The following is a 72,089-nucleotide window of genomic DNA, read 5'->3' as shown; positions in this document are numbered from 1 at the left end:
ATCATTAAAGTGGAAATTAATTGACATCATTAGTGGTAACATAATGGAAATATTCATACTATCATAATGCAGGCTATTGAACATAAAGAACGAGTAATAATGAATGCAAGCTCATTAAATCAATAAACCAAAAACTAACAAACCGGCCTTTTAGATGATATAGATATATTCATCAACCTTTCAAATAGCTTAAAATATCTAAAACAAATTTTAAGTTTGTCATCATCCATAATATGGTATTCACAATTTCTTAAGGTTTTAGGCCACTTTGGCAGTTACCAAAACGGTATAATTGTGCATACTATGTTCTTAATGGACATCAACATTAGTGAGTAACAACAATAACATCACAAGTATGCTCATATAATTAAAACTTGAAATGCAACGGAAAAAAAAATGATCGAATTCATTATATGTATTCATTAAATAGAGCATGCATTAAATATACCTAAGGTTGTTCCCTAACCAATTCAATTCATATTATAAGCCTTTCAAAAATGTGGGATTTGTAAAAACTTTTGTAACGATTATTTATGTTGTCAAAATAGACTTGAAACAAATTATTTATTGCAAAAACAAATTATATGGTTTAGTTATTGGTTCTGGGTTGGGGTAAGTAAGCTACTTCTGGTACGGTCTAGCACCGTTCCACTATCAAAACTCACCGGAATCCGGTGTAAACATTTGAACATAAGTTTCAACACATGAACTGGAAAAAGCTTTCTTAATCCTTTAAGGTTTTTCACATGAATGAAACCAACAAACATGGGTTTGCAATACGCCAATTATCCAAAATATAAAGATGGTTTCTTTAATGGATTAGAACAATAATAATTATAAGAAAAGAAACAAATAGTACATATATAACCGCCTTCATAAGTACAATATCTTGAAACCTTTTTAATAACATGCCGATTTATGGATGCTTAGCAGAGCTAGAGTTTTATAATTCACTAGCAAAAATGCAAGTGCTATGCACGTCCCTTAGGCCAACATACTGCAGATCGGTTGAACTTTAAAGTATATGTTGTATGTTATAGCATAATTGGCTAGTGTTCTTGTAAGTGAGGCATTCGTGATTGAAGATATATGAGGTGATCCAAAATTCCAAATGTCTCCATAGAAATTAACCCTATCATATAATTGAAGTTGTGATAGTTGTTAGTAACTTCCAAAGATTGTAAGAAGTGAGGTTCATCCTAGATAGTTTAGAGTTTGAATGGCTAGGAGTTGAAGAAAGGAAGGTAGGATCTTTGTTAGGACAAGTTTTGGTTCTAAGTTATGAAGAACATTGAAAACTAAGGTTGTTTTGAAGATTGGAAAGACATAAACTTGAAAACAAATAAAAGGAAATGATTGATTGAAGAAATAACACAAAGAAATAAGATTGATTGATTGATTGAAAATGTAAAAACAAGAACAAGATTGAATTAAAAAACAAGAAAGTAAATGACTTAATTGAAAAACTAGACAAGAAAATAAATCCTACATGACACTAGATTAAGTCTAAGTTTATTCTCTACTCCTACAAACCGAATGGTTTGGACCCTAAATGCAATAGATGTCTTCTTTCTCCCTAACTTTTAGATTATATACCCTTACTTTTTTGCCTTTTACTAATTTGTCCTTCTCCATTACATTTGAGACACCTCACACTTCACTTTATGCTTTTGCTTTTTGATTTCTTCTTGACCAAGATAGGTTTTGGAGAATTCCATATTTTGAGATAAGGGCCTCCATCTCCAGTCTTTTGAGTTAAGGGCTTTGACCTTTGACTTTGATTTTTTCAGCACTTTTTCATAGCAGCTTCTGGTCTTCATAATAAGTGTGATTAAGACTCTTTTTGGTGCTAAGACGCAACTTTTATGATAAGTGGTCTAAAATTCTCTATAACCTTAAAAAGGCAATAAAAGCTATGAGTTGTCTTTTCATTAAACGTAAGAATGACTGTAATGCAGTAATATAAGGGAAATAAAACGCACATTTGGGAGCTGATCAATAATTTAAAATAATCACTGTATTAGTTAATGCAATGGTCTAATAACATAATGTAAACTGAAAGTTATAAAGTTAAATGTCCAAGATTATTTTCTTCGGTATTACAATGGCGTACATGAAAAAGGGAATGAAGTATTAAAATTAGATCAATTGTATATTTTTCATTGAGTGATCCGGTATCGAGATTAGAGTGTGTGGGGAACTCAAAATTAAGGTTGCTTAAGTTCTTCTGCTCTCAGTCGACATGTGGGCCTACAATAGGAAAGTATATGTAAATGTTAGAAATCAGATTATAGTTAATAAGTAAATTCCTGAAGTGTGTATAATGCTGCTAAAACTTTACACCTTAAATAGTTCAACCTAAGTTCAACGTAATATCGAAAAATCATGCAGTTCAACTTGATTACTAACCCATCAACTGCATGAGAGGTGAACAAAATGTTTACAATTCATGTCTATCTACTTAATTCCGAATTTTAATATTAAGTATGCTCAACTCTGCAATAGCATTGAACTTGTAGTTAACTAGCTGGCCATTTTCTCTAGCATGAGCATGTCAGGTAACCTGATTTTTATAAAGCCCAAAGCAAACATTGAGTCTTAAAATGTTATGTCGCAACATCTGATGGCATAGGACTTCGAGGAATCATTTTCCTAAGGATGCTTGGATCATAAGTTTTGGCCTTGACATGAGCTTTTACCAAGATATTAAACAAAAAGGTACAAGTACTCAAAAAGTATACCTAGGATATCTTGCTCCCTCTAATTCAGTAAAAATAAACATTCTCCATATAACCCCTATCTGCAAATTGTTCAACTACTAAGAAAGCAGTTACTAAACATTATGTGGATCTCTAAACAATGGTTGTTGTTATCAGATCAATCCCAACTGCGGCTTCCAATGTCATCAAGAGCATAAAATGAAATTGAGAATAAATATTAAGAACATATTCATGAGGTAAGAACCCCACGTAAGCAACCTGCAGATATTTAACTATGGGATAGGGTCCTCATTTCTCTTAAAACCGAATGATTAAAACAGCGATGAGGTCTTGTACATACAACAATAAGAAAATGGAAAAGAAACGAATAAGAAAACAACGTGTAAATTATACGGTTTGATTTTGTTAACCATCTAAAAATTGAACAATCAAAGAAACGTAAACATTTAACCAACGTAATAAGGTTCAACTCTGAGTTGAAGCAGCCCAATATCCACTAGTGTAAACAATTAGTTCAGGATCAAGTACAAACCATAGTGCATATTTCAAAAACTCACAATCATGTCTCTGCGAGGGATGACTTTGTTTTGACAACTTGGAACATTTCTAACAAACCAAGACCTACACCAACCATTAAGCAATAACAATGTACCTCGATTCCACCTAAACCTAACATAAGTAAACTCAACACCGACGGTGTAGATTTCGGCAATCCAGGTCCAACAGGTATCAAATATGTTTTCCCAAATACATATTTCATCCTCAAATGTCCACGGAAACTTATGTCTGCATGCCATTAAATCTAGCTAGGCTGTGACAATCCATCCACCAACCACATCAAACCATCAATTGCATGACGCAGCAGGCCACTCCATGGACCATGCTGATTTCACCTCTAATAGCTTACCTCCAAGTTAAAGAGAAAATACAAACTCTTCCATATTACTGAACTCAAAGGATCAGAACTGTTTACAGATCACAACTTTGAGGGATATAGTAGCGAAAATAACTTTTTGCAATATTGTCGTTGCATTTGCTTCATTGTAAATGGGAAGTATAACTAAAGATGCAATTTCAGGGATAAGTTCAAGTGGTTGTTCATATAAAACAACCACCATTATAATTTGGTCTATCCCATAGAAGTTGGAGTCTCTATTTCTTCCTTTTTTATATAAAAAAATCACACAAATATTCCGGGGATGAAAGGCCCGAGTGTTCAAACAATGGTAGCTCAACAATTTGAAAAAAAATAAATCAAATAAAATCAAAATCAAAAGCAGTAATTTTCTACAAATCTTTTAGTCCCAGTAACAAATGAGATTATACAAAATACCTGCTGACTAAAAAAAGTATCAATGGATAAAGCATACTAAATTAGAAATTGAAATGTCTCCTTCACCAAGTCCAAATAAAAAACATTGGCGTGTAAGCCAGCTAAATCAAAGCCTGAGACATAACTTATTGCCATGAAAGGGGTTTTGAAAGCAAATCACTACGTTGAACAAACACACAAATGGGGAAGAAATAAGAAGATGATTGTGTATAATAAAACAAATGCAAATACCAATACTATAAGCATATAATCAAAATTGAGATTTCAAGAGCCAAATACAATATTCAAAGGGAGATGTATAGATGATGCACCGGTGGTGAGTGGTGGGAGATAGAGTTAAAAAAGCACTGGAGTTATGTGGAAGGAAAAAAAGAAGTGGTCAAATCAAAATCCTATGATAAGTATCACCAAGACACTAATGTATTCTCAATCAAGAAGAATTATCAGCCCAGTAGTCATTGTAGTGGTTGTCTGGCTCATGTTGAGAAACAATTTGATACATCGCTTTACTACGAAGTCCTATATTAAAAGAGAAGTTCTTTGGGGTAATTTCAGATTTGGAATAACAACACAGATGCAATTCCGAATTACTCCATTTGATCCAATTAAAAGTTGTGAAAAACTCTAGAACTATTTACCAAAAGTCAAGTCTTCTCTACACTATATGATAGGCGGGTCTTTCGAAAGCCTCCTTAACTCTCAAGGAGGCAAATTGCAATCTCTCTTTTGTTATTATTTAGTCATTCCTCCTTTTATTTTGTTATTATTTAGCCATTCCTCCTTCTCTCTTTTGTTATTATTTAGCCATTCCTCATTTATGTCTTGCAATCGAAATCAAACACTGATGTTCTCTTGCAATCGAAATCAAACACCAATTCCTCAATGTCCAACTCCACACCAACTCCACACCCTTTATGTCTTGCAATCGAAATCAAACACTGGTGTTCTCTTGCAATCGAAATCAAACACCAATTCCTCAATGTCTCTATATATACTCTTGAGAGGTATAAGGTTTTTTTGAAGCAGTATCAAGAGTGGGTTGCTGCAAATAAGGATAGATTGGAGGAAGAGTCATATAAGGTTAGAATTTTGCCTTTTTTTTTGTTTTTTTTTTATTATTATAAAAGTTTGATGTGTATTATTTACTATAAAACGTAAGGTATGATTAGAATTTGTCAACAGAATGACTCATGTTCTTGATATAACACAATATTAACTAGGAAGTATGACTTGGATTCTAAATATGTTACTCTAAATTCTAAATATTCTGAGATGTGTTGTTCGAAGTATGTGTGATCAATATGTTAATGTTGCGATACCATATTTGAATAATGGTACTTGAACTTGTAGGAACTTCCTAAGGATATATAGTATTAAAATTAATTTCAAAAATCTATATAGAAACAGAATCAGGAACAATGACAAACCCTACATTTGTTTCAGGGAGAGTTGTCCTCTGCCCTGCCCATGGATATACCAACTGACTCCATGTCTGTTAGAATTTTGGTGCAATGCGAAAGCAAACAACTGCGGCTTTTTCTATCAACCTGCATTCAAATTCAGAATGATTTGCAAGAAAAGAAAAGAGTACAATAATGTATACATAAAACAATAAGTTTCAAGCATGCTAATTCCTAGGAAGATATCCACAGATAAACCACTCACTAAATTCTGCTTATTTTGCTTTCTTCATACAATGCCCCACAGTGATGTACAAACAAGTGTGTTTATGTCCCCGAGTAAAGGAGTATCAAATGTCAACCGCAGTCGTAATGCCAAGGCTTAGTTTGCAATGAACTAAGCTTTGGCATTACATTATGCTTTAAAAGTAAAACCATTCTTTACTGAGTTGGACTTGCAATTGGTTGAATGAACTATACTCTTCAGAAGGCAATTTGTTGATTTGGGTGCAACTGCCTATGGTATGACTCATCCTCAGATGCAGGCCCAACCACCTCTGAAAACGTATGCAGCACCATTGCCTTATGGAGCTGAAAGAAATGGAGATAATAGCATTGCTCTTGCAAGCAGTGTCACTGGCTCCACTGTGCAGGAAAGGGCTCACACTCAAAGCTGAAAGTATAATGTCTTTAACCAACATTTTCTGGGGTTAGAACTATTCCATAGACTGTTTTAGGAAATCGTTTTGTGGTCATAGAGTGATGGGCATGGTGCTGACCATAGACTAAGCAAGATTAGCACCAACTTTTTTATGGGATGCATGTATTTTAAAAGGATCATAACAGGGCATTGTTAGTAGTTGAAAAAATAGTCATGTTTCTTCTTTTATTGGGTCCATGTAATAGCAGAACAATCTATGTTGGCAATGGAAATATGGTAGACCTAAACCTTGCATCTAGGACGAAACTACAATACTGAGTGGTATGCTTCTCAGATGATTCAATTCAGTGAAATGACCACCTTTGTTTTTTATCGTGCTCAGATATTTTTTATTTCTAGAAATTTTGTGTTTTGTTTATTTTCAAAGTGGCAATTTGTAGCCATTCTGGAGATGTTGTTTGATCTGTCTATCACATATTTGTTCTCTATCCATTGCTGCGGAAGGATACTTATCTTATAAGGATTTCAAATCAACATGTCTTGCACTTGGATTGTTGCAAAATGACGTACGACGAATGGAACGATGCAATCGTTGAAGCAAGTCAATGGGCTAGTCGTGCTTCCTTGAGGCAGTTATTTGCGACACTATTAGTTTTTGGTGAGGTGAGTAAACCTTTGATTCTATGGAACAAACATTGGGAGTTGTTTACAGACGACATACTGGACAAAGAAAGAACTCGAGCAAATGACGGTGATCTGATTTTAACACCTGAAGAGCTTAGAAACCATGCGCTGACTGAGATTGACAGATTACTGAAACAAGTAAACCGTCAACTGAAGGATTTTAAGATACCGTTCAAAGATATGAGGTCATAACCTAGAGACCCAGATAGACTCATCACGGAAGAACAAGAATATGGTCACAATGAAATGCACCAACAATTTCATGAAATGCAAAATTGCCTGAATCATGACCAGAGGACTATATATGATGAAATTATAAATGCAGTCAATACAAACTCAAGTGGGGTTTTATTTGTCTATGGAGGAGGAGGGACTAGCAAGACATTCCTCTACAATACCATACTGACCCAACTGAGGGAAAATAGTCATTGCAATTGCTTCTTCGGGAATAGCAACTCTACTTTTTCCAGGTGGAAAGATAGCGCATTCAAGATTTAAAATCCTAATAGAAATTGATGAGTACTCAACCTGCAATATAAGTCAAAACACCATGCTGTCCAGACTTATTCAAAGAGCTTATCTTATAGTCTGGGACGAAGCTCCTATGACCCACAGGCATGATTTTGAAGTAGTAGACAGGACGCTAAAAGATCTAATGGGCAAAGAAAATGAAAACAAGATCTTTGAAGGTAAAATTATTCTGCTAGGGGGAGATTTTAGGCAGATTTTACCTGTCATTCCAAGAGGTACAAGGGAATTAATAATTGCTTCATCGATAAACAAATCACATATTTGGCAGCATTGCAAAGTCTTCAAGCTAACTAGAAACATGTGCTTAGAGAATCTGGATTCTTCATTGGTGTCAGATTTCAGCAAGTGGGTATTAGACCTCGGAGAAGGAAATTTACCTACCACTTCCATATTCAAAGGTAAAGAAAAAAATTGGATCCAAATTCCTAATGATCTTCTTATTCCCCCTAACGATGACAGCATAAGTGATATCGTATCAAGTATTTACAAAGATTTACCATCAAAATACATGGATGACAACTACTCCAGAGAGAGATGCATTTTGTCACCTACAAATGAGTCTGTAGATGATATCAACTCCCACATCCTGTCTTCTTTCAAGGGACAAATGCGTGAGTACTTCAGCGCCGATTCAATAAGTTCCATATCTGAAAATATTGAAGAATAGTATGCAGTATACCCAGTTGAATTTCCTAACACAATTAAAGGATATGGTCTTCCAAACCACAAGCTGGAGTTGAAACTTGGCATGCCAATCATGCTCATTAGAAACATAAACCAAAGCCTTGGTCTTTGTAATGGAACGAGACTTATTGTTATCAAACTAGCTCTAAAGGAAATTAGAGCAAAAATTATAACAGGGAGCAACATTGGCAGGGAAACTGATATACCAAGGATAGAGACAACTTATAAGTGCACAAACTGGCCTTTCAGTTTTAAGAGAATACAGTTTCCAATAAAGATTTGTTTCGCAATGACAATAAATAAAAGTCAAGGACAGATATTGAAGCATGTGGGGGTATACTTGCCTAAGACAGTTTTCAGTCATGGACAACTATACGTTGCAGTATCATGAACAACTACACGATCAATACTGAAATTCCTAATCAAGAAAAATGGTGACAAACCAGAAGGATACACTCAGAGCATTGTCTACAAAGAAGCATTCAACAATTTACAATGAGGTAAAAAAAATATTAGTTCAATCTCAAATTTTCATTTTTTAACTTCATATCGAGCGAATCACTTATTAACTAATTAATTTTTTATTCTATTACAGTGTAGAGGACCAGCAGCTACTATGGAGACATTATTCACATTCGCCATTTTTTTTAATTTTTTTTTTGTTCTTTATTGGAATATACACACCCATTTTCTATATATGCCAAGTGTTTGAAATCACTACAATTTACTACTTCATTAGACATACCTTTGTTTTCATTTTATATTTTTTTTTATTTAATTATATTAACTTTGAAAAGATAATCTCTTACTTATCTGTTCTTGGTCGATCTAACATTATATAATGTTGCAGCATTTAGACATGACAACTCATTACAATTTGATAAAGCAAGCCACCAAGTCAGTTAGGAATTTGAAGCTCATAGTAAGAATTAATAGAAGCTGGGACCACTATCTGGTTGGAAATGAGACATTGTTAAGTAAGGATATGATCCTCATCGACGAAAAAGTAAGTACCACACTTATTCAACATCTCTTTTATCACTTTAAGATTTATATCCATTATTTTTTTCATTCATACTGGGTGACCAAATCAACGCGTCTATACCTATGGAGATCTATCCACAATTTAAGGAAAAAGTTCAAGATGGTTCAGTGGTACATTTGGAAAAATTCACTGTTAAAAACGTTAGGTCTTACTGTCCCGTGAACAATAAAAACAAGATAACATTTGAGAAGTATACAACCATGAGGAATATTTCAGATGAAACATCAATTCCATAACAACTATTCAGCTTTGTCGATTTCAAGAAATTAGCCCCACGAGATAAGCAAGACGAATTTCTTACTGGTAATTCTAACATTTTTTTTCAAAGTACATTAGTTCGTTTATTGGTAAAATTTTCATAGGTTTACCACTAAAGTTTACCTTAATAAGATGTCCTTGGATTCTACAACAACATCGGTGAATTGCAAAAAAATATTCACACAAGAATGGGACAATCAGATAAAAAATCAATCTACATTGATAATGAGAGGTATGTTTTTTCTTATTAATGATACTCTACTATTTAATAAACCAACTAATCACCAATGGTATATTTTGAACTCTATTTCCTTATTTGTTGTTAGAATGGAATGCTTGGAAATTACTTCCTGGGGAGATCGGATTAAACAAATACCATAAGTCCTAACAAAAAATGGCCCAAGAGATATTATAACTGTGACTTCAACAACAGTCAAATTGTTCTCAGGTACATCTATCTAAATATATATATTCAATAAATTTGAGTGATATGTGCTAATGTACAAAGTTATTGGGCTTCAGGTAAATATGTACTCCAAGCAACACCGGCGACAAAGGTGTATATAAACCTGGAAACAGATGATGCTCATACTTTAAAAAATAGGTAACAATTACTTATTCCACAAGCAAAAATCATGTACATACTTTAAAGTTTATGTCATATCTCTCATGTAAAATGTAGTTCAAACAATCCACGAGCAGAGTTGCCAATTTCAAGAAAAATGTCATCTACTTATGCAACAGAGGCAATTCGAGTGAAAAATTTAGAAGAAATTGATACATTGCTAATGAGTACTTCATCAGTGGTAACTTCCTGTCTTTATCCAAGTTCATGTGTAATTCTTCTTTTCAATTATTGTTTTACTATACGTTTAACAAAATTTGAAATTATCAATGTATAGGGGAAAATGTACAAATTTAAAGCAAAAATATCAGATATTGACAAGAAATACAACTGGCATTACAATTGTTGTGAAAACGACCAGTGTAGAAGAAAAGTAGAACTAAAATATCCAGAATGGTGGTGTGATTATTGTTCCATTTCAATGAAAGAACCAATAATAAGGTATTGTAACAAATATTATTAAAAAAAATTACAAATATTATCATAAAGACTAAAGTAATTACATTCTATGCAGGTACAAAGTCCAATTTGAAATAGAAGATTCAACATGCAAAAAGTTGATAACAACGTTTGATGATGAGACCGAATATTTGTTGCAACATCCTTTAGATGAACTGTTGAAAATTGAGAAACAGGTATTAATTAGCTTTAACTATTTAAAATTACATTTATTTACAAAAAAAAAACTCACACGATGATATTAAAATATTCTATGCAGGAAAACGGCTTCGACTTGGCTTTTGAAATATTAGAAGAACCAATTGGCAAGGAATATGAATTTGAAGTCAGAATAACAAAGTACAACTATGAAAATGGAAAAGATAGCTCATTAACCGTCTCAAAATTAGACAAAATTGAAAAGGTAAGTACAAATTTTACTGTTGGTTATAATGCATTATTAAAATTTTATTGTTGCAGTTTATTACCTAAGCAAGCTGTGGAACTTTTGAAACTTTTGAAACTTTTGAAACTGTCCCACCAGCTATTCGAGCAGTATTTTGTGAAGTCGAAGCAACTCAACGAAATGCTTGGAGTTCACTATTCAATAAAGGTAAAGTTGTTGCCTTTAATCTTTTGAAGTAGCATAGCCAGGAGATTATTAATGGTGTCACCATTATCCCAAAGGAAATCATTTCAAATGGAGTTAGTATGTGGGAAGATTATCTAGTGAGATTTTTCCTGGAAAATCGAATGTTTTTCCCGTATGTGAAACAGTACTTGACAAAGAAATGGAGAATAAAAAGGGATTTTGATATGATTGCAGATTCATACCTTTATTATTTCAAGTTCACAAATGTGGAGGATAAACTATTTGTCATGGAGGCAGGTCTTGTTTACATGGCTGGAAACTGTTTTATAGTTATGCCATGGTCTCAGAAAGTGGAGAGAAGGCGGAAAACAATCAAAGGGATTCCGATATGGGTCAACCACTTTGATGTTCCAAAAGAATTATGGTCGGAGGAGGGACTAGGTGTGGTGGCTAGTAGATTGGGAAAGCCTCTGCTCATGGATGAGGCTACTGCATCAAGAAGAAGGATTGCGTTCGCTAGAGTATGTGTGGAAATAGAGATTTCCTCAGAGTTACCACAGGAGTTTGAGATAGAAATGGACAAAGGAGATGTTAGAACTATCAAGGTGGAATAATCATGGGTTCCAAGAAGTGCGATAGCTATAAGGCATTTGGGCATCTCACTGACAAGTGCTACAGAGTACCAAGGAATACACAGACAAATACAAATATAGTTACTAATCAGAGGAATGTCTGGGTTCCGAGGAGAAGGGTATTGGTAGTAGACAGAGTACCAGACACAGACGCTGGAACTAACGAAACCAGAGATAAGACAGTAGAGAATATTGAGGGTGAGAATACTGAAATGCATACTGAGGGTGAGAATACTAAAATGAGAACTGAATTGGAAAGCCCAATTCAAACGAGTCAAGGGCAGGAGGAGAATACGGTTACAATGAATATTTGTTCTAAGGCTGAAGAGGTAGAAAGGGATGGTACTCTAGTGGTTCAAGAACATCAATCTCTTGAGCCAGAAGGGAACCAGGTTGAAGTGGTCGAAAATATTGTAGTAACTACTTTACCACGCACTTGTGCCTTTTGTAGAAGTTGTGGATCATGTAACTCTGTCAACAGAACCAGTTTTGATGTTAGAGTTTGAGGAGGTGCATTTTGGGTTTGATAGCCTACCAGAGGAAATAAGGGAAGGGGACTTATCTGATAATGTTGTGTCTGTGGAGGAGACTCCATATTTTAGCGACAGAACAGAAGGGGTACTGGCTATTATGGACACCCCTAGACAACAAAAGGAGACTCATACTGCACAGGAATCAGCAAACAAGGGAGAAAAGGAACAGCTGAGCAACGACAAATAGAGACAAAAACATAACTCAGACAATAGTTAAAAGAACAAGTGTGGTAAAAGGAGTATGGGTAGGCCCAAGGGCTACAAAAACAAAAAATATTAATCGATGATAGCTCCAATAAGTGTGTGGAATGTGAGAGGCACTAATGACGTTCACAAAGCTACAGAGATTAATAAGGTCCGAGTAGCAAAGAAGATTAGTATTTTTGGGTTGTTGGAAACAATGGTTAAAGAGAAGAAGAGTGATTCCATTAGAAATATTTGTTGTCCTCAATGGAATAGTGTTGATAACTATGCTAATAGTCCTGCTAGCAGAATATGGGTATGTTGGGAGCTGCGAGTGGTGTATGTTCAAAAATTGAAGGAGTCAGATCAGTATATTCACTGCAAGGTGAAGTTCATGCCGAGTAATGAAGTATTTTGTTTGACAGTGGTGTATGCAAGCAATAGTTTCAAAGAGAGATTGGTTTTGTGGGCTAATCTTATCAGAATAAGTAAAGTAGTCCAAGGTCCATGGTGTGTGGCAGGGGATTTCAACAATATTTTAGCATCAAATGAGAGAGCAGGAGGAGACCCTATGCATCCCAGAGAAGCACATGATTTTAGTCGTTGCTTGCATAATGCAGGGTTGTCTGATATAAACTCCATTGGTTTCTTTTTTACTTGGTGGAATAAATCTATAGGCATAGGAAGCATTATGTCAAGGATTGATAGATGTTTAGTGAACAAAGCATGGTACACTGCCTACCCATATACCTTTGCTGAGTTCCTACCATATGGCATCTCTGACCATTATCTAATGCTCTTAAGTTAGAGTGATTATAAGAGGAAAGCCCCTCCATTCAGGTTCTGTAACTTCTGTGCCTTACAGGGAGAGTTTAAATGCTTTTTGGAAGAAGTGTGGAAAGCACCCATTTATAACAACCCCATGTATGTATTGATTGAGAAACTAAAGATACTGAAGCAGAAGGTAAAACCATGGGCCAGAGCAAATTTTTCCCACCTTCATGAAAGAGTAGAAGCTGCTAAGCAAGAACTACATGATGCGCAAATTTTACTTCAGAGTAACCCAGGGAATACAATATTGGGGGAAAGAGAAAGGTTTTGTATGGATAGATACATCACTTTAGCGAGAACCGAAGCTATGGACATGGAACAGAAAAGCAAAGGCATGTGGACGAAGGATGGGGATAAATGTACGAAATACTTTTTTAGCTGTATAAAAGAAAAGTCTTCAAGAAGAGGTATATGGGCTCTGGTAAATGAACATGGACTCACGGTCAAAGGGCAGAATGAAGTAGTGAAGACAATAGTAGAGTAACATACTCAACTTCTAGGTACAAATGCAATGCCAGTGAGTGATGCAGAGTTCTTTCTAAACCTAAAGATAAGGAATGGCATCTCGGATTCTATGGCACAAAATTTAGAGGCAGAGATCACCGATGAAGAGGTCAAAGTAGCACTCTTTGACATGGATGATAATAAAGTCCCTGGGCCTGATGGATTCAACCCTTTTTTTTTCAAGGTCTGCTGGGAAACAGTGGGGAAAGACTTCACTAGAGCAGTAATGAATTTTTTCAGCAGTTACAAGCTTCCAAGGGCAGTAAATTCAACTTTTCTTTGCCTCATTCCAAAAATTGATAATCCTACTAAGGTGGATGATTTCAGACCTATAGCATTGTGCAACATCATTTATAAGTGTATTACAAAGGTCATCACCAAAAGGCTCAAGATATGCATCAATGATTTAGTACATCTAAATCAATCTGCATTCATACCAGATAGATACATTCAAGACAATATACTCTTATCACATGAGTTATTGAGAGGGTATGAAAGAAAGCATGGAACTCCTACGTGTTTAGTGAAGCTTGACATCTAGAAAGCATATGATATGGTAAGCTGGGAGACTATAGAGTTCATGATGGAGAGATTTGGTTTTCCGAAGAAACTCATGAAGTGGATAAAAGTGTGTATAAGCTCTCCTTCTTTCTCAGTCTTAGTAAATGGGGCTCCTGAAGGCTTTTTCTAGGGAAAAAGAGGTTTAAGGCAAGGGGACCCCATATCTCCGTACCTGTTTGTGCTTGTCAAGGAAATACTTGAAAGTATTGTGAAAGAAAAGATAGAAGCAAAGTAGATCAAGTACCACTCCAAATGTAAGAAAACCAATCTGTCCCATCTTGCATTTGTAGACGTCTTGTTTTTTTGTAGAGGAGAAGAGGAGTCTATCAGAAGCCTCAAAGAATGTATAGAGTTGTTTGGGCAGGTAACTGAACTACAGATTAATAAACACAAGACTACTCTGATGACAGGCTCTATTAGTATTTATGAGGCTCAAGTGCTGGCAACAATCTTGGAAGTTGAATTAGTTAGTCCTCCGGTCAAATATTTGGGATTGCCTCTCTTTGCAGGCAGACTTGGGATCAAAGAGTGTCAACCGTTGGTAGATAGAGTAACAACCAAGCTCAAGGATTGGAAAGCTAGGATGTTATCACATGCAGGAAGACTTCAACTTATTTTATCCATTCTCACTGCTATGTGATATGTCTGTAGCACAGCGGTCGGGTTTCTTATTTCGTTCGCATTTCAATAAAATTGCAAAAGTTTATTTATAAACAAAAACTAATTCGATCATGTGAATTTGTAAAAGTGGATTTAGGTGAGAAAATGATTAAAATAAACTAAAATAGACTTTGATTTCGGAGATAGAAAATCCGTTTGAGCGAATCCTATCTTCGTTAAAAGAGTTAGTCTCGATTTTTTATCCCTAACAACAACTCTTTATCTCTAAACGAGTGTTATTAGCACGTGGAATCGATTTAGAACACTATTTCTAGGAGAACTTACTCAGTTCCTAATCGTTATAATTATCGAAACACCCTCCCTAACAGAGATAATCCTCACTCAAGCAGAGTTTCTGCTCTGAGATCATATAACTAAGGTGTTATTCTAATTAATAGAAAATAAAACTGAAAATAAAATGGAAATTAAATTCTTCATTACACTAGAACAGCAGTAAACTACTCTACTCCTACTGATGGAATGCTAACCATTCCATCAGTAAAACTAAAACTAGAACCTTCTATTTATAGTTTTTTTGTTGGTCGAGATTTAATCCATCTAATCTAAATCTAACGGTTACAAATAAAATATAATATCCCAATATTATCTAGAATAGTAATGGGCTTGGACTAAATAGTAATAGGCTTTGGCTTTATCTTCATATTCCATACTGTACGACCATTTTTTGGAAGGTAGATACCATTACGTAGAGTTTTCTGCGCTGATCATTTTAGCTGGTCGAATGATTGAATCAGAGTTAGGAGACGAAAGATATAGCCGTTTGAAGTTTTCTCCTGACTTTCGGGCTGATTTAGGTCAGTTTGACCAAAATCACTTCTTTACCTGGCTTAGGGACTCAAGTTTGGATTCTTCAACTTGTTTCATGGTTCTCTAAGTCCATGAGCTTTGCTGGCAGTTTGGAGTTTTAAATGAGCTGATACTGAAAATTTCAAGTCCAAGCTTTATTTGGCTGTATTTCATGAAAATACAATTAATTTACATTTATTAAACACATAATTGACCCAAATTTAATGTCTCTACGGGGTTTAAAACACATTTTTTGGTACTTATCAACCACCCCCAAATAGCACTTTATTTGTCCTCAAGCACAGAAGGGACACTAAAATAGATAAGTGGATAAAAATGTGTAGTCCTAAGCTAATTCTCGTTTCGCATAGTGCGATTACATTAACCGTATGCAACAAGGCCTTAAACCACTAGGAATTCCCTAGTGAATGAGTTATAGCCTCATGAGAGTTTTCCAGAGAAGATACCCACAAACTTCATTTATACTATAACGACTCAGTAACAAGGGCTTGTTCCCTTAGTTGATCTCAGATATCTATACATCTCATTAGCGGGGAACAAAGATTAATTCCTTTGAAACCTACGTTAATAAATATACAATAATCAAAACATCTACATATGAATATACATGCAGTGAACATTACAATGCAATGTACAAGTAGGGCCGTTTCTGGATCCTGAGGAGAGCGTCCTTAAGTAGGTTCTCATAGGTATGTGTCAAAACACAAATTCTCTCATAACTTTTGCCACTTAGGTTTTGCTTACTCCAATGTGCAGTGGGCACACGTTTTCTCACATTCTCAATGACGTCCAAGGAAGTCGAGGTCGATCAATCACGTTTACCACTTACTATCATACTAACATATCCTAATTGAGCTAGATAACTTTTATTAGGTATTACAGGGCTTAGGAAATGGTTTAGAAAGAATGGAATGGATAACAAAACAATGAGTTAGAGAAAATATGGTCTTCAAATATATAATTACTGGAGAAAACCTAGTGTTATTCTGTTTCAAAACTGTTCCATACTTTGCCCTTTTTGGCTTTCTACTCCATTTGATTTTATTTTTGGATTTTATAACTTTGATTTTTTTTCTTTCATGGAATTTACTTTTTCTTGGTTTTGACACAGCTAACTGGATTCATTAATCGGCGCCAACTAATATAACGAATTTTCGTATTTGTATAGGTCTTTCTCTTCTCTTTTATGTTCTTCATCATATTTCTCAAACTCATCAGATATGGATATGGGTAAAGAAATAATGGTTGAAAGATGAAATGGCTAATATAAAGGCTCAACGGGGAAAACTAGGGGAAATACTTTTTTTTTTTTGTATATTTTTTGTTTGGCTATATCGTTCTAAAGAATGCCTAAATTCTCGCCTAGAATATGGTATAGTGATCAAGCAAGTGGGCATGTGATTTCTTTCTACTTGTAATTGCTTCATCCTTGGGTCATTACTCAGATACACTTATATTGAAGCTTTTTGGCTAGATTCTCACTGGATTTGGAATTTAAGTATTCTAACCGTGGGTCCCAGAAACTTACTGCTATGTACAGTCATTAACACTCATTGTATGAAAATTCATGAAAAGATATAAAAACTATTGCGTACATATTAACACAAGTTGCTAAGAACCAATCATAATTCTAATGCTAATGTGAGATATCTAGACAATTTTCATCACATAAAAAAAAGCAAGACCTTTATTACTAAATACGACTAACTAATTTTTTTTATTTGTGAATTTTTTTAGAAAGAAAGAAAAATAAATAACCTAAAAGTGCCTAATTTTTGCAAAATGTTTCTCTCCCACCCCTAAACAGATGGATGTTTTGTCCTCAAAGTATCAAGAGAGATAAGGAAAGAAATTACCTGAGAAATGTGAGCAAAAATTCAGCTAAAACTCAAGAAAATTGAAAATAGCACACCAATCAAAGAAAACAACCAAAACACACACATATATATAGACATAAAAATTTAGGTCGTTTATAGTCAGATTCCTAAGACTTTATTCAAGCATAAGGGTTTGTAAAAACCCTTGGCATTCGCACCCAGATGTTGGAATGATTTAGCAAATACAGAATATTTGCTAGGAGAATAAGAAAGAAACTCGCATCGTTAATGAACAGAACCTTACCAACCACCAAATAAGGTTTTTGATTGAAATACACGAGGTATGTGGACTTAAGGTCCGGCGTTTACAACCACACACTCCAAATTGAGGGACCGGTTACTATAATGGTGCATTTCCATGAGAAAATAATGTACAGGAAAGCACTGAAGAAAATAGTCTTTTATAGTCAGATACTCGAGACTGGTATGGATGTATCTCATTATTGAGATTCATCAAGCATAAGGGTTTGTATAAACCCTTGGCATTCGCACCCAGATAGTGAAATGATTTAGCAAATACAGATTCTTTGCTAATATGTTGAACAAATAAACTCGTGTCGTTGATAAACAATACCTTACCACCCATCAGGTACTAAATTGGAATACACGAGTTATTTGGATGAAGGAACCGATGCTGATAACTATCCCTCCAAATAGAAGGCACGGTTACCTTATTGTGGCATTACTTGAATGCAACGAAAAATGAATAGTTTAAAGTCAGATTCTCAAGACTTTATGTTGGGTCTTTTTAAGTCAGATTCCCGAGACTAGGTAGGGGGTCTTTTTATGTCAGACTCCCCTAGATGATGCACACCCCCAAACAGGATAAAACTGGGGTGTCATGTTTCTCGATCAACTATAAGGTAATAGTTAAAAGAGTTGGGGGTTTAGCGAGTACCCCAAAAAAAAAAACATTTTTACACACCTGTGTTGAGATAGAAAATGAAAATGCATCAGAAGTTGTTCTTCATAAAGCTCAGATAGGTAAAATAGGATAACTAGCATTTTGAAGATGTTCAGTTAAAAGATTAGTCTCAACAACGGAAATGATTGATTTATCTCTTGTATGCAAGGATAAAGGTTTGTTACTCATAGGTTGGTCTACATTTTGATTTACCGTGATGGTAGAATTTTTTTGCATGTAGTAGATTCCCTAAAAGTATGTTTCAGATACCCGATATAAAAGCATGTTTTCAAAGTTCATCATTTTTGCAAAATTATTAAGAAATCATAAAAATGAATTCTAATCATGCTCGTTAATTCAAAACATGCTGTCATATATCCAAACTAGACTAAAATTGATTTTCGTTGAAATAGCCTAAAAATGTTTGGAGATTGCATATAATCCTTTGACAAGAGATTCAAGGGAGAGATAAAAGAAATGTACCTTCCCAAGTTGTGCTTACACACAATTAATTAGGTTTTTTATTTTTTTTATTTTTTATTTTTTATTTTTTTATTTTTTTATTTTTTTATTTTTTTATTTTTTTTACATATTTGTTTATCATTTCTGGCACTGAATTGGTGAGATTCAATTGGAGCAACAGCTGGCCTAAAAACTGACTCTGGCACTTGGGAGCAACAGCTGCAAGAGCACTGCTGCAACACACACCACCACAGAACATTACCTTCCCAGAACATCACCATCACAACAAAACATCAACGAAACATGCAGCAAGCTGCACTAGCAGCCACCACGCACTACACCTCTGCACAAACAGCACTTTAACTGACTTCAAGCCACCAGTAACTCAAATCAAAAGGCCTGCAGCAGTTCAGCAGGCCACACCTCAGAGGCAAGCTGCTTCCAAGCATAGGAAAACTGCGTGATACAGGTCGGCAAGTTCACCACCACCATCAGTCACTTTCTTCTCCACCATCACCACACTTTTACAGCAACGCCAACGCCGTCAACAGAGAGCACACTCTCTGCTCACGGCTTCACATCGATCAGGCACGACAGACACCACTGTCGCAATCCAGCACCACATATCTCCCCCTTCAGCAGGCAGCACAACTGGCACCACTAGCATTAACCTTCACCGCACCACCGTCAGTCACCCCCTCATGCTCTCCCAACAATCACCACCAAACAGCACCACCAAAACCTGCCACCATCAAAACCTCTTCACAGCACCACCACAACACTTTCTTAAAACAGCACCACCGATCACCTCCTTCATCATCCCAGCACCACCAAAACAGAATCGTCTTCTTCAATTGACCTCAAGCCACCATCACTTGAACTCAACGCCAGCGTCGTCTCAGGCAACAATCTTCTGCAGTTCACCTGCAACAAAAACTTAGAGAAAAGAAGAAACCCAAAAGAAAAGAAAAGAAAAGAAAAGAGAGAGAGAGGCGCTGAGAAGAGAGAATGGAGAATGGAGAAGAAAGAAAATGGAAGAGAAGCAAGAAAAAGAAGAAGAAAGAGATGGGTGCGATTATTTTTTTATTTTTTATTTTTTTTAAAGGCCCATTAGGCCCATAACCACAAAAGGGTGATTTTGGGTTTTTTTTTTTTTTTTTTTTTGAAATATTGGGTTTAGAGGAAAATGAAAAATTGTGGAGGGAATAGAAATGATTATTGGAGTGTTGTGACCAAATTAATTTATTTTGCAAATTTTACGGAAAACGCAAGGACGCCATTAATATGTCTGTAACACAGCGGTCGGGTTTGTTATTTCATTTGCATTTCAATAAAATTGCAAAAGTTTATTTATAAACAAAAATTAATTCGATCACGTGAATTTGTGAAAGTGGATTTAGGTGAGAAAATGATGAAAATAAATTAAAATAGACTTTGATTTCGGAGATAGAAAATCCGTTTGAACGAATCCTATCTCCGTTAAAAGAGTTAGTCTCGATTTTTTATCCCTAATAACGACTCTTCATCTCTGAACGAGCGCTATTAATGCGTGGAATCAATTCAGAACCCTATTTCTGGGAGAACTTATTTGGTTTCTAATCGTTATAATTATCGAAACACCCTCCCTAACAGAGATAATCCTCATTCGGGCAGAGTTTCTGTTCCGATATCACAGAACTAAGGTGTTATTAAAATTAACATAAAATAAAACTGAAAACAATCTGAAAATTAAATTCTTCATTACACTAGAACAGCAGTAAACTACTCTACTCCTACTGATGGAATGCTAACCATTCCATCATAAAAACTAAAACTAGAACCTTCTATTTATAATTTTTCTAACGGTCTAAATTCAATCCATCTAATCTAAATCTAACGATTACAAATAAAATATAATATCTCAGGGAATATTCTCTAGAATAGTAATGGGCTTGGACTAAATAGTAATAGGCTTTGGCTTTATCTTCATATTTCAAACCATACGACCATTTTTTGGAAGCTAGATACCATTGCGTAGAGTTTTCTGCGCTAATCATTTTAGCTAGTCGAATGCTTGAATCAGAGCTAGGAGATGGAAGATATCTACATTTGAAGTTTTCTCCTGACTTTCAGGCTTATTTAGATCAGTTTGACCAAAATCTCTTCTTTAGCTGGCTTAGGGACTCAAGTTTGGATTCTTCAACTTGTTTCATGGTTCTCTGAGTCTATGAGCTTTGCTGGTAGTTTGGAGCTTTAAATGAGCTGATATTGAAGATTTCAAGTCTAAGCTTTATTCAGCTGTATTTCATGCTAAAACGCAGGTTCTGTGTGTATTTTATCGTTGTCTATTGAAACCTGTGAAAACATGAAAATACAATTAATTTACATTTATTAAACACATAATTGACCCAAATTTAATGTCTCTACGGGGTTTAAAACACAGATTTGGGTACTTATCACTATGCCCATATATTGGTACAGAACTTTCATTATACCAAAGATAGTGATTGAGCAGATAGAAAAAGTATGCGCTAGATTTTTATGGAGTGGAATTGAACTTAAAAGGTGCCATCATCAAGCTAGCTTTTCCACCTTATGCAAGACAAAGGAAGAAGGCGGTTTGGGTATAATGAACATGGAACTCTGGAACAAAGGGGCATACTGCGGTCTAGTGTACATGATAGCTACCAGAGAAGAAAGTGTGTGGGTTGATTGGGTTTGGAGAAATCTGATCCAAACCAAGTTTTTTTGGACAATGGAGGTTCCAAGAGATTGTGCTTGGGCATGGAGGAGTATTCTCAAGAGTGGGAAAGAATTAAAGCAGTTTGTACTCTATAGCATCGCAAATGGAGAGACCACACTTCTATGGCATGACATTTGGTGTCCATCCAGCCCATTGATACACAATGCTCAAGCAGTAGCAGAGATGCAACTACCTTTGGATGCAAAGGTAAGTCTTTTGATTGGGGATTGGAGCTGGAACAACATAGTGGATGATATCCAGTGCAATGACCTCAGGGAAGTCATAATGAGCACTCCTATCAATTCCCATTTGTCGGAGGATGGAGTCATATGGGTGCCGCATCCTAGTGGTTGATTCTCAACCAGTAGCGCATACAAAGTTTTGTCTCTAGCACGACTGAAAGTTCGATGGTAGAGATTGGTTTGGGGTAAGTTAGTGATCCCAAGACACTCTTTTACTTGTTGGCAGTTGTTCTCGAACAGTTTGCCCACGCAGGATTGACTAATGCAAAAGAATATTCTGACCTACTCATCTTGTTGTATGTGTGAACAAAGTCTGGAAAACTCCAATCATTTTTTTTTTAATGTGGATATTCGAGAGAAATCATTGATAGAATCAAAGCAGTTTTGGGTTTTATGATTGACACAAGATCGTCAAATAGGGAGTTCTCTTCGCTGTTGAAACTCTGCAAAAGGAAAGCGAAGATCGGAGAAGTATATAAAGCCTTTATATGTGCTGCAGTGGATGCGATATGGAAAGAAAGGAATGCCAGAAGGTTCAAAAGCAGCTCAAAGCCGGCGACAATGGTCTTGGGGAAAATAATGCGGGAGATGAGGGCTTATATCCAACTTCAAGTCAAAGAGATGCAAGATACAACCGAGAGTCGAACACTCTGCCAGAGAATAGGCATTCAGATTCAGTTTAAGCCTCTAGAAAGAAAGTGGTGCCAATGGCATACTCCGACAGAACCAAGGAAAAAATTGAATGCAGATGGGGCTTTAACACCATTAGGAACAGGACATGGGGGATTGATTAGAGATAAAAATGGCGCAGTGATGGAAGCTTTCTCAGGTTCTGGGGGGATGCAATCGGTAATTTTTCAAGAACTCAAGGCTATCGAAATAGGTATAATCAGATGTGGTGCCTTAGGGGTTCAGGAAGTGGAAATCGAATCAGACTCACTCTGGGCGACTCAAATTATTAAGAGAGTAGTTGAAATTCCTTGGTATTGTTTGGATATTGTTACTCATATCCAAGAGATGGCTATCAAATTTGTATTTTGTTCTTTTTCACATGTATACAGAGAGTGTAACAAACCTGCTAACTTGCTGGCAGGTTTAAGCATCTCCAATTGCACCAGCTGTGTGCATCATGGTAATCCTCTAAGTAGAGAGCTCCATCAACTAGTAGAGGATGATGCAATTGGAAAATTGTATGAACGATTTTGACTTAATACAGGTGGGGGTCTGCCTAACCCTAGCTTACTTCTTTTTTAAAAAAAGATGTGGAACTTTAGCTTCCTTTCATACCCCAGTAAAAGTCATAGCTAACGTTACGCTCTACTACTAACCTATTCAATTACTATCTTAAAAACAAGACATCAAAATCAAACAAGAGGCTGAAGAACCAAATGCCAAAAAATAATGTGTAGAAATTCAGGTAACATACTCATTCCCTAATACTTGGAAATAAAATATTGAAATAATAACTAATGATATTTAAAATTATTCTTACTACAGGATTTATTGAATTCATAAGGCTTCTCATCAATAGAATCATGACGTAAACGAACAAGTGCGGGACAACATACGAAAATACACTCAAGTTATATGTTGAAGTTGCTTTACTTATATATTTTTGTTATTATAGGGATATTATACATACATTAAACTCATTATTTGCTAATTGTCCTCCACTTAATTGAAAGTTCTTTGCGATCTCATTATGCAGGATGTTAACTACTGTGTACCAATATGTTAAGAACATTGTTTCTTTATACAAGAGGGTTTCAGGAAAATAAGTATTAAGACTACTTTTCTTCGTAGTCTGTATATAAGTTTCAGGAGATTTAGTGTGTGCATCTGTATATATGTTTTGTATAGGTGTGCCACGTATTAAGGAGTGAGAATAGTTCCGCGGTTGGGGAAGCGGTGGATTTGTCGAGATTGGTTTTGGATATTGTGGAGGAGTATATTGATAAGAAGGATGTTATTAAAGTTGGGCTTTCGGGTAGAAGGTGGGTGTGTGGGACGGTTATTTCAGCTTTGTTTCCTAATGAGGAGAAGACAATGCCTGTTGCTGGGAAGATAGCAAAGAGAGCTTTGAGTGTTGCGGAGAACTGGAAGGCGAAGATTGAGAGTGAGGAAGGTAGTTGTGGAGTTGGGCATATTGAGGCTGCTACTTTTTTTACAGGTGGTGGTTGGCCTGGGTTCAGAATTGTTTCTAAGTTTGATTTGGAATTTTTGAGAAAGTTGGTAATGGAGAATCCTTCAAGAAGGGATTTTCCTAAACTCGCTTCTGCTTTAGGGCTTGGGGAGAAAATGGGAGGTATGTATCGTCGATTCTTTTATGTAGGCTAAGGGTCCTTATGCTGTTTTTGCACAACAAATTGAGGATGAGATTGTTAAGTTTGCATATTATTTGGGTATTAAGGTTGTGTTTATTGTTGGTGGGCAGTCGATTGAGGAACAGGGGTTTAAAATTAGATAGGGTTGTGAAGTTGTTATTGTGACTCCTAGTTGCCTTATCGATTGTTTGGAGAGGCGGTATGCGGTTTTGAATCAGTGTAATTATGTGGTACTGGATAAAGCTGATAGAATGATTGACATGGGTTTTGAGCCTCAAGTTGTTGGGGTGTTAGATGCTATGCCTTCTTGCAATTTGAAACCTGAGAATGAGGATGAAGAGCTGGACGAGAAGAGGATTTACAGAACTACTTATATGTTTAGTGCAACTATGCCACCAGATGTGGAAAGACTTGATAGGAAGTATTTAAGGAACCCTGTCATGTTAACTATTGGTACTACTAGAAAGGCAACTGATCTTATTACTGTTTCGACCCCCACCTACGTGGCAAACGTTCATTGGTAGGAGTCTCCACTTTATTCGTTTAATCAACAAGGCTAAAGTCCAATTTGCAATATCATAAATCAATGTACAGGCCCATTAACTCATGTGTCTAGGGCTGAACCCTATCCACATGGCTTGCCACTTATGTACATAAATTTATGTCTAAATTCGTTTCATATCAAAGAAATAACCATCAATTAAGAGTCAGGTTCAATTGCAATTACTTGAGCTACAAGAAATCTCTACTCTACATATATAAATACCAAACTATTTTCCATACAGAACTACGTTCTTGAGACTTGATCCCATCGATAATTTGGGTACGTAGGCAACTAGAAGGTAAAGTCTCATCATTCTCTCGATCACCATCACTTTTCTAACTACTTTTCTACGTTCTTCATCTCTTTCGTCACCACTCAGTGTTTTGATCATATTTGGTCTAAACATAATTGGCGTCGTCTGCAGTTCTTATTCAACACCCTCGATCACGTTCTGCAAAAATTATGACAAATACTAGAAGAGCTCAAGTTCTCCATACAATTATTGTCGATCATCACATACATGATGTTCAAGGTCAAGTTGGTGATAACGGACTAATCATTTCTACTCCTTTTCAACAATCGGTTAAACGTGACCTTACTGTCATTCCACCGATGCACCAAATTATTCAGCGCGAAGTTATTGTCTCTGACGATTCTCCATCATTTGATGCGGCTAATGTAAGTCCAATGTCTCGTGAAGCACTTCTTCGATAGTTCAAGTGTGTACGGAAACAAAACAATTACTACAAGCGTCGTCTGAAATGAACCATTCCTCTTGAAGATGATGTGAAATCTATCACACCACAATATAGCACACGCCAACGATATCGTAGCGTGTGGGATCATTTATGTGGTGAGGATACGATTCCTGTTGTTTGCAATATACGTCATCCACGAGTTTTCGAAAATGGTGTTGTATCTGTCACACCACAACGTAACACACGCCAACAACATAGTTACATGTGGGATCATTTACGTGGTGGTGCTTAGATTCTTGTTGTTCGCAATGGTTATCCACGAGTTCAAGATGATACATACAGACTTTGCAATGGTTACTTTTCACAAATCTCAGCGAAACATATCTAATTCATATTTGTCAATTACCGTTTCATAGTGTTGATAGTCATCTCATATTCTTTGTTAGCAAGACTATTATTATATTAGCTGAATCGAGGCATTCATGCATTGAGAAAATTGCATTGGCCGGCCTTATTTCATGCTACCAGACGTCTTAAGCTTATTTCCAGGAAGGAATAGTCGAAGTTTATACTCAATATCCGTTGCGCAAGTTTTTTCGTAATGTCTACGAATTGAGTCGCAAAATGGAAAAGTTACCTTAACGCTTACAACTTTGTCTCTGACACTTGTACAGTTAAACAGAGACAAACTTTTGTTTCTCTAATGATTGATTTTCTTATTGATGATATTCCTATGTCGAACGCATTAATCGATGAGGAAATTAAACGTCGATTCCTAATTGTCATTACTTTTCGGGGGTGATGACTTGAAATACTTATTGGATATATCAGCTGATTGCTAGCTAGAATTACACCGATAGTTTGCATAATAAGTCTGGCTCTGGTCTTGATTTTGTCATCTTGAAGCTGAATGAAGACATAATTGAGAGGTCTCTACGTTTGGGTTTTGATGCTTCAAATAATATGGCTGAGTATGAAACTGTCATTTGCGGTATATGCACAACTCTTCAGCCGGGGGCGACTAAGTTTCGATTATTTATTCTAAGTTAGTCACTAGCCACTTTAAATGATAATATGCGGCTCGTGATGATAGAATCGACGTTTATTTGGACTTAGTTCAACGAATTGCATGAAATTTTACATATATCAGTATTGTACAGCATTATGATGTAAGGCATCTTGATTCTATCGCATACTTATCCATAGAAAATCAAGTCGTCGCTGTTACGACAACATTGGATTAACCACTTATGCTGTCAGATGATTCCAACGAGTTTGGCACTACTGAAAATGTCTTGGTATCTATCGACGACGATAATACAGCTGCCAATGCTCCTGAATTCCTGATGACCAACAACTCTATCACAGTGGCACAAGTCTCAATCCTATCCTTCGTTGTTTAGCTAGAATGAAAGATTTACTAAGCCTCGAAGAAATTCATTCAGGACTATATGAACACCACTCCCGGGGGCGAAGTCTCTCTCACATAGCAATGACCCAATGGTATTGGTGGCCGTACATGCCAAAGGATGTTAAACGTTTGTCCGAGAAGTGTATGTCTTGTCCAAAACATGATATGTGATATAGGTCAAACTTCCCGCGATAAAGTGTCATCCAATCCATAAATCTTGGTCATTTTCCAAATGGGGCCTCGACATTGTTGGTTTATTTTCGACTGCCCCGACAGTGTTCATTTCTTGCTCATTGTAACAAATTATTTTACTAAGTGAGCGGACAACATAGACAAGTTGAACAAAAAACTGGACAAAAATTTGTTAGTTTGTTTCCAGTTCAATAGTTTCTTTTTTGTTATTATATTTGCACTTTTCAAGATTTGGTGATTAATAAAGTCTTTCTTTCACTTCAGTTCTAATGGTATAATTTTTTTTCCATCGCAACATTATTATCACTATGACAAAATCTAACGAAGTTACCATGTTTAGCTTCGTCAGTCAATCTAAGTTTGAACGTTTTTACGCTCGCTTAGTTCGTTATTATCGCCATGACAAAATCTGACAAAGTTACCACATTTAGCTTTGTTAGTCTAAGTTTGAACCCTTTTATGCTTATTTAGTTTATTACCATCGCAACGACAAAATCTGACAAAGTTACTGCGTTTAGCTTCGTGAGTCTAAGTTTGAATGCTTCTAAGCTCGCTCAGTTCGTGACTATCGCTACGACAAAATCTGACGAAGTTACCACGTTTAGCTTCATCAGTCTAAGTTTGAACGCTTTTGCGCTCGCTTAGTTTGTTAATCTAAATTTAAATGCTTTTATGCTCGTTTAGTTCGTTACCATCGCAACGACAAAATCTGACAAAGTTACTGCGTTTAGCTTCGTGAGTCTAAGTTTGAATGCTTCTAAACTCGCTCAGTTCGTGACTATCGCTACGACAAAATCTGAGGAAGTTACCACGTTTAGCTTCGTCAGTCTAAGTTTGAACACTTTTACGCTCGCTTAGTTCGTGACTATCACTACGACAAAATCTGACGAAGTTACCACGCTTAGCTTTGTCAGTCTAAGTTTGAACGCTTTTATGCTCACTTAGTTCGTGATTATCGCTACAACAAAATCTGAAGAAGTTACCGCATTAAGCTTCGTCAGTCTAAGTTTGAACGCTTTTAGGCTCGCTTAGTTCGTGATTATCGCTATAACAAAATCTGACGAAGTTACCGCGTTTAGCTTCGTCAGTCTAAGTTTGAATGATTTTACGCTCGCTTAGTTTGTTACTATCGCTACGACAAAATCTGATGAAGTTACTGCGTTTAGCTTCGTCAGTCTAAGTTTGAACGCTTTTACGCTAGCTTAGTTCGTTACTATCGCTACGACAAAATCTGATGAAGTTACCGCATTTAGCTTTGTCAGTCTAAGTTTGAACGCTTTTACACTCGCTTAGTTTGTTACTATATCTACGACAAAATCTGACGAAGTTACTGTGTTTAGCTTCGTCAGTCTAAGTTTGATCGGTTTTTCGCTCGCTTAGTTCATTACTATCGCTACAACAAAATCTGACGAAGTTACCGCGTTTGGCTTCGTTAGTCTAAGTTTGAACGCTTTTACACTCGCTTAGTTCGTTACTATCGCTACGATAAAATCTGACGAAGTTACCGCGTTTGGCTTCGTCAGTCTAAGTTTGAACGTTTTTATGCTCGCTTAGTTTGTTACTATCGCTATAACAAAATCTGACAAAGATACTGCGTTTAGCTTCATCAGTCTAAGTTTGAACACTTTTATGCTCGCTTAGTTCGTTACTATCGCTACAACAAAATCTGACGAAGTTACCGCGTTTGACTTCGTCAATCTAAGTTTGAATGCTTTTACGCTCGCTTAGTTCGTTATTATCGCTACGACAAAATCTGACGAAGTTACCGCATTTAGCTTCGTCAATCTAAGTTTGAATGCTTTTACGCTCACTTAGTTCGTTATTATCGCTACGACAAAATCTGATGAAGTTACCGCGTTTAGCTTCGTTAGTCTAAGTTGAACGCTTTTACGTTCGCTTAGTTCGTTAATATCGGTAAAAATAAAAAATTGATGAAGTTACCACGTTTAGCTTCGTTAGTCTAAGTTTGAACGCTTTTACACTCGCTTAGTTTGTTATTATCGCTACGACAAAATTTGACAAAGTTACCACGTTTAGCTTTGTCAGTCTAAGTTTGAACGTTTTTACGCTCGCTTAGTTCGTTACTATCGCTCCGACAAAATCTGACGAAGTTACCATGTTTAGCTTCGTCAGTTTAAGTTTGAACACTTTTTACGCTCGCTTAGTTCGTTACTATCGCTACGACACAATTTGACGAAGTTACCGCGCTTAGATTCGTCAGTTTAAGTTGTAACGCTTTTACGCTCGCTTCGTACGTTACTATCGCTACGAAAAATTCTGATGAAGTTACCACGTTTAGCTTCATCAGTTTAAGTTTGAACGCTTTTATACTCGCTTAGTTCGTTACTATCGCTACGACAAATCTGATGAAGTTACCACGTTTAGCTTCATCAATCTAAGTTTGAATGTTTTTACGCTCGCTTAGTTCGTTACTATCGCTCCGACAATATCTGACAAAGTTACCACATTTAGCTTCGTCAGTTTAAGTTTGAACATTTTCACGCTCACTGAGTTCGTTACTATAACTACGACACAATCTGACGAAGTTACCACGTTTAAATTCGTCAGTTTAAGTTGTAACGCTTTTACGCGCTCGCTTCGTACGTTACTATCACTACGAAAAAATCTGACGAAGTTACCACGTTTAGCTTTGTCAGTCTAAGTTTGAACGCTTTTACGCTCGTTTACTCTAATTTTGCAAAGTTACGTTAGCATTGAGGGCGTTTTTCTCTACATGGGGGCGTCTCATTCTATTCAATTTCAACTACATAAATTAACAACACTGTCAGTTTTCTATAGGTACGTTCTCTGACATAACAACAATATTCAGTAGCAAATCCATACTTTATTTTTATTTTCATCACAAATTTTTTTAGCTCTATGGTGTTATGTTCACACAATCACATAATCATTGGTTTGGGAAAATCCAATGGTTCCTTATCAATTTTTTGCTTATACAACTCGTACAACTCTTTCTGTTTCAAGCGAAAATTTTTGGCAGTTTCATTATTTTTTCTAAAGCATTCTGCCGATCTTTCTACGAGGAATTTTTCAAGTGAAATTTTTTGACAGTTTTGTTAATTTTTCCAAGGCATTCTGCCGATCTTTCTATGAGAAATGGCGTCAAGTGAATTTTTTTTGACCGTTTCATTATTTTTTCTAAAGCATTCAGCCGATCTTTCTATGAGAAATTTTCTAAGTGAAATTTTTTGACAGTTTCATTATTTTTTCTAAGGCATTGAGTCGATTTTTCTGAGCGAATCTTTCCGAACGAATTGAACCTTTCCAACAGTTTTATTATTTTTTCTAAGGCATTGAGGCACTTTTTCTGAACGAATCTTTTCGAGCGAATTGAAACTTTATGATAGCTTCATTATTTTTTCTAAAGCATTGAGCCGATCTTTCTCAACGAAACTTCTGTCAACTTCTTCAATTCTTCTACGGCATTAATTGACACCTTTCTGTGCGAAATTTTTCTCCGTCGACTCTTTGTGAATATATTTTGCTCGTAATACCACTGTTTTTCTGTACGGAGAAATTCGCATCACGTCAGATTACACTGCTTTGTCATATTCCGCAAGATTTTCTGCGGTTTGGTCAAGTTTCCTTTGGAATTTCGAAACATAGCTAAAGAGATCGTTGTCGCTACGCTTCAAAACAAAAGAGAAAGAGCAAAACAATCAAGTGAAGATGTTGACAACACCGATCATCTTCCACGCACCACCCATAGTACACCGACTGTCATTGCTCCATCCCACCTTCCACCAGTCACCGACGCTCAAACAGGTGAATTTTGACAACCAATTCTTTCCCAACACCACCCCATCAACAACCAACCGAATTCCAACATCAAATCATTCCCACCAATCTTCAACAACAATTTAACCAACCACCACCAATGACTTCTACCGACACCAATTAACCCCAGCACCAATATCGAATTACAAACCCATGCCAATATTCATCAACCACGACCTCCTGACCTTCCACAACAAACCACTCATCTATCCCTTAATCAAAATCCAAACCGAAACAGTTTCAATCTCCACCAAATTGAAAAACAAAACTTTGGTATTGGCTTTGGAACACTTGCGGCGCTGGTTTTGGAGGTTCTAGCCGATCTTTTTACAAAAACACAATTTCACCCGACCCAAATTTTCATGTCCACCCCACCCTCAAGGATTCCAACTCCCCCAAATAAATTAATCTAACCAACGTGTAAAACTGAAAAAGAACTGAGCAAAAAAGGGTCCAGAGAATTCCGTAATATGGGACAACTCAAAGCCCAACTGAATAGTTACGAAATATCTTTAGGCTCAATTCCAGCCTAAATATTTCTGAACGTCTCCCTTCATTCTTCTCCATCAAACCAATAGAAAAAATACACAAGTCCAAGATCTAACGTAACATGAGTTTTGACCGACCAAGAGAAGCTTCTGCTGATCCCGTGGATTACGACCTTGAACCAGTCCACTGCCAGCACCAGGTTAGGCTCAACTTGAACCACTGGGCTTACCCGTTTTCGAGTAGAAAGCAAGGAAAACTGACTGTGCAGTTGGAGCTTTCGTTTTTAAGGTTGCATATTATGTGCTTTTATTGTAGCCATCCATGGGGCTTCCTCTTTCGACGTATGAGGACAGGATCATACTCAATAAATTCCTTTGATTCCATTTCTGAGGTGGCCACTTACGTAGCATAAGAGGTATATTCGACAACGTAGTCTTTGACGACCCAAGAAATGAGGCTCAGCCCCTTGGTTCTAACTTGGTTGATTATAAATTCCCTCCCATCGACCCATATCACATAACCTCCTTATTATTTAGGTCTCATTAAATAACATCTCTGTTTTCCAAAAAAGATATAAAATCTAGTCCATTTTTATTTCCCATTTTATCTTATTTCCTTTTTTACCTTTTTGGGATTGAAAATTTTCCGACTATATGTAAATGTATTTTTACATAGTCTTATATATATGTAAAACTATATTTGCATAGTTATTGGAGCTATAAAAACTTAAATTTATATAGTAACTTTTAGGATTGAAAATTTCCTGACACCTGACAGAATATATGTAAATATATTTTTACAGTCATATATATGTAAAACTATATTTATATAGTCATTGGAGCTATGAAAACTTAAATTTACATAGTAACTTTTGGGATTGAAATTTTTTTGACGACACCAGACAGAATATAAATTTAAATTTTCCTATGAAAAAAAAATTTTCATATGAAAATTTAAATTTAAATAGGTTAAGAAGACTGTGTAATTTTATATTGTCATATGTAAATACAAATTTACATAGGATGACATCAGCCCGATTTGTCCTTAAGCCGAAATTATAAGTAAAGATTGATGACGTTAGCCCAGTTTTTATAAGGGTATTTTGGTCTGTTTTGGCTGTGATGTTATGTTTTAAATAATAGGGATGTTTTATGCATTTGTTCGCTTACTGGGGGTTTTTGTGCAACCATTTAAGTACCAAGGAGATTAAACCCATTGTCTGTTGACAACCTTGACAAGTCAAATGGACAATAAGGATGGTTAGTAAACAAGATATGTTGATAGAACAGTAGACCTATGACGTCTCTTAGAACACAGTTTTGTAACAATTTTGGGTATTTTGTACGTTAACATGGCTCAAATATCCTCGATTTTAGTTGAAGCTTTGACTAAATATAGCTGTACTCAAACTCTTATCTAATCCAAACTCTTATCTACTCTGAATTATTATCTAATCCGAATTCTTATCTAATCCGAAGTTGGCATCCGTTTTAATTGCTCAAATCTTTCCATTTGAATCCAATTCGTATTTAACTTCATTTTCTTCCTATTATTACTAAACTGCCCATACATTTAATTTTAACTGTCTAATCCTAATATAAATCTTCCACTGGCATGAGTCGTCAAACTCAATTTTATTATTATTACGTAATTATTTCGGTACGGTTTTTGTCATCAATTTCTTTTGCACTTTTTTCTGTGCTATCCATTTCAATTCTCACTTCAATCATTTTTCATTTAATTACATTGCATCTCATATAAGTTAGTTTGACATTATTTCGTTCATAATAATTCTCGAATTTTTCTCGACAGTCTATTTTCCTATCATTTACATTTGCACGACACTTTGTTATACATTCCGTTCACTCTTTTCTTATTCCATTTTTTCCTTGATTTTTCTTCTCTTCTTTGCCATATGAACTTTGTTCGCATGCCAAAGAGGGGGCAGTATTTCGACCCCCACCTACGTGGCAAACGTCCATTGGTAGGAGTCTCCACTTTATTCGTTTAATCAACAAGGCTAAAACCCAATTTGCAATATCATAGATCAATGTACAGGCCCATTAACTCATGTGTCTAGGGCTGAACCCTAGCCACAGGGCTTGCCACTTACGTACATAAATTTATGTTTAGATTCGTTTTATATCAAAGAGATAATCATCAATTAAGAGTCAGGTTCAATTGCAATTACTTGAGCTACAAGAAATCTCTACTTTACATATATAAATACTAAACTATTTTTCATACAGAACTACGTTCTTGAGACTTGATCTCATCGATAATTTGGGTACATAGGCAACCGAAAGGTACAGTCTCATCATTCTCTCGATCACCATCACTTTTCTAACTACTTTTTTACGTTCTTCATCTCTTTCGTCACCACTTAGTGTTTTGATCATATTTGGTCGAAACAATTATGCATCATGTGATTATGATCAAGGATTCAGACAAATGGCCTAGGCCACAGAAGCTACTTAATGACCTTGGCGATAAGACTACTATCATTTTCATTAATACTAAAAAATCTGTTGATTATCTCTCCAAGAATTTGGATAAGGCGGGGTATTGTGTGACTACTTTGCATGGAGGGAAGTCGCAGGAGTAGCTTGAGATTAGTCTTGATGGTTTCATAAATAAACGGTTCAATGTTCTATTATGGCGTAGTTTGGTATTTTGTTTTTGGCAGATATTTGCACAATTTAAACAACGAAAACTTCACATTACATTATCTATAGGACATGAAAACTAATTAGTTTGGACTGATGGAAACTTCCTTCTAATATGGCGAAAATTCGTCGGTTGGTCCAGTGGTACTGCTGCAGGTTTGCTTATTTAAATATCTTACAAAATTTATAAATGTTCATACAAATATGTTTGGCGTCTGTATTCTGCTAGATTTTGACAAACACCAAAAGCCAATTCCTGAGTAGTTCTTCTTTAGCTTAGTTCAAAAGTTTCCATCAAATCGAAATTGTAGATGGCCCCTCTCCATATCCCTAAAAAGAAACAGAGTATGTATGAACTATGATGCATCTCTAAAATTCTCACACACCCAGGATTTTGAACAATTATTTGAAGCTATCTGCCTATATGTCATGAAGTTTAGACCAACAGAGTATGTATGAATGATGATGCATCTATTGACTCAAAAATGTGGCTCCTCAATTGATGGGAACACGTCTTCTTACACCACATGCCTCTCAACCTTTAAGTGTTCCCAGTCTCTGTGTGCTTATGGGATTGATATAGACACTTCACATCGGTTCTTCGGGTTAGAAGCAGCTTCAGGATTGCATTTTCTCATCATAGCCATAAACTCTTCGTAGTTTATCCTTCCATCCTGTATCCACGCGAAAACATGTGTGTCAGAATGATAATGATAACATTTGATATTGGATTTATGAAGTGCTCCCACTATAAAGGTACGTCAAAAACATGAGTGATCATGAATAGATGAAGCAAAAATACATTAACAGATTAACAGTACATATTTCTTTGTTGATATGCAATAATGCAGAAGGAAAACTCTGATGGTTAATTCTTCCTGTTGCTTACATTATCAACGTCAACTTCTGATAGGATTTCCTTTATGTCTCTTCCGTGGTGCATGCCAAACTCCCTCAAATCTTGCTCCAGTTCTTCTGTTCTAATGTACCTGAGAGGGAGGAGAACCAGTGAGGAAAATCTAAACTACGAAGGAAAATCATCTACATTAACCTAATTCGGGATTTTCTTTAGTGAAGAAAAACAATGTGTAGATCAATTTATTTGTTGCGTAAAAGACAACTACTTCAATTTGAAATTGATATCCAAGATATCCAAAATATTAATCATTTGAATGATTTGACCTTTTACAATTTGTCCTCAATAGGTCCTTTAATGTATTTATTTTTCTAATCAACATCTGTTAACATTAACATGTGGAAACACTAATATAAATTTATCTGAATTGAACAGGCAAGAACGTATGCAAAGGTCATGAAAGTAACACTCTTCGATCTTTTCGAGTGCAACCCACAATACAAACGACAATAAGATTTTCAAGTTCATCACATCAAAGCTCTTTAACTTGCCATGGACTGTAGAATGAAATTTAACGATTGGAGAACCTATCATTGATTTCTAAGCGTTTTAAAGACTTAGAAGTCATGTACATACCAAAGTTACAAAAGATCTTACTTGAAATTAGTGGCTTCTTTTTATTAATTAATCCCGTTTAAATTTTTATAGAGAAGATAGATTGTAAAAAACCTCTAAAACATCATGGATATACTTTTCTAACATGGCGTTTATGAAGGCATACAGTTTGGAGACAAGTGTTGTAAGTAGTTCCGACTTTTCAGCATGAAAAACCTACATGCGTGTTGTTATTTTATGTAGTGACACTTCAAGTCAATAGTCCCACAGAAAAGAAGCTTTAGTCTGAATCAAATCTCAATCCTCCAGCCCAAACATATACCATGGGACAGGGTAGCGTATATAATAATTGCTCACTTGAAGATAAGTGACCTGGTCTTACAATATATATATATAGAGAGAGAGAGAGAGAGAGAGAGAGAGAGAGAGAGAGAGAGAGAGAGAGAGAGAGAGAGAGAGAGAGAGAGAGAGAGAGAGAGAGAGAGAGAGAGAGAGAGAGAGAGAGGCACTGTAGCCACATTATAACCACAGTCTATCTTAACTGTTCTATTCACTTCAATCCAACAGACACGACTTAACTAAGAAATTTCATTTCAATTCGGCGATAAAAAAAACCCTTAACCTCTCGCGCGCTCTCTCTCTCCACCACCACTGTAAATTGAAAATTGGAATAACTCAAAAATCAAACCCAAAATTTTCACCCCAAAATCAAACCCAAAATTTCCACCCCAAAATCAAAGCAATCAACCAACTATTTAGTTCGTTTTCCAGCACCCAAATTTGAAGAACTCATCTTAAAATTCAATTTGAAGGACCCATCTCTGATTTGGGGTTTAAAATTCGATTTGAACCCATTCTCGATTCTCACAAGGTATGTAATTTTTTAAATTTTGAAATATTTGTTCAATTATTATTATTATTTTTCTTAATTATGTAGTTTGTTTTGTTTTTCATTAAATTTGAGAAGTTAGGTTGCTAGGTTACATTTTGGTATAATTTTAGCTATTATAATTTAAGTAGTGATTTTTCTTTGTTGTTATTTTATCACGCAAGTGGGATGATCTTTAAAGAACGTACTGGTCTCATCTTGGTCATATCCTAGCTTTCTACTTTTACAAATTATTTAATATGAGAAACTAACCAATTTCATCACTCATAAAAACTAATGAATATCGCCTCGACAAGTAATCGGGGAATAGAAACGGAGCTAGGAAATGTGCATGGGTTATAAGGAAAGGAAAATCCAATTTCATGGTTGTATGTACAATCTCTTTAGTTGCCTCCATTAATTTTTAATGTTTGTCATGTTGATAGTAATTTGAAGAAATTTATATGGTGTCTATTTGAACTGGTTTGACATGTTGTCGTTTTTAAAGACTTATACTTGTTCCTATAGCCTTGTTATCCAAGTATCCTGTTGTTAGCTGTTGTGTTCTTCTTCCTTGTTGCTTTTTTTTTTCTTTTGTTTGGAACTCTTTGGATGTGGACTTCCAAGTCTTTTGATGGAAATTTATTTTTCATTTTGCAACAGTGATCCAGGAACTATAATCAAGGTTGGTGAAGGAACATTTGGAGAAGCTTTCAATGCTGGTACAACTGTTTGCAAGATAGTTCCATTCGATGGAGACTTATTGGTGAATGGTGAAGTGCAGAAGGTATCCAGAGATAATTTATCTATCCTTTGTATCAGACTTATATGTTATAATTGCATGTAGAATTTTTTAAAACTTTTGAAAAGAGTATATTGTTGGTAAAAAGCCCTAATTTCTGGAACCACTGCAAGGTGGTTGGACATTTGGTGACTGAGTGCAGAGTGATCAACTTTTGTCTTGGTCCTTTTGCAAATACAGAGAAGTTCATATCCTCGAGATTTTAGGAGGTAAAAAAAATAAAAAATAAAAAATAAATTGAATTGGGCAAAAGCGTGAACTTGGAACTCATACCTGAACCTGCTCTTGGTCCTCTATGATTAATCAGTGTTAGATAGAATTTATTTTGCATTTAACTTGTCCTAAAATGCTGCTTGTTTTGAACATTGAATTCTTTATTTCCTGCAGAAATTCAATACTGTAGCATATACATTCTTAGTGTGGTGGCTTGCCAGGAGAGATCGAGGCAGTAAGAGTATATAGTGGATGCAAACTTTGTTAAAGGAAATTCTGACAGCTTTGAAGCTTTGAAGATACATTCTTATAGCTTTGAAGATACATTTGATAGCTTTGTTAAAGTGTTTCTGACAATTTCTGGCAGCAGATACATTCTGACTGCTTTGAAGATTTTCGTTTGGCAATCAGCAAGCTGCAGCAGTTCAGCAAAAGCCGAGGCAAAATCCCTTGAGAGAGAAGATCGACACCAAGAGGCACCTTGTTTTATGGTCGAGGGAGCCACCCTTGAAATTGTTAAAGGTGGTTACTGAAGCATCCCCTATGATGTGGTCAATAACCTTAAAGGTGGTTACTGAAGCATCTTTGTTTGGTTAAGGAATTTCATCTTAGTTTTGATAATACTTTCCCAGGCATGGTTTAGAATATTTTTCTGTTTTTGTGTTCATGTAACTGAATTCAAATACATACGCAAACATAATATTAGCTAATTTAATATTACAAGTAGGAATTATTTCGAACAGACGATAATTAAGACGAATGATATTTCAGTGTGTAGAACTGCACATTACAAGCATCTGGCTCGTAATGGTTTGGAATTTTCTCTGGAGTTGGGAAACAATTTCACAGCCGCAAGAACAAAGGAATCTCCACTAAGAAGGCACAACAGAGCTTTTTCCAACCAAGAAAATCTCTAGGATGCTCATCATGGTTCCACAGATATTGCAGCATACCTAATTTAGCTAGATCAGCTTACATTATTGATTATTTTGACTAATAAAAATATTTCAAGGTCGGAGTAAAGAATTGACACACATCATTCAATGCATATAACCACAATTTGCCACATAATCAAATCAACATTCATTCACAAATAGTTGAAACTAAGAATTAAACCCATTGAAAATAACAACGAAGAATCCAGTAGATTGATTTTCAAGAATGGTAACCAACATTACTTATGTCTTCACCAGAAAAAGTCACTATAATGTACTTTTTGTACACACCAATGTAAAAAACATAACACCAATTGTTCCCTAGCTATCCTAAAAACCTAAAATATCCCTATCCCTATCCCTAAGCTTCTGCACAGAAATTTGTGTCTTCAAATAATCCCATGAGATAAGCTTCTGCAGCTTCTTGAAGTGCTAGCACAGCATGGCTCTGGAATCGCAAATTCGTCTACAAAACCAAAATCCCAAAAAACAAGCATACATCAATAAAAAAAGAACATGCATGTAATTTAACTGTAACTTGATAATGAGAAGTGATTTTTACCTTGAAGCCTTGTGCAATTTCACGAACCAAACGTTGGAACAGAAGCCCCGAGTCTACCTGATGGTTACCTCCAGAGCAACAACATTCAAACCAGAAGCTACATCCAAAACAACTAAAGTCGAGCACTCTTCCGCAATTTCCACTAGAAACCCAAACTTTGGATAACTCATCATCGACAACGCCACACGACATAATGAAAATCTCCTCCCTTTCACACCCAATACCCATTCTTAACATTGAGAAACCCATTATTTCCTCTCTCCTTTGAAAACACGTGTCTTACATTCGGCACGCCAGCAATCTTCATCTTTGTCAAATTTACCCATTCAAAAAAAATAGAATAATAATTAAGTCATCACTGTCTAGTTTAAATTAACAAAAAATGGAAACAGAGAGTAAAAAGGAGAATTACTGGTAAAGCAGATGAAGAGACAAAGTTGATACAAGGCTCCTTCTAAAAGTAACCTCATTGTTTCCGAAGCCTCTTCACTCGTCTGAAAACAAAAAAAAAAAAACAATTAACAACCAAACCCATTACTGGAATACCCCAAAATAATCGCATTCCACGAAACCACATTATTCTCAGACATTCCATCAAACACTTTCCGTGAATTACCCAAGAGTCCAAATTTTCCATACATATCCACCGAACCTGTCTCTACAAACACATTCAATTCAACCCCACATCTAATTACCCAACAATGCATTATTTTCCCAATTTGAACCAACCCCAAGTTACCAAAACCGGTAAACACACTCGCCCATGATAACTTCATCCAAAGATAAACCCCAAATCAAACATCTGATCATATTGAGTTTTTGGATCTTCGATATTTAATGAAAAACAAAACAAACTACATAATTAAGAAAAATAATAATAATAATTGAACAAATATTTCAAAATTTAAAAATTACATACCTTGTGAGAATCGAGAATGAGTTCAAATCGAATTTTAAACCCCAAATCGAGATGGGTCCTTCAAATTGAATTTTAAGATGGGTTCTTTAAATTTGGGTCTTTGGAAATCGAACTAAATAGTTGGTTGATTGCTTTGATTTTGGGGTGGAAATTTTAGGTTTGATTTTGGGGTGAAAATTTTGGGTTTGATTTTTGAGTTATTCAATTTTCAATTTACATGGTGGTGGTGGAGGAGAGAGAGAGAGTTAAGGTTTTTTTTTCGCCCGAATTGAAATGAAATTTCTTAGTTAAGTCGCGTCTGTTGGATTGAAGTGAATAGAACGGTTAAGATAGACTATGGTTATAATGTGGCTACAGTGCCTGTGCCCCTATCCCTCCCCTATATATATATATATATATATATATATATATATATATATATATACGTGAAGCTATTAAGCATCAACTTAGAATGATCCGTGAGCATAATGTTCTTAAAATACCACGTGTGCACCGACTACTTTCAAAAAACCGGTGTGAAGCTCGGTTCGCATACTAGTTTCTATTTAAGACGACACCAAAAGCCGACATTGGTTATGCATAGCTTAGAAAGAAGTATGTGAAACAAAGCAATAACCATGGCAATCCTAAGAGTTTAATCCTTAAGTACATTTAAGTTTCATTTTTGTACATACTCGAGGAATAAATCCTTGCCAAAAAAAGTATGGTATTACACTGTTTGCCATTGTAGGTTCTTATTCCATGGGATAGCCGCCACAAAAATTTATTGAAGCAATAGTAAAGTGGTGCTAACCCACCACAAATAGTAGACAATACCTTTAACGGTCATATGAACCCAATCGATCTCCATAGTCTCAGAATTTATCTCAACCTACCAGCAAGAAAATCTGAATACAACACTGTCACCAAGAGCTAAACAACGAAAGACAAATCGTTAGCATAAAATTTATATTTAACACCACATAAAAGACTATGTATTATCTAAACAGCCATACTGCACCACATATATACTAAAGCTTAGTTTGATAAAAAAAAAAAAAAAAAAAACATGAGCACCTCCACGACTCCCCCACCAAGAGATTATTGATATTAAAAAATAACTTCGAGGTTTTAAGTACTGTTGATAAATAAACTAATTAGATTAGTATAGTGTTATCTACCTACTCATTGAGTTGCATACATTTCACCTGAGTATAAACAACACTTTTCATCATGTGATTCCAATAAATTACTTAGTATTTCGAATTTCAAGACAAAAAGTGTCCTTTTACTTCAGGGAACTTACAAAGTGGGTTGCCAAGTTTTCTAGGATGCTTGTCCGTAAAAAGTTTAAGCAAGACTGAGATTTCTAACTTAATTATATATTCAGTAAGAAGCTCATTAATTTCTTGCACCTATTAACACAACCCTTATTTTCTAACAAAAATTTTAATGGTGAATGGGAATTCAGTACTATATACACAACAACAAAAAGAAAAAGAAAAATATAATAACAACTGAATATTTGAAACATAGCAATAAATATAATAACCAAAAAGCCTTATTGTGGGCAAGTTAGCTGCCAGAATAGTACAATTAGGAATTCCCCATTAAACCGACCAAAGCTAGCAATAAGTTTAAGCCAACTAAAACAACTTATTAGAAGCTAGGCATAACAATGATGAAATCATTTAAATCTATTAACGAAGGCACCCCAAATAGGTTGTGGTCTTGTGGGCGGTTCCTATTGTTACATCTTTTAACCAAATTAGACTTTAGACATATTCAAATAAAGTGATTTAATGTGAGGATGATCTCTACGGTACGAAGATCATTTTCACATAATCACACCTAAAAACATTGGACAGACATAACAATGTGCTACTCGTGCAAGCAGATAGGGAAATTTTCCAACAGGATGCTCCATATCAACATTGAATCCACATAACCGACGCCTCGACTAATTACAGATTGACCATAAAGTTAAATCTCTAAAATTTTCAAGTATAAGATATGATCACTATATAGCATAAATATCGAGAATAACTTAGATGCTAACTTACATGGTCAATGGTTCTTTGATCCCGTGCATCGGACCATACTGAAAGAAGAGCTCCAAGATCCAAACCGTAGAGTATCATCCTCACCCACAATAGAAGTAGAGCTTTCACCAATATCTGCCCAAGGACCTATAACGACGCCATCAATCTCGCCACACTCTATGTTACCAAGGAATGAATGAGAACATATCACGGTAGTTTTTCTTCTTCTTCCGCATAGATGAAGTGGATGGCACTTTATTGACTTTTTCCTTCTGGTGGTGGAAAGTTCCACAGAAACTACTGCCTTGGATAAAGCCTCTTTTGAAATCAAATTAATGAGATGTTAGTTAATTGGATACTACTCAATACCATAGAAATCAGATTAACACTAAGGTCACGGTTACTGGTAATTAGCACATCACACAAGAACACATGAACATACCTCAATAAGACAAATTCGCTAAAATATCTTCCATTCATATGATGCCAGGTATCCACATCTTCGCATCTCTTCAATGTTAAAGTTATCCCTCACATGAGGAGAAACTGAAGTTCAGTCTGCATGAAGAACGCTGAGCGCGTGCACGCTCAGTTTGTTCTTGCTCGAAGCGCGACCCGTGCTCTTGCCTTGACAAACTTCCAGGTGATTGAGTGCGCCACGTGCTTGACTTGGCCTTGCCCAAGGCGCGCCCCACGCCCATGTCTATTTTCGGCAATATTCTATTTTTTGTGAACCGCGAGGTTGCAATATAGGTTGGGGTTTTTGGCAAAACCTAACACACAGAAGAGACATGAAAATACACAAGAACAAAGAGAGAAACCCAATCTTGAAAACAATCAAGATTGAGAGATAACCTTTACAGAGAGACAAGCCTGTAAAGAGAGAGGAGTGATTTAGTAAGGTGAGATACTGCAAGGAGTGATTGTAATCTTCCTTCCCACTTTATAAAAGGACTAGCTCTTGCAGAAGTCAGCACCATTGGCCAAACCATGGTATATCTTTGTGTTGTGGTTTGCTTTTACTACTTTACATTATTATCTATTGTTAATAGTTGTTTAACGAGTTGGGCATGTCAGTTTGGTTGTAGAGAATATTTAGATTGTTGTCTGGAGTTGCTATTGTTCAAATACAAGTTATCTGTGTAGTGGGGAATCGATTGGTATTGGTATAAACCCCAACAAGTGGTATCAGAGCCAAGTTAGATTAGCCTAGGGTGTTATCCAAATCTTGGTCGAAAGGTGTTTGACAAAACTCCTGAGAGAAGATTTGAATTTAAATAACTTGTAGAGATGGACAATTCCATGAACACTCGCATGAAGAGTCTGAATATGAAGAACTACACCATTTGGAAAGACAAGATGGAAGACTTACTTTATTACAAGGACTTGACACTACCTATTGAGAATGGAGGAGAAAGACCGGAAATGGTTGCTGCGGCTGAGTGGAGCAAGTTTGATAGAAAAGCAATTGGGTACATTCAACAGTGGATTGTGATAAGCACCCAAAAGTGTATTATGAAACCCTATTGAGACATATAAATTTGGTTAATTATGTGTTTAATAATCATGAAATAAATATGTTTTCATACTTTTGCAGGTATTCGCAGTAAACATGGAAATATTATTTAAACTTGCGATAAAGCACGAGGAACGGCATATATATTCTTCCAAATCTGCACAGAAGCATCAAACTTCCGAAGCTCCTACCTCTTGAACCAGGACTCCGAATGCGACAAGTGAGCTACTCAGACAATCAGGGCGATGAACTCTACGCATAGGCGGGAAGTTGTAAAATTGCCCAAAGACCGGACCGCCACTGGACTGCACATAGGACCCACTATGCAGGCCCACAAGATTGGATGAGTCATCAATCATGGAGCATGTCAAGACAAAAATGACAAATTATTGGTGCAAAGTTGACACCTTGCATGTAATTAATTAGATTAGGTGTTAATAGTGAAAAAAAATGCAAGGTGTCACTTTGTTTTAATGTGGTGGATAAAAATGAAGTAAATGTGGTTTGATGTTTCACATTGGAGGAAATGAGATGTCTCTCAAATGGAGAAGAAAACAAAAACAAGGGGAGACACTCCATTTACTCCATTTACTCCCTTAACTTCCTTTCCTTACGTTGTATTATTTTAGTTCCTTAGCCATTTTTAGTTTTTAGTTTTTAGTTTGGTAAGAAAGCTTGTAATAGTTTTTAATGGAGGAAACTTTGGTTTTCTTCTAGTTGGAAATAAATAAAAATCAAGTGAGTTTATATAGTTAGTTTTCTTTTTCCTCTTTCTCTCTCTCTTTTTGTATTTCTAACTAGTAATCCTTTGTCCCAAGGATCATGAGCTAAATTTCCTTTAGGGGAGTTAATCCAACTCATGTGAGGGAAAATATTTGTTGTTGGATTGGTAAGTTGTTTAGGAAGAACAACTAGACCTACATCCTATCCCAAAATGATAGTTGGTGTAGTGTCTAGTTAGGAATTAAAGTGATGAGCTTAGAGATAAGTCATTGCTTGGTTCCACTTGCTAACATGTATGAGCTTAGAGATGAGCCATACATGCTAGGGATCAAGTTTTCTTCCATTATGGCTTGTCTATGAGTCTAGGAAGAATCAAATGAACCTATTCAAATCAACATCAAAAAGTTAGTTTCACATGAGGAGGATTGGCTCTCCACCTTTTCTTTAGCAATTTGTATTTTGTCTTAGTTTCATGATTTCTAATCTTAATGTTTTTTTTTTTAATGTTTGTGTAGGAAAGAAACTTAGTATTTGTATTAACTTACTCACTAGTTCCCTAAGAGTAAAAACCAAATTGTAGTTGTCCTAGACTTTAGGTTAGATCGAATCTTTACTCCAACTATATGAACACGAAATTTTATGAGTAAGGAAACTTTGAATTCGCTCTTTCGCCAATTTAGAGATACAATCTCTAACGTAGTAAAAAAGTTGATATCAGATTGACGACAGTGTCTTTCACTATGTATTCCAAGAGACTACAACTTTTGGCTTGTGGAAAAAACTCGAAGACCTCTATGAGAGGAAGTCGGGCAGAAACAAAGTACTGGTCGTTAAGAAGTTTGTCAACACGAAGTACCAAGAAGGTTCTTCAATGTCTGAGCATCTTAACGAAGTACAGAATACCATCAATTAGATGCATTTGATGAAGATTAATTTGGGAGACGAAGTTGAGGCTTTGTTTTTATTAGGCTCTCTACCCGAAAGTTGGGAGACATTAGCAGTCTCTCTACACGGAGCAGCCAAGGATGGAATCATTACCATGGAGATGGCTACCGCGTCTTTGTTAAATAAGGAGACTAGAAGGAGTTCAAAATGCAGCTCCTCTCACTCAGAGATCCTTGTCACAAAGAAACGGGAGAGAGGTAGAAACATAAAACCATCTCGTTTTAGAGGTGATGACAGAAGTAAATCTAGGGGTGAAGCTAGAACTCCTAAGGTAGAGAAGCAATGTTACTATTGTGCCACCAAGGGTCACTTCAGGTATGAGTGCAGAACACTGAAGAGGGATGAGAAGAATAACTATGTACATGAAGACATGGTGCAGAGGAATGGAAACACAGGCAGAGATACTACCGCACTAGTCGACAATCTAGTGGGAATTGTGTCATATTGTGGTGTGTGCTGTCTTAGTACCTCAGGCCAGGATATAGAGTGGGTGATAGATACAGGAGCATCCTATCACATCACACCGCACAGGGGATTCTTCACTATCTACAGCTATGGTGAATATGGTGAAGTGAAGATGGGTAATAGTAGAGTCTCAAAGATTATAGGCATTGGTGATGTTCATATAGAAATCAATGTCGGCTATACCTTGACACTCAAGGATGTAAGACATGTCCCTGAAACTCGGCTAAGTCTAATTTCGGCTGGGAAGTTAGATGACGATGACTTTGTAAACTCGTTTGGTAACGGGGTATGGAAACTGAGTAGAGGTTCCATTGTAGCACCCAGAGGGAAGAAAACTTGCTCTCTTTACAAAACAAAAGCTAGTTTGTGTAAAGCAGAAGTGAATGTGGTAGAAGAATAAGCTTCCTCTAAACTGTGGCACAAGAGACTGTGTCATATGGGCATAAAAGGGATGGAAGTTCTTGCTAAGCAAAAGGCCTTGCCAGACATCAAAGGTACACATTTAAATATATGTACTCACTGTTTGGTAGGAAAACAACATAGGGTGTCTTTCCAAAGATTCCCGTCTCACAGAAAGGACAATGTCCTTAAATTAGTGCACACAGACTTATGTGGTCCTATAAAAGTGAAGTCTCATAGGGGAGCTTTATACTTCGTGACCTTCATTGATGATGCATCAAGAAAGGTATGGGCATATAGTCTGAAGACCAAGGATGAAGTACTTGGCGTGTTTGAGAAATTTCAAAGCATGGTGGAAAGAAAGACAGGGAAGTTGTTGAAGTGTATTCGCTCAGATAATGGGGGTGAGTACATTGGGCAGTTTGAAGAGTATTGCTAGAGTTATGGGATTCGTCATGAGTAGACCGTTCCTAAGACACCGCAATAGAATGGAATAGCAGAGAGAATGAACTGTACCATTGTAGAGAGGATGAGATGCATGCTGTCTCACTCTAAGCTACCTATAACCTACTGGGTAGAAACAATGTGTACAGCCGTGCATGTGATCAACCTATCGCCGTTAAAGCCTCTGAATAGTGATTATGCAGAGAGAGTATGGTTAGGCAGAGATGTTGATTATGGATACTTGAGGGTATTTAGGTGCAGGGCATTTCTGCATATTCCGAAGGATGAGAGATCCAAGCTTGATGACAAAGCCAAGCAGTGCATTTTTCTGGGTTATGGAGATGAAAAGTTTGGTTACAAACTCTATGATCCGATTAACAATAAGGTAATCCAAAGTTGAGATGTTGTGTTCTTGGAAGACCAAACCATAGCAGACTTTGAGGAGGGTGAGAAGCTACAGGCTTTCACCAATGATCTTGTTGATTCAGAACCAGAAGTTCTTATAGTGGAACGTGCAAAAGGCATTGAGAATGTAGAGAACCATGAGTTTGAAGCTCATGATGAGAATCCTATTACTCATGATGGGATAGAACCTATTGGTATAGAAGATGCAGATGAAGTGCATGAACTACCACCAGAGCAAGCAGAAGTGCATCCTCTTGAGGCACCAACAAATGGGGCAAGGAGGTCAGACAGAGAGAGACTAGCTTCAACCAGGTATCCACCACATATGTATGTTTTACTATCTGATGGTGGAGAACCTATGTACTATCAAGAGGTACTTGAAGGTATAGACAAAGAGAAGTGGTTGAAGGCCATGCATGATGAGATGGATTCTTTGCATAAGAATCACACTTATGAGTTAGTTGAGAAACCGCAAGGAAGAAAAATTCTCAAGAATAAGTGGATCTACAAGGTCAAGCATGAAGAGAATAATCTACACCCAAGGCACAAAGCTTGCCTTGTTGTGAAGGGATTCGGTCAAAGGAAAGGGATTGACTTTGATGAGATTTTCCCTCCTGTAGTGAAGATCACTTCTATCCGGGTGGTATTGGGTATGACCGCAAGTATGAACCTAGAGGTTGAGCAGCTAGATGTTAAGACAGATTTTCTTCATGGAGACCTTGAAGAAGATGTCTACATGGACTAGCCAGAAGGGTTTGAGGTCAAAGGCAAGGAGCACCTAGTATGCAAGCTGATAAAGAGCTTGTATGGGTTGAAGCAGGCTCCGAGGCAGTGGTACATAAAATTTGATTCCTTTATGGCGAAACAAGGATACAAGAAGTCTAGTTTCGATCATTATGTGTTTGTTCAGAGATTTCCATATGGGGATTTCATAGTGCTCTTGCTGTATGTAGATGATATATTGATAGTTGGCCCAACCATCAACAAGATATCCAAGCTGAAGAAATACTTAAGTAAGTCCTTTGAGATGAAGGATTTGGGTCAAGCAAAGCAGATACTTGGGATGCGGATCACTCGTGACAGAAAGAGTGAGAAGTTGTGGTTTTCTCAAGAAAGCTATATTGAGAAGGTGTTGAAAAGATTAATTCAACATGGATCAAGCGAAGCCAATCAGTTGTCCGCTTGGTGGAAAGTTCCACATGACGAAAGAGATGTGTCCAAAGGGTGAGCATGAGCAGAGTCAGATGGAAAAGATTCCTTATGTATCCATAGTGGGCAACTTGATGTATGCAATGGTGTGTACAATACCGGATATTGCTTTTCATTTGTTGGTGTTGTGTCGATTTGCGTGAAACCGGGAAGGAGCATTGGGAAGGTGTTAAGTGGATATTGAGATATCTCAATGGCACTTCCAAATCGTGTTTGTGCTTTGGTGAAAGTAAGCCCTTACTTGAAGACTACACTGATGTAGACATGGCAGGTGATGTTGACTCGATGAAGTCCACCTCCGGTTATCTGGTTACTTTTGTAGGGGGAGCAGTTTCTTGGCAATCTAAGTTGCAAAAGTGTGTTGCTTTCTCTACTACAGAAGTCGAGTATATTGCAGCCACTAAGTGTTGCAAAGAGTTTGTAGTTCTATGTGATAGTCAGAGCGCCATCCGGCCATTTGAGCAAGAATTCGAGGTTTAATTCTAGATCCAAGTACATACATATGCGTTATCATTGGATTAGATAAGTACTCGAAGACAAGCATTTGTATATCGAGAAGATCCATACCGACAAGAACGGGTCGGATATAATGACCAAAGTCTTACCGAAAGGTAAGTTTGATGTTTGCTATGCTACCGCCGGAATGATAGCAGACTCATCCTGTTGATTTGGAAATTGCATGGAGGTATCCCCCCTCACTGTTCGGGAAGGGGAAATTGTTGGAGTTATCCCTCACATGAGGAGAAACTGAAGTTCAGTCTGCATGAAGAAGGCTGAGCGCGCACACTACCCAATATTCAGTCCCCAACATTCTGCAATTTGCATTCGGAGTGACCTTCACACTACCAAATAACAATTGTTTGTGGCTGGTCTCAATGTCCTCTCCAATCCTCTGTAGTGTTGCTACAGCAAGTCCAGCATCACCCTATAGAATACATTATATTAGTGCATACTGCATAGAATACACTAAATCAAATCACATATGGAGAACCACCACTATCTTACCTTTAAAAAAAGGTCATAAGCAATAGTTCTTCCCACGTCTCGAATTTCAGTAAATATGTCATGATGCTCTTTTTCGGACACCAAATCTCGTACACGCTGAATATGTAGCTGAAGCACTGCCAAAGGGAGACGACCAGAATGCAAAGCATCGTTGACAACAGTCTTCAAGTCCAAATTATCAATTTCCCAACGTGCAATCATATCCTTGGGATTTTCCAAGGGTATCATATTCTTTCCCAGACTATTATCTCGAGATGAAAAGATAGACAACTCATTGATATTCCCTGAATCCAAGTGGGTCAACGGTTCAAATGATCCAATGGGAATTAAAGCAAGCTTCTTGCCCTCAAAGGTCGATCAACTCTGATGCAGGAAGGGATAATTTAGATTGATTTTGTGCCTCTGATGGAGAAGCATCAGTAGAAAGATTACGCAGATATGAATCATCCAGCAACAACCTCTGGTCCATGATACTTGACTCATCAGCATCACCTACCTGTAATAGACAAAATGAGTGACACTTCTAAAGATATCATAATTGGATGTCATCTTGGATTACTATAACATTTATCAAGACCATACCAATCCTTGTGCTAGCCTTTTGCGTTTTGTGTCAACTCGACACTGCATATTTCTGATGACCTCTAAAAAAAGAGCCATTTCATGAAGCCTTCTCAGACAACTCATTTCACTCAATTCTATATTTGAAGAGTCTAGGGGTAAAGTAGTAGTCCTAGAATCGCTAATTGTCTGAAACATGCATTAACATGTTTTTCTCATGCTGTAGCAACCCATACTTTCGGATCATTTTGGTTGCAAAGCTTGCTGCCAAAGACAAAAGTCTGCAAAAAACAATCTAACCATGATATAGATCTCTTCTTTAGGAGTACAAATTATCGCAGGAGTTTCCAATGAAGATTATTACTGTTCAAGATCTATAAGCTTCATCAAGAACCTCAAAGAACCTAATATATAATAGATATATTTGCAATAGTAAAACCAGTTGTCATGTAAACAGTCTTCAATAAAATAACCTACCTTGAAGCAAGGACAACCTCATTATCATTGCCAACTTTACAAAATGCCTGGTAAACAGCAGTGAAAAGTATTCTCAAGATGCCTTCTTCAGCAATATTGACATCCACAAGCATTTCCAACGACCTGTGTATTACAAAGAAAGAGTTAAATTTACTGCTATCACCCCATAAGAGTGAAGTTTCCCGTAGGTCAATAAAATAGTAAAAAAAAATATGTTCAATTAATCAATTCTATTCAACCATATTATAGATCTTTTAAACTATTTTAAATAACTTGTCTTTCCGATTAAATAACCTTAATGCATCGTAAAACAATCAAGGGTAAACACGTTGTGTAGGTTCTTACTGCTCTATCTCCTCCACTTTCAGGTAATCCGGCGCCAACTGCAAGGGACGCAATTGAGCAATTTTCAGGTCCCATCCTGACATGAGATTGCAATTCACAATATAGCAATATACTAAGCATCTGTTTCTATCATATCTACGTACATAAAGTGAAGTTATAAAAGCATCATGATGTTCATCCAATTGAAAAGTGAAGTTATATATATACTAGGAATAGCAGTTTGAACCAGCTCACTAATCTTCCAACCTAAAAGTTTGATTATCTAGTCTTTTATGACACTAACTAATCCAGAGAATTTACTTCCAAATTTGTTGTTTGATGCTTAGGTGAAGAGGAACAGATGACTTAAAGCTCAGTGGAGTGAAGGGACACCACCCAAAAAGGCATAATATATGCAAACCCCCCAATAGTTATGAAGAATATCATAGTAAACCGAGTAAGGTTTCCAGCCAAAATCATAGTCCCAACACCATGGGAATTAGCAAAAATCAGAGGCCTTCCCATAAAAGATTCCAGGCCAACTGCTTAGATCACACCCTATGCCTTTTTGTAACTATCAAGTCATTTTCAAACTGATGTGTAAAATGTGAGCGACGTATTATCAGTTCTAGGTGAAATAGTGAGTATTTATGATCATACATACTCTTACCATTTTCTGAACACAAGTGATCAGCTGCTTCAGGGCTTTCATACAAAAGAACTCTGTCTAGGACTTCTATTTTCCATAGTGGCCAATATTCTTTATATGTCTTTGTTGTCAAGAATTTGTCTATCTGACATCCAGCGGCTGTAATGGAACTCAGTCGCCAATAACCAAAGAATTCTACAGGAAGAAAACTTGATGAGACTGAAACCGAGGGAAGAACAACCGAGAGGCCATCTTGTGTAACCAAATAAAAACATCCCTGGAAAGAGCAACCAACAGCCTCTTGAAGGAAGGTTATGTGTATGTGTATTTGGCCCTCTATCTAATGATCGCACTCTTTTGGAGGAATGTAAGCTATATCTTTTAGATTTATATTATTTCCAGGGGGCTGCCTCAACTCCGTAGCGTATTAAAAATAATTAACAATCATTTAGTACCTACAATGTTACAAATGTGAGAAAGAATCATAGCTACAAGATAGACTGTCGTGAGCTTAATCTCAACTTCTCAACTGTGACTTAAAAAATTGCTTAGTCATCAAATTCGTTATTATTTGTTTATTTGCTGTTTTTTTTTGGTGTGTTTGTTGTTACTCATCAACTTCTTTACAGAAGACAAGAGAATGCACTAAGTGTTCATTTTGCTAAGGGCTAACCCAAGAATCCAAGAATGGATAGGGAGAAAGCACTAAGTGTTCATTTTGCTAAGGGCTAAGCCAAGAATCCAAGAATGGATAGGGAGAAAGCACTAAGTGTTCATTTTGCTAAGGGCTAAGCCAAGAATCCAAGAATGGATAGGGAGAAAGCAGTAAGTGTTCATTTTCCTAAGGGCCAAGCCAAGAATCCAAGAATCTAGGCTAATCTTGGCCGTGTCTCGGGACAGATGGAGGGAAGTATTCATTTTGCTAAGGGCTCATCTTACGGAAAATGTATCTATATTATAGGAGTCCCCACGAATACAAATGCAATGACTCATTTAGTATCTATAATCTAGAGGACGAAACAAAAATGCAGCTTTTCACACAATTACAGCAGAAAAAGTAACCATGAAAAAAATAGATACTGATTTAGGTGTGAAAATACACTTACGGACCGAGAAACTAATGTCACATTAAACAGTAACACAATTGTTCACAATTATTCTTCCTCTTAATTACAGTCTTACATCAGTTTACTCGGTAGGCAGTAAGCTACAACCAAGATATGGGCCATATACTACAAATCTATCATCGCTGTGAACACCCAACCTTCCTAGACGATCTGCTGTCTTCTTGACTTCTCTGTGAACATTCTTGTAAGTAATTATCTCCTCCAAGAAGAAAGTTAACAGAACATAAAGTATAAAGTCCTTTGTATGGGCTGTTTCTACAAAAGATTTAGAAAATTTTTTGGTACAAATATTAACACATTTGTATGTGGGTATGTCTTTTTCATACAGTCAACGCCATCAACTTCAATGAAGCATTTACATACATTCAGTAACATTAAATTCAACAGAGCATTTGCATCCAATGGCACATTCAAGATCAATCCCCATGAAATCAACATCGAATTTTTCAGACATGTAAAAGTCTCCTCCACCAATGCCGCAACCACCACCAAGAACTTTCTGGCCAAGTTTAAGATCTAACTTTGCAATGAACTCTTTTGTTGTCTCTGCCCAATATGAAGGTCCACTTACACATTTATCATGAGATAAAGACATAAAATATAAAATAAACTTTGAAAGAAAAGAAAGTTTAAAGAAACAGTACATGCTCAGAAATAACAGCCAAGATGTCACAAGTGCTATGTTTAGAGGATTGAAATCTCAAGGCAGTGTCTTTTATGGGAGCTCCAATATGTTGAAACAATCTGACTGGGATTTTATTGTTTACCTTACTGCCTTGCTAAGGAACATGGCACATAGTGAGCTAAGAGGTATGATGTTAGTTACCAATTTAGATTCCTCAAGACCCTTTTGTTGATTGTTACTTATCTATTATTACCAATCAATAAACTTATCTAGTTCTAGATAGAGACATCTTAGCGAATTTTCCCCTAGAGACCAAATCATGTTGTCTTGACCACATGTATTTGGCAATTTATGACATTTCTCTTCAAGTCATATTTTTTTTAAGAATTGGAATGAACGTATTTGGCTTACCAATTCCGCCAATGTTTACAAATCCTTCTTGAATAGTTTTTTTCACTATCCTTTAGTTTATATTGAGCATTGGCCAAGTAGCACTAAAATCCCTTATCGTCATCTGTACGGGCCTTTTTAAATAACCAACAAATCTGCAATTTAGAAGATAATATGCATTAGAATACCATAATGTCTTTTAGAGAAGGTAGGAAAAAAATACATAAAGGGTCAAGAAGATGGTTAAAATCCAAAAACTATTACCTGATTTTGGTTCTTTGTTATTTCTCATATAAGCCCCAATACGCTTGTAGCTAATCAGATAAAGTTCAAAGGAGTTTCCAGAGTCATCGTGTGCTAGACATTCACTAATGACTTGCATTATTATCCAAATTAGACAACTGAATGTACATTACAAAACGAAAGAAGAAGAAAAAAAAAACAAAAAAGTATATTTGCATTCAACAAAAAAAGAGACCACTTATTCTCCATGGCCAAATATTAAAGCTAAAATGTGATCCCTATCACAAAATGGATGATGAGTAGGATTAGCAAAGATGAGGTAAAAAGTTAAGGTATCTAATTTGGTAAAACATGATGAAAGCATGATTACACTCGCTTCCATTGAGTGGCAAAAGTGTACGCAGTCACCATGTGTATCGTAACCCGCTTGCCCTGAATGGAAAATATAAAATTGGTAGAGTTTTATGCATTAGCCATTAGCGGCATAAGATCGTCAGAGCTTAGTAAGATACTAAATCATTATAAACAACCCTTGTAAAGTTGCAATGAAATTCGATATCACACATTGATGAATTAAAATCAGCATAAACAACACCTTGAATGAAAGGAGATGGGACAATTAACTCGTACACAATGTACACGTATTTAGCTCAAGAACATAAGTCCGAAATGTATATATATTCAGGATTGTCTTGGCCTGGTCTTGCTCATTCTCACTGAGGCATTGATACAAATTAAAAAAGTTCATACATAAATATTGGAAGAAACAAAAAACGTACTGCAAGTTAACACTCTAGAAGTGAGCAATCCGGAAGGAAAAAATATATTCAGGTTAGTCTTCTAGCAGCCTGAACTGAGACTAAACAATCCAGAAGTGATGCCTGCTGAAGAAATAATGAAATTAATTATTTCAAAATAATATTATATACGTATACTAATGACTAAATATAAAGTGAAACTTTTCTTCGCACTGAAAATTGAAGCAACAAATTAAGTAAGGACCATGGAAAAAAGTGATAAATGTCTACCCACTCCCTACAATTAAAATGCAACATTGATCCCTTCCCGCTCATAATCTACTCAACTGGAGTCAGGCACTGATCTTTTCAACCATCGTGATTCTAAACTATGAGATTAGTCTAAAACACCCAGTACATACATTCACATAAACCAAGACAAATAGCATGTACTCAATAAGAAATAAACTTTTATAGGTTATTTGGAAAATAAAAGTGGGAATTAGAACTTACTGTGATAGGCCAAGTTGCCCAAAGGAAGAAGATACGGTGAATTCCTCAGAGGAAGAACATCGAAACCTAAAGGTAATATTGAAATGTCATAACCACATAACTCACTAATAATTAAATCACCATAAAGAAATTATTAATATATCGGCTAGCCACAGATTTCGCTAAAGCCACAAATAATAGAGACATATATTACTCAACCTTGCATAATAGTCATTTAATTAATAAATCAGCACCATACCTCCTTACACTATCTGAAAATAAATCCCACTAGCTAGCTGGTAGTTGTTTCTGCATGTAAAAAAAATCCAATTTTGATAATTAATAAACTAAAATAGCACATCCTATACCTGAGGATGAGAAAAAAAATCACAATAGTTAACTTGTATGCCTGTTTGTCATTTGACCAATTTTGCTTTATGGTCCTAAGAAGAGTAATCATTAACACATGGGGTTTCTAAAAAATTGGTGTTAACACTTGCTATATGGCTGAAGTCCTGGGTATTCTTGAGAGTATTGAGGAGTCAATAAGCAAGGGGTGGAATAAAATATGGGTGGAATCATATTCTATAGCAGCAGTCATGGCCTTTGGAGAGGATCAACTTCCATGGTTCTTAAAACAAAGGTGGAAGAGAGTCCAAAGAAGCTTGTCTCACTGTCAGATTACAAGCATTTGGCGGGAAGTAAACTTTGCAGCTGACTTAGCCGCAAATCATGCGCTTTCACTCAATTGCACGGATCAAGTTCTGTATAAGGGAAGACCCTACTGGCTTACTAGATGGGAATCTCCCTCGGTGACCTATTATAGATTCGATTAAAGGTGGTTAGGGGTTGTACAAACCCAAACCAACTTCTACCATGTAATTTGTACCTCCTTTTCCCATATTAATACAATTTTGCTAACTTAGAAAAAAAAATGGTTTCTCAAGATAAAGTTCACAAAGAGAAAGTAGTGAACTAAACTTCAATAGGCTATAGCAAAAGGAAGTAAAAGCATATGAGCAAAACTATACTATTTGTTGACAAAAAAGATTACAACATCTAAAACGTTAATTTTATACCTTTGAAACATATTATGGAAATTCAAAAAAAAAAAAAAGTTCGTTGTGCAGTATTCACAATTGTGGGGGTTATGACTGTTCATTGTCGGCATTACACCCAGAACCTGTAAAACAAAAAAAATCCAAGAATGCAGTATTATTATTTTAGGTTGTGAAGCTTGTAAATGAAGCATAAAAAATTATTAATTGTACTGTATTTTAAGCGTTATCTGTAGGCAAGTTATTGAAAACCTCTTTGTAAACAATTTTTAAATTTTCCTGCAGCGTATGGGTATTACAAATTTGCTTCTGGTATGATCCTAAAAAAAAAAAAACGATAAGTTATACCTATCATGCCATGTCAGAATAGATGATCCCCTTTTGTCATAATAGTATATGGGTCAATTGGCATATGAAGATTAGCATGTAATGTAACATTAGCATCTTATCATACTACATAAGGTTATTCTAGTTCTCAAAATTACATATCAACTGAACCATTCTTCTTCTGTGTCCTTGGGACTTAAAGTAGTGGTGGAGATTCTCAACGATACTATTACAATTTAGGGTGTTCAGAAATAGCTCTACTAAATCTGAGATCATTAGAGATACAGTGTGTGATGTATATAGTCCATGGAATATGGGTTGAGAGAGGTAAAAGAACCAGGAACAGGTGTATGAATGCCTCACATTTCAGCTCAAGCATTCTTAACTCTATGAAGCTATACTTTGGTAAAAATCTACCTGAAAGTCCAAAAATTCTATTGAGTTAAGATGCATGCTGGAGAATCTAAGTATTGAGGTCAATCTCTAAGTGGTGCAATGATGGGACCAGAAGCTGATGAATTTCTACTCAATACTGATGGATCAATGAAGAAGTGAAATGCAAGGTCTGAAGGACTACTGAGGGATGCATGTAGAGCAGTTAATGGTGAACATGTATAGTTCCTGTGAACCATTATATCCCTCATATAGGTGTCATCTAGCTAGTGTAGTGAACATAGTTGCGTGCGAATTATACCCTCTAGGGATGAATGGCAGCTCAAGCAAAGACTTAGTCTTATATCAAGAATAACTAATGGCGGTAGCTATTGGTATGGAAGGAGCAGGCTTAATAGGTACTGAGAAGCTCAAAGTGGTCCCAGATTCTCTAATGTGAACATTATATTATGTACATGCCATAACTTAAGGGGTTTTTTTTTTTACATTATGCTGTATGAAAATGTAAGTGATGAAGAAATTTCATCAAACAACAACAATGTTATAAGTAAATCTAACTTACAGATTGGCTTGTAGAGGAAATAGCTTATATATTCTCCAAGTGGTAGACATATGAGTTAGATGCAAATCATGTGTAATATGCTTGATCTTGACCTGCCAAGGACGTAATCAATGGGTGAGAATGGTATTATTCACAACCACCATGGCGACGTAAAAACAATAAATCAAGCAAAATGAATGTATTACCTTCTCTAAATATATTCCGTTGAGTACCCTATTTCGACTAAACAAAGAATGACAAAAACACTTTGCAATTTGCACCTTTCATCAAAGTAAATTACTTCAAGATAACTAAATTTACAGTTAAAGAACATCGAATGAAATCTAAATAGAGTGAAACCAACAGCTACTACTAAGTCAAATTGGCTTCATCGATGTTAACATTCATGTGAAATAAGTGAAAGACCAGCATTGTGATAAAGCAGAAGGTTAATGTTTCTCTCCAATCTACCCCAAAAAGCCACGTAGAAAAAAAATTGGAGAATTTACATAAAATAAACATCAAATGAAACAACAAATCAGAAGAACTGGTACTACAGGAGGAAAAAGTCGGGATTTTTTTTTTTGAGCAAATCACTTTTAGATACTATAGGGGGAAATATCTTAACTTTTGAAACCGAGAATTTTTTTTTTGCTTTACTTCTAATAATAATCAACAGTAGAGACACAATTAGGGATATATGTTTTTTTTAGTAGGCTTTTAGCTTTTAATTTTAAGAGATAGCGAATGAAGGGAGATTTGAGAGAGAGAAATGGGCGCATAAGAAGAAGAAAACGACATCTGGTTTCCTATCATTTAAATTTAAATTGGGAAGGACTACCTACAGACCCCGATTCTCTCAAGGTAGACCCTATCTCAAAGTAGACCAAATTTTTTTCTCAAAACAGACCCAAAACTTAAAATTGTCTTTGGGCACACCCCACCTGGGCCTTGTCAACCCAAAGTCCAAAATTGTCCTAAAATTGTCTCTTTTCACTTTCTTCCTCCTCCTCTAAAAACAAAAAACCAACTGTCACTTCTCTCCATTTCAGGTAATAAGAACACCACCTCATTCTTCAAGTTTCAATTTTTTTTTTCACAATTGTCATTAACAATGTAATTGTAGTTTATTATCCTAGTTTTTTTAAGTGTTTAAAGTAGGTTATGTAAAAGTTTTATACTTTTATGTTCTTACATTTAATAAATATTATGTTTTTCTTGATTCTAATAAAGAATATAGTAATCAGCGGTTTAGAACAATCACCGTACCACTGGTTATTTTGCCCTCTTTTGTTTGCTTCATAGATTCATTTATGTATGATATTTCCTTAAGGAATCAAATATGGTCACAATGCAAGTGACATATTCTTTTACTTCATTTTAGCTTTGTTGATATTATAGTTGTTCATAACCTCCAGTCCTGACTCTAAATATGTAAACTCGTATAATAATGCATTCACTGTATTTTAGCTTTGTTGATATTATAGTTTAGTTGGGTTTATATATGCAGCATGTCTACATTGCTCATCAGTTTTTCATGGCACAGTCAAAAGCTTGCATTTTGTGTCTTGCATCATAAAGTTTGGGTTGTAATTGAAATTTGACTATTGTTAGCTATTGACGCATTATAGGGATAGTCATGCCACCCCGGAAAAAAAAAGTGAAGTTGGCTCTAGACAACCTTCAATTAGGGTGTCCCAAACGACATCTCATCGAATACGAAAAAACAAAAAAACAATGGTTGTAGAAGACCATATTGAACGTGGTGAACGTGTTGTGGCTTCCTCGGATCACATTAATAGATACATAGATTGGTTCAACAATATTAGCCATCCTCGTATACAGAATCCAAATCACTTTTCACAAGTTCATAGACTTCCACCTGTAAATTGGGTAAGATGTATATATTTTTATTTCTACTCATATTCGATTTCATTATGCATGAAAAATATAATATATCTAATGTTAGTCATATTTGTGATATTCATTTAACTATCAAATTACTTTATAGGAACTCATTGTAGCAGAAGCGACAAGGTTGCTTAAAGAATCGTTGGACACAGGAGGAACCCAAGATGTTAATGGGATGTTAGCACGTGAGAAGATGATATACAACGTTCTCCAATTCAAACAAATTATTCAAGAAAGTTCGCAAAATGGAGGTGGTGGTGAAAATAGTGGGGGTGTGGTCAAGATAATGGTGGAGATGGTGGTGAAAATAGTGGAGAAACATGGACATTGACACAACAAAGTTGACAAAACGACAACTTGCAATGAGGCAAAAGATAAAGAAATGATGGTGTTAATGTTGGTGTTATAAAAAATGCTTGTCAGAGGATATATGGATAATTTTGTTATTAGTTTTAATATGTAGCCATCTGATGCAGACTTTTTGTTGATCAACCATCTTTTATATTTTTGTCTTTCACAAAGGTGTAATGTTATTAGTTTTAATATATAGGATTAGGTCCTTCTTCTAAATGATGTCATGTCTATCTCAACTCTCAACAGGGTAAGAAAGAAAATTGGCCAATAATTATACTTGAAGACTGTTACTTGAGTTGTTTCCTCTGGTATTGCTGGTTGTGAAGGTACGGGTGTACACATGGGTGTACTGTTTGAACTTCATTTGAACTCAGGTGGTAACAATGTCAGCTTTCAGTCTCTGTTAGCAAGTGTATTTTATAGCATTAAAATTCACAATACACTATTTCTGATTTTAAAGCCAAACTTGTAATGGATTGCTGCTCTAAAACTTGCAATGGATTGGGTCAGATTTTGGTTATCTACATCTACGCTCCCTTAAGAAAAATAAAGCTAGTCACAAAATAAAGTCCAAGCAATTTTGGTAAGTATACTGAAAAGATAAGGATTTTTGACAGTCCAGTTCAACCAACTAAAGCAGAAAAGGCTAGCCTAATTAGAACGTCGTTTCTCTTTAAGTTAGTTCCGTTAAACCGATCTTAATGCAAGACCAACAAAATCTAATCAAAGTGTAAAATAGTCCAGTTCAACCAACTAAAGCAGCATAGGCTGGCCTGGTTAGAATGTCTTTTCTCTTTAAGTTAGTTCAGTTAAACTGATCTTAATGCAGGACTACCAAAAATCTAATCTAAGTGTAAGACAGCCCAGTCCAACCAACTAAAGCAGAAAAGGCTAGCCCGGTTAGAACGTCTTTTCTCTTCAAGTTAGTTTAGTTAAACCGATCTTAATCCAGGACTAGCAAAATCTAATCTAAGTGTAAGGCAGTCCAGTCCAACCAACAAAGGCATAAAGGGATAGTCTAACTTGAACATCTTTGTTTTTATAAGTTAGTTCAATTAAATCGTTCCTAATGCAGGACCGGTACATCTCATCTATGTATAAGACGACCATTCCAACCAACAAAAAGCTAGGGGCATAGAATATCCCAATTTGAACATCTACTTTTTTTAAGTTAGTTACATTAAAATTTAAAATTTGAAATTTTGCCAAAATATTTTGGTCCAACTTACTAAAGGTCATAATGTTAGCTCTAGTAGGCCGGCATGGACGTCAAATATTAGCCCAAAAATATTGTTTTAATACAGGACCAACACAATCTCCTCTCTTTATAAGATGATCCAGTCCAACTATCCAATACAGACAAAGTTAGTCTCATATGAATGTCTTTTTGTTTTAGGTTAGTTCCGCTAAACTGTTCTTAATGCAGGACCAACACAACTCTCTTTAGAAGACGGTCTAGTACAACTATCCAATACAGACAAAGTTAGTCTAATATGAATGCATTTTCGTTTTAGGTTAGTTCTTCTAAACCGTTCTTAATACAGAACCAACACAATCTCCTCTTTTTATAAGACAGTCTAGGCCAACGTAACCATCCAATGCAGACAAAGTTAGCCTCATCTTAACATCTTTTCTTTTAAGATTAGTTCCAATAAACCATTCTTAATGCAAAACCAACACAATCTCCTTTATTTATTGATTGAAACTTCTCTTTATTGATTGGTCGCCGTCTTGGTCACAAGATTGAAACTTCTCTTCATTAAATAGTTCATTTTCCACATTAAAAACATCATATGCCCATTCCATTTCACTCAATGTCTGAAACAAAAAGGGATAAAAATAAAAAGAGAGGTTTTAGGGTTGTAAATAGAAATAGAACAAAAGAATTTGAAAAAACAAGATGAATATGTGTAGAGAAAGAAGAGATATATGTGTGGGTTTAAGAAAGGTTTCTTGAGAGTAAAAAGACAAAAGTTGAAATTTGGGTGTTTTCACTTTTAAGTGGGGTATGCCCTAAGAGATTATTTGGGGACATGGCCGGTATTTTAATTTTTTTAAATGGGGTCTGCCTTGAGAGATTCGGGGTCTGTATATAGTAATCCCCTTTAAATTCGGTATAAATGGTAATAAATTTGGTATTAATGTGAAGACGTTAGTCGCGAACAATTGAATAGTGGCGTCTAGTTGATTTCTAACTTGAATTTATTTATACATACGTCCTTAGGAGAACTATATCATCTTAAGGGTATAAATGGTAGTAAATTTTGAAATGACGAAGTAATCCTTTTTAAAGGCATTGAATAATTTGTTTGAATATTTTATCAAGGGTATTTAGTGGTAGAAAAAACGCCTGGTCCAATTTAAATGTCCATGTTAATTATATAGGGTGTACTCTACTAATTGAGATATGAAAGAAAACCACATTTTCAATCAAGTTATTGGTTGCTTAATAACTCACCTTAGAAAATCAAAATGGTACTTACTTTTCTAACAATAGTACAAGAATAGTTGAAACCAATTAGTAATGTTAGGTTCTCTAAGATTGGTGAAATAAGTGGGAGTCACATACCACGCAATATGTCTATTAAAGACATTAGGATTAATTTGTCTTAATAAATCCCCTACAATATTTGTAAACATCATGATTTACACCCCCCCCCCCCCCACCCCCCACTTCGTCTGACTTCCATCACAGTTTCATTAATATTCCAAAATTACCCTTCAAAAAGAATCGTTATTACATTTTGTCTTTTTCTTATTTACACTTGAAAAAGAATTGTTGTTAAATACCCGTTATATCCTTGGTCCAGGGGTATTTTTGGTATTAGATGGAATACCAATAGAAAGAGAATGGAAGTCAAAACGGCATGGGGGATAAATCATGATGTTTTCAAATGTGGGGGTTTATTATAAATTGGTGACAAATGTGGAGGGTTTAGACAAATTAACCCATCCTTACCCAAGACATTATAACGCGATCAAGAAATGTGGTAAATGTAGAAGCTTGGGTGTTTGTTCATATACCTTTAACTTCTAAGAAAGTTGTTGTTCCTTATGTTGTCGCTTAGTTTGACAATAATGACAACAATTATCTGATCATGTACACTCCGTAATGAAATTTCACCATTGAACTTATAGTAGAATAACCACTAGGAATAGCATTAAGCAATCTCAAATAGAAAAGAAATTTATAATTTCAGATAAGTTTGTGGTATATCATTTGGTTCCATTTGACCAGGCATAGTACCTATTGATTCTACTAAATGAGTTAACACTATAAAGTAAATTTGAAATCGATTGAACAGAATGACGTCTAAAGTCTTATCAAATTGCCTAAATGATACAAGAAAGTTAGCTATAAATGAGTTTTCAAGACTAAGCTCAATGATAAAACGTTAAATTTCACGTTTTTGGTTTTATACTTAAGTCCGAGGTCCACAGTCCGAAGTCCGAAGACTAAAGTCCAAAGTCCAAAGTCCGTATAGTCGTCTGTTTAGTCAAGTTACCTTACTTACGTGGGTTTGGTAGGATAGATTAAGTAAGGGATCGTCCAAACCTTAGGGCTCGGTAAGGTTCACAACTGGAATTACAACTTTTAATGAGTAGGATTTTAGGTTTTTTTAGTTGGTTTAATTAATATAACGGTAGTGTAAATAATGTAAATTACTAACGGTGATTTTGATGTAAATAAATAAAGATAGAGAAACAGGGAGAGGGTTAATCATAGTCATGCAAGAATCATTTTTTTAACAGTTTATATTACCACATCACTACAGCCCTAATTTGTCTCGAGTTCATAGACAAACCCGAGACGACATCGCATCGCACTAGCATAAGGAGTTGAACTAATATTTCATCTCTAGAATATCATTTCAGCTCCTGGTTCGATTCTACATCAACTGGACAAATTGGAGAGCTATCTGATACGAGAGTCGAACGCTAGACATTTTGGGTCTCTCGCGAGACTGTTCTGGAGCATCAGCACTCCAAATTTGTACAGTCTCAGTCATTTTGAGACTGGATGTCTAATCTACACCTAATTCCTAAGTAGTGATTCTAGAACATTAAAGTGTCAATCCAGATTCTCACACAAGCAGAATAACCCTCCCCGGGGGGATTAGCTCATGGTCATTGAAAGAATAATTAAACTTGCTGTATACATTAAATAAATAAATGCGGGACAGGAATTAAACTTGGAAAGAAAGGACTTTTATTAAGAAGAAATAACTTACATAATTTAAGTTGCTAGAAGAGAAAATGAAGGAATGTAAAGTGCTGGAATGAAACTACAGACGATAAACTAACTAATGCATAAGCTAAAGCATAAAAATGCTGAAGGCCGAATAATGAAGACCCCCCCTCCCCCCTCATATATATAGGCTGGAGAGCCTTGTGAAGGATTTAATTAGGGTTTGTTCGTTTCTTGAATTGAGATGTTCAAAACTTTGAATAACAAAGTTTTGTTTTTACCTTGTTTAATTTGCTTTGTCTTTTCCTTATTAAGGTTTTGTATTTTTATGTTTTGGTTTTGTCTTTTAGCCCAATTCAATTCAAACATTGAATTGGTACATGTCTTTCCCATTGCAAGGTGGCACAAAGTTGTGACCATCACTTGCCACCTGCCTATGCTGACTCGTCATGCCTTTTGGGCCCGCAGAGTGGGTCCACTTAGTGTGTCCATTGGCGGCGCTCATTTTGGCATTGTCACAACATTCTGTCTTTGCGTAGAGTTTGTCACCCTGGTCGCTCTGGCAGTTCACTAGCCAACATCGGCATCCAAATTTATCAGATGTGAGCTTCGGAAGTTTTCTGCTTCTTTATATGTGGACCCGTTCTGTACTGGTTTTGTTCTTTTGGAAACTTTGGCTCTAGTCAGGCTTTGTTGGGCTTCACTGGGGTTGAGTGGGGAACTTCAAATATTCCAGTATTCCCGTACTTCAATGCATGTTTTATCATTATATTCATGTTAACTGTGGAAACCTGCAAAAGTACGAAAATATAATTATTACATGATTATTAAACACATAATCAACCAAAATGCTATGTCTCTCGGGGTTTAATATTACAGTTTTGGGTACTTATCACACCACCCCCAAGCAACACTTTGCTTGTCCTCAAGCAAATAAGAGACATTAAAATGATAAGTGGTCAAAAATGTGTTATCCTAAGCTAAATCTCATTTTGCCAAGTGTGGTTGCATTGACCGTATGCAACAAGGCCTTGAACCACTAAGAATTCCCTAGTGGACGACTTATAGCCTCATGAGAGTTTTCCTGAAAAGATACTCACAAACTTCATTTATAATACAACGACTCAGTAACAAAGGCCCGTTTCCTTAATTAATCTCAGATATCTATACATCTCACTAGCGGGGAAAACAAGGATTTAATTCTTTCGAAATTCAAGTTAATATATATACAATAATCAAAACATCTACGTATGAGCATGCAAGCAGTGATCTTATAATGAAATGTACGAGCAGGGCCGTTTATGGATCCTTTGGATAGCGTCCTTAAGTAGGTTATCACAGGTGTCGAAACACAATTTCTCTCTTATTTTTCCACTCAAGTTTTGCTATCTCCAGTGTGCAGTGGGCACACGTTTCCTCACATACTCAATGACAATCAGAGGAGTTGAGGTCGAGCAGTTGCAACTACTACTTATTATCACACTATCCTACTCCTAATTGAGCTAAAGGTCTTTATTAGGTGTTACGGGGTTTAGGAGGTAGTGTAGAAGAAAATGGAACAGAAAATTCAAAAAATTGATAAGTATGAGAGAATAAGGTCTTCGAGATATTTATACTAGAGAAATCCTTTTTCTTTCCTGCTTCTAACATTGGTTTCCATACTTGGCTTTTTCAAGCTTTTGTATTCCCTTTTGATTTGATTTTAGGGGGAATTCTAACTTTGATATTTCTTTTGATTTTTGGAAACATATTTCTATTTTTCTTTTTCTTTTCTTTTGAAACAGGTAACTGATTTTGATTTGTGACAAGGTTTTTCTCTTCATTTTTTAGCACTTCATCCTATTTCTCATACTCATCATCTAGGTAGGCTTATTTATTTATGGTTAATAGATTGGTAATGAATTTTTGGTGAAATAGAAAGGGTTAATGAATGGTTCAGTGGGGCGACTAGCGGTAATTTTTTTTTACAGGTGTGAATTTTTGGCTATATCGATCCAAAGAAGGCCTAAATTCTCACCTAGGATTTGGGTAGTGATAAAGTAAGTAGACGTGTAAACTTCTCTATTCGGAAAAACTACTCCTCTATGTCATTACTCACATATCACACATTTTGAGGCTTTTTGGTTAGATTCTTACAGGATATGGAAACTAAGTTGTCTAACTGTGGATTCTAGAAACTTACTGCTATGTACATTTAATGATAGTCAGTGCATGAATGCTCATGAAAAAAATGTAAAAACTGTTACATACGTAGTAAATTAAGTTTCTAAGAACAAGTCCTAGTTCTGATGCTAGGGTGAGATTTCTAAATATTTTTCATCATATAAAAGGAAACGAGAATTTGTCACTAAGTACGTTTATTTAGACATAAAGTAAACTATATACAACTATGCATGCTTAATTTTTGTGAAAGGTTCTCATCACCCCCAAATAGTCGGACACTGTGTCCTCAAAGTGTTAAGAGGAAGAAAGAGTATACCTGAGAGGCTTGAGCAAAAATATAGTTGACATCTTCTACAGAAATTTATTGTAACACACTATATATTATACATCATAAAAGTGAAAGAACACTGTTAGATTGGCACACTGTTAGGTTATTTATTTATCTCACATCAAAATGTAAAACAAATATGTACATGCATCAACTCACATTGCCCCAACCAAGAACTGGGGGATAGTCCATCCTTGCTTCGTCCGTGTAGAAATGTCATTCCTTTGCGTCACACCAATCTATCATAGCTTTCCAGACTTCTCCCCACTTCCTCTTCTTTGCAGTGTCCAGATGAGCTATCATTTTATCATCATTAGGGAAGGAACGCACTTTCTTTAGATACCTTGCAGGGCGTCGCCATGTCCAAAATCTCAAAGAACGAATGATCTTGTTGGTTGGACACATAGAGTCGACCTTAACCCAGTCTTGAAAAGTGGCCGCAAACTGTGGAAAGTACGTCCTCACTATCCTGCATGCTGTGACTGACAAAGTGATATATTGCTGCCGAAAAGACCGAGCCCTCTTTAGGTTCTTAATTACTAGGTCTGTGATGTCGAAGGCGGTATGTTGCTGGGCTAGTGCATGGAACGTCTTACAAGTTGACTTTGATGTAGTGAAAAAATGCCAATCCCCCATGATGTTCAGAAGAATAAATAACATGGTAGTTCCAACATTCATGGTCATACTGGCAAGTGGAATAGTAAAGTCTGGCCATCGGCCAGCTACGACAAGTTCACTGACCTGGGCAAGGCCATCGCTATAACGGGCAGCAAATTTTTCCCAAGAATAGTCGTTAAAGTTGTTTTCTACCATGTATTAGATGGGTATGTCTGGCTGAAAAGGAGGAAGGTCTAGAGCCTTAACAACTGTTGGCTCGTAAAAAGAGTGTCGGGTGTTACCAATACGGATTGTAAATCCGTTCAAAGGGAAACCCTGTACAGCAGGTAGATCTTCCATATGATCGTAAAAATAAGTTGCCAAGTCTGGGGAGTATGTCTGCTCCAGGTATAGAATAATGGAGTTCCAACTGACTCGAGTGATGTAGTCCCTGAAAAGATGTCCATATGCAGGAGAATTCAACAACGAATGGAAAGATTGTTCTAGAATAATCTTTGGAGCTTCCATTGTAGAAGATGTGTGAAAAAAGATGCTACCTGTTAGACAAAGATAAAAAAATATTAGAATATGATGAGAATAATTAAGTAAAAACAAATTACCATAGGGAAATTACACTATATTTAAAAAAACTAAAAAGAAAATGACAAAGAACATAAAATTGCAAAATTTAAATTATGTCATGGGCCCAAGTAACGGCGAGGATCCTTTTGTTAAAGGAATCCATTTATAAGATCTTCGATGCCGTCAATCCTGGCAACAACTCGTTGCATAATTTCACTCTGTGTCTGGTAAATCTTGGCGTGGTTCTCCATTATGAGAGTGTGATTTGCCGAGAACAGGTTGTGACTGTGCAAGAATTGTGCTTGCTCCTCTTCCTGTATTGTCCACAGGTTGTGAAATTAAAGGAGACTGGTGATGATAATATTCTGACGTTTGTATAATGTCATCAGTCCTTGTTGAATTAAACGAAGGCTTTCCATAGATTAAATACATTGCTTAATGCATTTTCAGTGAAGATGTTGTCAGCGGAATAAGCTTCTTCGGTTTCTGTACTGACATGGTTCTTTGCAACGTCGAGATTCCAGAAACCGTTCCTACAAACTGAGTGAATGGTAAGAATGTTAGCTGTTCTGAGAGGTGTATTAGGAGAAGTATTAGAAAGCCCCCCAATGCATCATGATAAGTGTCACAATGGTAGGCAAAGGAGCTGCCTTTTTCCTGGCTCGTGCGATAGCGTTCCAGATAAATTTAATAATGTAAAAATCATTGCAGTTAGTCTGCAAGACCCATAGTAGATGGAGGAGGGGTTTTGTTATTTCGGAAGTCTTAGACGTGCCGAGCACATTATGAGCCAGCCATTGGATCACAGATAATTGGTTCTTTTGCAAGGATCACTGATAAACAACACGGTTTTTCCGGTTGTATTCACCGTGAAGGATAGTTGCAAACATCAAATGCCTGATATTATCGAATGGTGAATCCTGAAGGTGTATCCCTTGGTTTGTAATGGGAATTTGAAGTACCTCGGAGATAATTTCCATAGTCAATTCACACTCACATCCGTTTGCACGGACAAAGAATTGCCCGTTTTGGAAATAACTATGTTTATAGAACAACATGATCAATTTTCTGGAAAAAAAATGCCTGCTTATGATGTAAAAGAGGGTACCATCCTTGACGTAAAATTTTTGTGTCAAAAAATGGATGAAAATGACCGTTTTGGAAATTTTCTATAAAATTTTGCTCGGGCATGAAAATTCGAGTGAGGGCCATTAAAGATGGAGTGGTAAAGAAAATTTTTAGTGGAAAAAGGGAAGTTGGTATTTAGGGGTGTCTATCCTTGTTATAAATAGGCACCAATCCGAAGATGTAGAAAATACGGATCGAGGTGTCACAGGGTAGTTAGACCACGTGTATTTTCTAAAATATGGCGCAAAAGATGTAGTGTGGATGAGAAGAATGGGGCATGTGACTACAAGGAGTGCCTATTTTTATTTATTTTTTTTACGTAAACAAATAGCGTAAGTAGAAGGCAAAGGAAGATGTAAATATAATATTACAATAAGATGTATGAACGTACAGAGGAGTGGAAACACATCATAATGATACGTGAAATAAAATACAAACCTAAATATTAGATAGAATTATATGCCACATTAACAACATTACTATAATAAAACAACCGAGCATGAAGACTTGAGTAGCATATTCAATCTGCTGCTGCTCAAACTTTTCTAGTGCATCCATAATCTTGAAACTTGGAGCGATCAAAAAATGATTTTTAGAATAGGAAATGGAGAGGGGAGAAGATGAAAGGAGTGAAATGTGAAGAATGTGTTGAACTTATTTATAGAAGAAAATTGAGCCGTTTTCTGACCGTTTTTTAGATGCGATTTCATGACCGTTTTCTGACTGTTTTTTGTGCGTTTTTATGACCGTTTTCTAACCGTTTTGCAAAACAATGGTTTACAGTAAAATTTTGCTGTTAATTGTGACCTTAAAAATATATGTATGTATTTTTATATATCTATATATATTTTTATTACTAATATTATTATATATGTTTCTACCTATATAATATAATTTGGAGATAACTAATATACTATTTAACAAGGCAGAAATTTTGGAGAATGTAGGAATTGACAGACATCCTAAGTTCGAAAATAAAAATGCAAACACGTAAATAAAATATCCGACATAATTAATATACAAGAACGGTGAAAATAAACTATCTAATGAGAATCTTCGGGGGCTGTAGAAGAAGAACCAGGAGTTCTGCGACGTCGTGCATGACAAGCTCCTGTGGAGGCTAACTGCTCCTGGATATCACCCAGATTATCCAACACATGAGCCTGAAACTGATGCTGGTTTGCCATGAACATTCGCTGGAACTTGTTCTGGTGAGTAGTCATTTGGTCCTGAAACGTATTCATCGAAGGTCGCATTTCCTGCTGAAATTAGCCCATGCTGTCTGTCAGCGCCCCATGGCGAGTGGTCATATCTGTCCTTAACTCGCCCAAGGCATGTTTCATCGATACCTGGCGAGTGTACATGTCTCTCATGCCACTGTTCATAGCACATAAGGCATCCATAGGGTGACTCATCTTACTCATAGCAGTCTCATCAAAGTAGGGTGGGTGAGATGGGCCTGCGTTAGCGTGCTCAGCAGCCATTGGTGTTGTAGGTTCCCAAGGGGTCAGTATGCATTTCTTGAAGACAAGCGCATTCTCATATAGTGGTATAGGGAGTAGCGGGGTGGCAGACAGAAAACCCAAATTAATCATAACTTGCATTACAAGAATGGCAAGAGGGGCTGACCTAAGAGTGGCATGGGTAATAATATCAAAAAGAAAGGTAACTATGCAGAAGTTACCCTTGCGCTCCTGGAGGATCCAGAGAAGGTAGAGGAAGGTCTTGTTAATGTCCGAGGGCTTCGAGGTGTCAATGACGTTCAGTCCCAACCATTGAGTCACAGCTAGCTGGTTCCGTCACACCGAGCGCTGATACGTGCATTTCCCATCTGTGTTGTACTCGCCCTCGATTAGCGTGTCGAGCATTAGGTCATAAGTCCGTGGGTACACGGACTGCTGCTGAGTCAGCACGTGGTCGACCAGAGGAATGCCCGTGATCCCAGAGATCAAAACGGGTGTGACTTCATGGCTCACACCCTCGACGATAACCCAAAAATGGTCACCATTAAAGCTCCCATTCTCATAAAATTTCATCACCAAATCCTTAGAATAAATCCCGCCATTAGCATATACCAAGTACTCCCATCCTCTAAAGTGAATTTCATTATCGAAGAATGGAGCAAACATCCCATTTTCGAATAAATTTCCAAAATTTTTCTCCACACAAATTCACCTGTTTCCGACCATTATTGCTCTTAAGGAGAGGCTGGTGATAAGCACATAAATGTTACATTATTTACGCCCAATTTTATATTAGTTAGTCCGTTTATTTTATTCAGTTGATTAAGTTAGCATATTTTCAGTGATATTGCAGGAATTAGAGTAACTTGATTAATTATGTCGATATTGGAAAGAATTGAGATATCAGTGCGTGATTTTAGTTGGTACCCGAAAGAGCATCGGAGAATTGGGTAATTATTTGGATGGGCCGAAATAAAAGAATGAAAAGCAAAAGGACCATGAACTTAAGTGGGCACGTAACCAGCGGGAGTTGAGTTTAAGCCCATGTGCTGAAGACCAGACCACCTATGTTCATCTAATTAGACTAGCCCATAACCAAACATCAAAGCCCACACAACTAACTAATGGCCACACCATTTCCTGTCCACCCGAGAAGCACCATATCCAAACATTAGTTTCCTTCTCCATTTCTCACGAACAGAAAACCCATCCTTCTTTTCCGGCGATAATAACCAAACATCCAAGCTAACCAAGCTACGCATGCTACCATCCATTTCTATCCCCGCACCACCTGATCACCACCTTCGATTCTCCATCTCCAATTCGCACAAATAGAAAAACCCATCCCTTAAATCCCGACTTATTCGATCGAACCCCGAACCAATCGAGCACTACACATCCTACCATTCTTCCATACGTCCACTTTCACTTGATCAACACTCTATATTCTCGATTGCACTAAAACCCAACAGGAAACAAAAGACCGACTTCCACTCAAACTGATCCAATCACGAATCTCTCGCCACCGAATTAGACAATTCCAATTCTAATCAAACACTGCCCTAACCAAACCTCTATATATACAAGGGGAAACAAAGAGAAGGGGGCGCTCCAAAATATCCAGAAGACAGAATAGAACACCGAAGAACCGAGAGCTGAAGAGCGAGAATTGGAGGGAGAAGAAGTAAGGCGAAGCGGAACTTGCTGTCGAGATGAGTTTTTCCTCACCTTACTTTATTTTCAATTCGATTATTATGTGCAGCTAAACTATTAGCTAGGGCTAAGATGAAGCCCTAGCCTTGATGTTATTATTTTGAGTTTGGGTTTTGATGATTTCACTTAGATATTAACTGATTAATCTTCGTTCAATATATTCACGATTGATAGTAGTTTATTCTTTCACTTTGTATGTCATGCATCCTTAGTCGTTTGAATATATACTATTATTGATCAAAGCTTGATTTAATTGCAAATATTAAATTTAGATATTATTTGTGTTATAAAAAGACGAGTAATCTTTTACGTTTAATCTTTAGTGCTGAATTTTGAAAGATGCTTTTATGTAAAAATAGTATTGTCACGATAAAATCCCGAGAAACACTGAATTCTCATTCGGATGTTTCTCGTATTAAAATGAAACATTGAAACCTAATTTTAAAATATTTACTAAAAGGTTTAGTGGCGGAATCTAAAGTCCTAGTATTTCTCTCCAATCGTTCGTTTAATTTCAATTGTTTAATTTATTATTTTTGTAAACGTAGTTAAAATAATTAGCTTTAGTTAATAGCAATTCCAAATTTCTATAAAACAACATTGTCGAATTAGGTTAGGTAATATTTTAGTATTAAATTGTCCCTAAATAGCAATCCCTGTGGGATCGACCCGTTTGCCACAACTATTTTCAACGATAGCTGTGCGCTTGCGATTTAACTAGGGTTAGATTAGTCTATTTAATTAGACCGACTAATTTCCTATCAAGTTTTTGTCGCCGCTTGA

At 36.2% G+C, this 72,089-nt stretch overlaps 2 protein-coding genes and 6 long non-coding RNA genes across 17 annotated transcripts; 5 read left to right on the top strand and 3 right to left on the bottom strand.

Annotated features, from left to right (window-relative positions):
• Positions 1-8,914: 8,914 nt before the first annotated feature.
• LOC147517622 (uncharacterized) lies at positions 8,915-9,766 on the top strand. Its single transcript, XR_015213915.1, has 3 exons — positions 8,915-9,019; positions 9,449-9,548; positions 9,643-9,766. It is a non-coding gene; the product is annotated as an uncharacterized LOC147517622 (long non-coding RNA).
• A 68-nt stretch (positions 9,767-9,834) lies between these two features.
• Positions 9,835-10,541, top strand: LOC147517621 (uncharacterized). The gene is made up of 3 exons (XR_015213914.1): positions 9,835-9,920; positions 9,999-10,122; positions 10,456-10,541. It is a non-coding gene; the product is annotated as an uncharacterized LOC147517621 (long non-coding RNA).
• Positions 10,542-12,419: 1,878 nt separating this feature from the next.
• LOC147517620 (uncharacterized) lies at positions 12,420-13,127 on the top strand. The gene has a single exon (XM_086593649.1). It carries the CDS (start codon positions 12,420-12,422, stop codon positions 13,125-13,127), a length of 708 nt encoding a protein of 235 aa, XP_086449775.1.
• Positions 13,128-35,967: 22,840 nt separating this feature from the next.
• LOC147517619 (uncharacterized) lies at positions 35,968-37,804 on the top strand. Its single transcript, XR_015213913.1, has 3 exons — positions 35,968-36,374; positions 37,035-37,158; positions 37,561-37,804. It is a non-coding gene; the product is annotated as an uncharacterized LOC147517619 (long non-coding RNA).
• A 708-nt stretch (positions 37,805-38,512) lies between these two features.
• LOC147517618 (uncharacterized) lies at positions 38,513-40,716 on the bottom strand. 2 transcript variants are annotated; one of them, XR_015213912.1, is made up of 4 exons: positions 40,619-40,716; positions 39,296-39,377; positions 38,884-39,190; positions 38,513-38,787 (listed from the first exon to the last, which is right to left on the bottom strand). It is a non-coding gene; the product is annotated as an uncharacterized LOC147517618 (long non-coding RNA). The 2 variants fall into 2 exon arrangements; XR_015213911.1 differs by lacking the exons at positions 39,296-39,377; positions 40,619-40,716 and having other exon boundaries at positions 38,884-39,289.
• Positions 40,717-48,528: 7,812 nt separating this feature from the next.
• Positions 48,529-51,419, bottom strand: LOC147517617 (uncharacterized). Of its 2 annotated transcripts, none has more exons than XR_015213910.1 (6): positions 50,967-51,416; positions 50,318-50,393; positions 49,973-50,095; positions 49,517-49,776; positions 48,935-49,430; positions 48,529-48,854 (listed from the first exon to the last, which is right to left on the bottom strand). XR_015213910.1 is itself a non-coding variant. In XM_086594688.1 (6 exons), the coding sequence occupies exons 1-4, from the start codon at positions 51,006-51,008 to the stop codon at positions 49,677-49,679; spliced, it is 303 nt and encodes a 100-aa protein (XP_086450814.1). In that variant the 5' UTR covers positions 51,009-51,419; the 3' UTR covers positions 48,529-48,854; positions 48,935-49,430; positions 49,517-49,676. The 2 variants fall into 2 exon arrangements, 1 of the variants encoding a protein (XP_086450814.1); XM_086594688.1 differs by having other exon boundaries at positions 50,318-50,355; positions 50,967-51,419.
• A 633-nt stretch (positions 51,420-52,052) lies between these two features.
• On the bottom strand, positions 52,053-57,692 carry LOC147517616 (uncharacterized). 8 transcript variants are annotated; one of them, XR_015211505.1, is made up of 9 exons: positions 57,085-57,692; positions 56,900-56,991; positions 55,639-55,742; positions 54,819-54,868; positions 54,581-54,646; positions 54,110-54,214; positions 53,352-53,462; positions 53,109-53,242; positions 52,053-52,618 (listed from the first exon to the last, which is right to left on the bottom strand). It is a non-coding gene; the product is annotated as an uncharacterized LOC147517616 (long non-coding RNA). The 8 variants fall into 8 exon arrangements; XR_015211503.1 differs by having other exon boundaries at positions 53,352-53,455; XR_015211506.1 differs by having other exon boundaries at positions 53,352-53,444.
• A 124-nt stretch (positions 57,693-57,816) lies between these two features.
• On the top strand, positions 57,817-59,438 carry LOC147517615 (uncharacterized). Its single transcript, XR_015213909.1, has 2 exons — positions 57,817-57,930; positions 58,890-59,438. It is a non-coding gene; the product is annotated as an uncharacterized LOC147517615 (long non-coding RNA).
• Positions 59,439-72,089: the final 12,651 nt, after the last annotated feature.

The sequence above is a fragment of the Coptis chinensis genome, chromosome 2, assembly GCF_015680905.1.
Source record: "Coptis chinensis isolate HL-2020 chromosome 2, ASM1568090v1, whole genome shotgun sequence".
NCBI lineage: Eukaryota > Viridiplantae > Streptophyta > Magnoliopsida > Ranunculales > Ranunculaceae > Coptis > Coptis chinensis.
The sequence above is the reverse complement of the archived record's forward strand: the minus strand, read 5'-3'. Positions and strand labels throughout refer to the sequence as shown.

What these genes read in the sequence shown, in the direction of transcription:
- LOC147517617 (XM_086594688.1), bottom strand. Translation starts at nt 51,008, where the DNA reads ATGAAAGCCCTGAAGCAGCTGATCACTTGTGTTCAGAAAATG. An exon ending in TCACTTGTGTTCAGAAAATG is followed by an intron (nt 50,356 to 50,966) that starts GTAAGAGTATGT and finishes CGTCCCTTGCAG; the next exon opens with TTGGCGCCGGATTACCTGAA. An exon ending in GAGGTTGTCCTTGCTTCAAG is followed by an intron (nt 49,777 to 49,972) that starts GTAGGTTATTTT and finishes TGTTTTTTGCAG; the next exon opens with ACTTTTGTCTTTGGCAGCAA.
- LOC147517620 (XM_086593649.1), top strand. Translation starts at nt 12,420, where the DNA reads ATGATAGCTCCAATAAGTGTGTGGAATGTGAGAGGCACTAATGACGTT.